The sequence below is a fragment of the Trachemys scripta genome, chromosome 19 (genome assembly GCF_013100865.1).
Source record: "Trachemys scripta elegans isolate TJP31775 chromosome 19, CAS_Tse_1.0, whole genome shotgun sequence".
Taxonomy (NCBI): Eukaryota; Metazoa; Chordata; order Testudines; family Emydidae; genus Trachemys; species Trachemys scripta.
Window position 1 is genome coordinate 18,903,036 of NC_048316.1, and position 63,272 is coordinate 18,966,307.

Sequence of the window (63,272 nt, forward strand, 5' to 3'; positions counted from 1 at the left end):
TCTTTCCATTCTGTATGTGTGAAACTGATTTTTTTTCCCTAAGTGGAGCACTTTGCATTTGTCTTTGTTAAACTTCATCCTGTTTAACTCAGACCATTTCTCCAATTTGTCCAGATCATTTTGAATTATGACCCTGTCCTCCAAAGCAGTTGCAATCCCTCCCAGTTTGGTATCATCCGCAAACTTAATAAGCGTACTTTCTATGCCAATATCTAAGTCGTTAATGAAGATATTGAACAGAGCCGGTCCCAAAACAGACCCCTGCAGAACCCCACTTGTTATGCCTTTCCCGCAGGATTGGGAACCATTAATAACAACTCTCTGAGTACGGTTATCCAGCCAGTTATGCACCCACCTTATAGTAGCCCCATCTAAATTATATTTGCCTAGTTTATCGGTAAGAATATCATGCGAGACCATATCAAATGCCTTACTAAAGTCTAGGTATACCACATCCACAGCTTCTCCTTTATCCACAAGACTCGTTATCCTATCAAAGAAAGCTATCAGATTGGTTTGACATGATTTGTTCTTTACAAATCCATGCTGGCTGTTCCCTATCACCTTACCACCTTGCAAGTGTTTGCAGATGATTTCCTTAATTACTTGCTCCATTATCTTCCCTGGTACAGAAGTTAAACTAACTGGTCTGTAGTTTCCTGGGTTGTTTTTATTTCCCTTTTTATAGATGGGCACTATATTTGCCCTTTTCCAGTCTTCTGGAATCTCTCCCGTCTCCCATGATTTTCCAAAGATAATAGCTAGAGGCTCAGATACCTCCTCTATTAGCTCCTTGAGTATTCTAGGATGCATTTCATCAGGCCCTGGTGACTTGCAGGCATCTAACTTTTTAAAGTGATTTTTAACTTGTTCTTTTTTTATTTTATCTGCTAAACCTACCCCCTTCCCATTAGCATTCACTATGTTAGGCATTCCTTCAGACTTCTTGGTGAAGACCGAAACAAAGAAGTCATTAAGCATCTCTGCCATTTCCAAGTTTCCTGTTACTGTTTCTCCCTCTTCACTAAGCAGTAGGCCTACCCTGTCTTTGGTCTTCCTCTTGCTTCTAATGTATTGATAAAAAGTCTTCTTGTTTCCCTTTATTCCCGTAGCTAGTTTGAGCTCATTTTGTGCCTTTGCCTTTCTAATCTTGCCCCTGCATTCCTGTGTTGTTTGCTTATATTCTGTCCTAGTTTCCATTTTTTATATGACTCCTTTTTATTTTTTAGATCATGCAAGATCTCGTGGTTAAGCCAAGGAGGTCTTTTGCCACATTTTCTATCTTTCCTAACCAGCGGAATAGCTTGCTTTTGGGCCCTTAATAGTGTCCCTTTGAAAAACTGCCAACTCTCCTCAGTTGTTTTTCCCCTCAGTCTTGATTCCCATGGGACCTTACCTATCAGCTCTCTGAGCTTATCAAAATCTGCCTTCCTGAAATCCATTGTCTCTATTTTGCTCTTCTCCCTTCTACCCTTCCTTAGAATTGCAAACTCTATAATTTCATGATCACTTTCACCCAAGCTGCCTTCTACTTTCAAATTCTCAACGAGTTCCTCCCTATTTGTTAAAATCAAGTCTAGAATAGCTTCCCCCCTAGTAGCTTTTTCAACCTTCTGAAATAAAAAGTTGTCTGCAATGCAGTCCAAGAATTTGTTGGATAGTCTGTGCCCTGTTGTGTTATTTTCCCAACACATATCCGGATAGTTGAAGTCCCCCATCACCACCATTGTACTTGGTGGCTAAGTTGTTACAAACAAAGTGCACTACCTTAAAGAACTAAATGTAGGAGTAAGTGATTTAAAGAAGTAAGTGAAAAGTTACAAATATCTTTTGCAAAAATTCATAATACAAGGTTTGGAGGAAAGTAAACATTGTGGAAATGGTAAAAGGTAACAGTTGTGGTGTTACAAGAAGGAAGTTTTTGGTTTAATAATAAACCCCAGTTATATAAATGTAACTGTATGTGCAACTCTGTGCAGTCACATTGGATGGAAGCTTGGTAATTAAATTATACCAGGGGATCAGGAAGAGTGGCTACTACCACCACTACGCTTCTGTCCCCAGAAGCCTTTACAGCTATTCTGAGGGGAAATGGGCCCTTTTCCCACAGAAATGGTCTATAGGGGACTGCTGCAGGCAGCAGGCGGAGGAATAATCTGATCAAAATTATTTAACTATTGGGTAATGTGATCAAAATCACTAAAGGAATGTCAGGGGTTTCTATTGGAACTTGACTGCCCCCGGCTGTCTCTGGTTGTACAAGACGGGAGTGTAATCAGGGTACTGTTGTGTAACAAAGAGTAATCACAGTGCAAGGGATGTTAGGCAAAAAAAAAAATAGAATTGTGTGTGTGTGCATAGGAAAAAGAAAAGGAAAAGGGGAGCAATGATGGGAACATTGAGCCTTGGGGTGGCTCTGGGGGATCGGACTGTCGCTTTGGTGGGGGTGCATAAAAACTCTGTGGGCACAGGGGAGGCAGTTACCCCTTGTGTAAAATTAATATGGCTAATGTAATGTTATGGAGGTTAAACTATTTCCCAGGACATGTGCAGTGTGTATTGGAAAAGGGGTAAAAGATGTGCAAACAAAACATGGTAGTTAATTAAAATCCTATTAGGGCTCCAAAAGGAGCCACAGTAGATTGTGCTTTCTTTTTCAGATCTGTGTGTGTTTTGGAGCAGGACATGAAAGTGAAAAGTAAGAAAACTCTGGTGGAAGTGGAATGTGTCCCTTTTAAGACAGTCTCTGAGCTGCTGATAGCTTTGGATCCAGAGGCAAGCCAAGAAAGCCTCTGTATAAATGCAAATGACCTAGCTGATGGGGGAAGGAGTAAACTACCCATAAGGAGCAGCACAAATAATCTGGAAATAATACATCTGTGAGATGCTGGGCAATGAAATAATTCTGTGGCGCCTCCACCCCCCAAGACTCCAGAGAACCACCTGACTGTACAGTGCTGAGCAGTGTCACTTCACCCATTCAGGGACTGCAGCCATCTCTGGGGTGGAACAGGGCAACTACCAACAGCTATCCTGGTGACACTCACATACTCTACCCTGGGGACGAACATGGTATAAAACCTCAGAGAAACAGACAGACAGACAGAGATCAGCACTGCTCCATGGTTTAGGACAGGCAGTGGAGAAGAATCCTATATCCAGTGAAGAGTAGAATGGAAATACCCAACAGCAGAGTGGCTGTAAATGTTCCTGTTGAGAGAGTCTTTTGACAGAAAATATCGTTTCTGTGAAATCAACATTTTCCATGGGAATATTTGGACTTCACAGAACTTTTTATTTTCCAGCAGGAAAACTGAAATGGAATATTGTGTTTCAAGTCAGTTCAACCCCTCGAAATATTTTGGCTTGCTGAACTGAACCATTTCCTTTTAAGTCAGTTTGACATTAACCTGCATCTGTCTAGGGTGCTGCAGTGCCTCTTGGGAGTTGTAGTTCAGGTGCTTCATGCCCCCATCATCCCTTATAAACCAGGCTCCCTGGCCGGACTACATCTCCCATGACACACTGTGGTCTCCTATCTGATTAAAGCATATGGTGCATCATGGGAGTCACATGAGTGCCATTTCTCATGAGAGATGTTGTCCACCCAAGGAATCTGGCTCATTGGGAAGAACGATGGCATGAAGAAGCTAAACTACAGCTCCCAGGAGGCATTGCAACACCTTAGGCAAAGGCAGTTTAATGTCAAACTGACTAAAAGGAAACATTTAAGTTTGGTTCAATGCTCTGAAAAGAGACATTTCGATTCAGGAGATGGCGGAACATTTTGTTTCTACAGAAACAGTTGAAATGAAATGTTCTGATGGTTCCAAATCTAAATATGTTCAGAATTTTTCATTCTGTCAGAAATGTTGATATTTTAACTCTTCATCCCAATTTGGGATGAAACCGACCCAAATATCCAAATTTCCCAGGGGATGGAAATTCAAATTTGTATTCAGCTCGACCCAAGCAGGTATTTGGCCAGAACAGCAATATTAGAGCTCCAGGGCCTCACGCAGCCCTAGAGTAACTGGGCACATCTCTAATGAAGTCAAGGTGGCTGAACATGGCCTGTTCAACAAATATAAGATTATACTGTGCCAGACAGTGATAATTTTGCTTGGTGAAAATCAGGAGGGGAAATCTGAGGATGCTATAAAATATGTACGTTCATCAAAAGGGAGCAAGAGCGAAGAGACTGAATGAAACCAGAAACCTCAGCAACATGTCGGCAAGTGGGCTGCAATGCAGAGAAGTGCAGTGAATGCTTTTCAAACCACAAGGCCATAGTACCATGGCATGAATTAATCGTAACCTCTCCTGAGACAGTTCTGGTGCAAATGTCAACATGGCCAGTTCAGTAGAGAACTCTTCCATGCACAATGGCTGCTAAAAAATGACAATCAAATGTGAGCATTGGGAAGGAGGTAGAGAAGAGTGGAGGGTATATTGGAATGGTAATTTTAGACATGGATGGTTCGATGTTACCTTGAACATAGAGATCAGCTTCAGATTCCTCATCTTGAGAAACATCAGACCAGAAAATGGAGAGGTCAAGAGAAAGGCAACAGAAATGATTAGCACACAGTGGAGGTGGACTTAAATACAAGGTAAATGAAACAGAACTTAACCAGTTAGTATGGGAACAGGGAATAGTAAAAGGCAATAGAAGTGAGGTATGTGCAATGATAAATGGTCTCCTGTCTGCCCCGTTCCTTAGACAGATGACACGGGGAATCAGTGACATTAAAAAGCAGCACTATGGGAATGGATGAAAGTGAAATCAATTCCTGCAATATGATACTGAAGCCAGTAACTTCCAGCCAGATTCTGCTGCCTTCACAGATATGGAGTAACACCTCTCTGTGCGAGGATGCCTGCAATCTAGAGAGTCCTCCCTGTTCCCCTTGCCACTCCGTGTCCTTCTCAAGAACTAGTATGTTCTTATTAGAGTAGAAAGATCCAGTTAACATGCTTCTCCCACAATCCCACGCCTTTCCAGGCACCGATGTAGAAATAGAAATCAGCAAGTGCTAGGAAATTGCTTTCTTGTATCAAGCGTTTACACCAGAGTTCGGGTTTGCTTTGGGTCATTATATTTTGTAAACTATGCCATATTTTTAAGGCTATTGTGACACCTTGGCACCCCCTTATTCACCACTGTCATATAATTAGGACATGTTTTGCATAAAGTATGCCTTGTGAGGTATCATTCTAAAAGTCTTGATCTGCTAGACATTAATATCTCGTTGGCTTGTATGTTCTGTCATCAAATGTGAAGTTATAAAGTCTGGTTATGTATGTGTTACTGAAACATGTTGTGAGGTTGAATACACCCACAAGCAGCCTTTCGGGTATAACAGTAAAAAGGCCAAACAATGTTAATGGTTTATTGAGGAAATGCACACAAGCACCAGGATTACCCCAGGAACTGTGTGCAATAGAAACCTCTCAGAGATAGCTCTACGCAATGGGAACTGTTTGACCCAAGGCACAGCAAAAGAGCTTTCCAGCAAGTGGGAAGAAGATATAAAAGGGGAAAATGACATCATGATGGTACCTCACTCTCCCTACAACACCACACCTGGAAACACCTGAGGAACAAAGACTGAACTGGGGGATGTGCTGGTCCCAAGCTAAAGGGATTTTTAGCCTGTGAATGGAACACCTGGGGATTCCAAGCTATAAGCAAGTGCAGCTTCCCCTTAAGAATCTGCAGCCTGCTCATATCATCTCCTAGGGTGAGAATCTGCTGTTCATATCTGATCTATGTAGTGTGACAAAGTTCTGTCCTTGACTCCATGGGTCCTGCGTTTCCTGACAGATTTTGCTAGCCTCAGAGGCTCACTGTGACCCTTCACATAGCCCTTCTCTCTAGAGGCAAGGGTCACAGTCTACTAAGCCATTTTCATCATAAGCCAGCAAGGGAGGTGAGGAGAAACAACCATCCCTCACACAGTGTCTGTTGTCTCCCAGTATCAGTGATTAATCAGGGAGGGGAGGGGGGGAGCCCAGGTCCACCCTCTACTCCAGGCTCCAGCCCAGGGACCCTAAACTTAGCAGCTATGGAAGCTGACTTTTTGGAAATAGGGCATGTACAATTCCCTGGGTTACTTCCCCACAGCAGCACCCACTCAGTATCTTCTTCACAATTACCTCAGGGCCTCCTTCCTTGCACCTGATATGGATTCATCCTACTTCATTCCTCCAACAACACAGCTCCCTCCTATAGCTCCTGATGCCCACACCACACTGACTAACTGGGAGGCTTTTAACTAGTTCCAGCCAGCCCTTGATTGGCTTCAGGTGTCCCAATCAATCTAGCTGTCTCTCCTGCCTTCTAGAAGGATCTTAATTGGCCCCAGGTGTCTTGATTAACCTGGAGCAACTGCCATTTGGTTACCATGGTACCAGGGATTTGTTTAGCCTGGGGCTAACATACCTGTTCCTCACTACTTTACTGTAGCCATCTGGCCTTGCCCCATCACAATAGTATATTAAGTTTAGTTTGTTTTTTGTTTATTTGCTAGATAATCTGCTTTGATCTGTTTGCTATCACTTATAAACACTTAAACTCTATCTTTTATAATTAATAAACTTATTTTTGCTTTATCTAAACCAGTGTGTGGGAATCATAACTCAGGGGCAAAAGGCCATTGCATATTCCTCTCCACATTGAGGGAGGGGGCAAATTTTATGAGCTTACACTGTACAGTTCCCTGTGCAGCACAAGACAGTATAATTTTGGATTTATAGTCCAGAGGGTGTGTGTACCTGAGGAGCTGGTCATTGCCCTTGCTGTAGCCTTCCTATGCAGGGGGAGGAACAGGGAAAGGCTTCCAGGGAGGGGCTTAAAAAGAAGATCCCTGCTCAGCTGGAGGAGAGTAAGCACAGAGCAACTGTGGGGCTCTGACTGTGGGAGAGAAGGCCGGGGGCGAGGAAAGCAGGAGCCTAGTAGATTCCCTGGGGTTAAGGGAAGAATTTGTTTATGTTGCTTCAGACTTGTGCACTTTGAATGCACCTGGAGGGCAGACCTGTCACTGACCTCAGCTGAGGGCTGAGTCTCTACAACCTAGAAGGTGAGGGCGGGTGGGGGAGCAGCAGAAGATCAGATGGGAAACCAGGATTGAGGGGCTGCTGCAGCACATGGTGCCACAAGGGGGCTGTAGTGGGGTGGACACCCGCTCCTGCCCTGAAGGGCTTGAAACCAGCCCTGAAAGAGGGCTGCAGGGGTTAAAAGCAGCCCTACAGAAGGCTGCAGCTCTAAAAGCTGGGCTGATTGGGGAAGCGGCTGCAGCTGGGCCACACCCCAATCAGGCCACAGCTGGCCAGTATATAAAGGCTGGGAGCCAGGAGCTCAGAGGTCTCTCTCTCTAGCTGTAGAGGGAGAAGGGCCTGGCTGCAGGAAGCTAGAGACAGGGTACCTGAGTGGAGCAAGGCTGAGGAGCTCCAGCTAGGAAAGCCCAGGCTGCGGCCTAGCAGAAGGCAAGGGGTACTGGGGGTTGCAGAGGGTAGCCCAGGGGTAGGCCAAGGCAGCAGGTCCAAACCCTCCTTGCCAGTGATGAGTGGCTGATACTGCAGTCTGCCCCAGGGCGTGGGGCTAGTTGGTGACTGGTGGGGATAGTGGGTGGGGGTTCCCTGGGGAGGGGAGACCCTAAGACTATGGGGTTACTGCCAGGGGGCAGCACCCCAGGTACAAGGGCACTGGGGTCCAGGGAGGGACACGGGGGCCAAAGGACAGGCGAATCACCGGCCTGCAGAGGGCACTCTGGAGCTGGAACGAGCTAATTCCCGGAAATCACCAGCAGGAGGCGCTGCAGGGGTGAGTCCGCTCCTCTACAGGGGCACTCTGATAAGGAAGTGCTGTAACGAACATGTAGCAAATCCCAATATTAGTGCAACAAGAACACGGGCAATAACTGACTCAGCCAGTCAATCACCCCATTACCCCATTACCAGTGTCAGCCTGGGGGAGGGTGTATTCAGGGAATATATTTACACACACAAGCAAACGGATACAGATTGCATGCTGGATACGTGCAGAGTTCATTTTTCATAGTGAAAAGGGCCTTTCCGGAAAGATTTATAACCCGAGTGGATCTGTTGAAATTGGAAATTAGCCGTTTTAATTGTCAGGCGGACAAGAACAAGATCCCAGCGGCTGGCGCCCCAGCGATTTTTCATTCTCTGCCATTGGGCCGAGATGATATAAATCACTCTGCGGAGGCCTAATCATCTTTCTATAAATATCGGGGAAATTCCGGTTTGGCTGGGAGAAGAAATGAAAGACGAGATCCTTTGCCTTTACAGCAGTGTTTAAAATGTGATTCCGGATTAAGTTCCTTTCGCCTTTCACAGGCGGACGCCTTATTTGTCAAAGCTAAAGATGTTTGAAGAGTGGAGTGCTTTCCCCCACCCCCGTTTGTCTAAGTACCTGCCAGAGTGATGGAAGATGGGTCCGGATCATGGCCAAAGCATTCCTGAGCCTGTCAGTACCAGGGGATGGGAGGCTGGAGCCACGGAGCTGGGGACCGATGAACCCCAAACCCAGGTGTGGGATGAGGCAAATGGGCACCCAGCACGCTACTTCATACGTACCATTCCCTCCTACCCTCCGCATTCACCTTTTGGGGTCCCTTTAGCCTGGGCCTCTGCCCAGACTTGGCCTCTGTCTCTGAGGTCATTCATGTTAATCTGGCCTGTTTGTTGCGGGCACCTCTGTACACTGCTGACAGCCGTCAAGACCCACATCTGCCCTCTCATTGGAGGGAATCACCGAATGCCTCTTGCTGCTGCATACCTGCCCTGCCCCCCTGAAGTCAATGGGAGCTTTACCACGGCCGGCAGGGGGAGGCTGGTCCACGCCAGCAGGGTGCTATGTTCTTCCCCTCCCGCAGAACCCTGAGGCTGCAGCTCCCGCTCTCCCCGGGTTCGTCCCTGGGGAGGGAGCCGGTTTTTACTGTCCCACCCCACTTCCCTTTTGTGTTGAAAATAATTCAGAGCCTCAGCTGACACCAGCAGGGTGTTGGGCAAGAGCCGGAGGTGAGGCCTGCAGCCTCCAGCCCCAGTCCCTGCGGCAGAGGAAAACCAATTCTGCCAGCGTCTCGCGGACTGGGTTCCTCCAGCAGGGCGAGGTGATCTGGTCACTCCCCTCCATGGCGCCCCACCTGCCACTTCGAGGCTGAGCACTGCTCCCCCCCGCCCCTGCGCTACCGCCATCCTCCCTTGTCATTGTCCCCCTGCCCCTTCCACTCCGCCAGTGCTCCAGCCAGGCTCCCTCTCCGGCCCATCGCACACGCTACCACCACTCTGGGCTGGTCCGCCAGCCTTTCCTCGTTATCCCTCTGTAACAGGGGCGTTTGTACAGTGGGGGGCTGAGAGTCATTGAATGAAACTGTAAACCCTGCATGTGATGGAAACCACTTTAAACCAGGGGGTGCGGCAGCACCCCTAGCCCCCCTAGTTCCGGCCCCCCTGCTGTGTAGTGTGCCGCCGCCAGAGAATCCAGCCAACTGTGTATACATTGCATCCAATTGGCCTATTCTTACTCCCATTCCCTTTCCTCAAACGTCTGTCGTTAGAGTGTGGGTTTCTCTGAGCATTGCACGTTGGCGTTTGGAAGTGCCCAGCATGCACTGGGCACTGCCGCTAATACCAATTAACATTCATGATGATGATGGGTCAGCTCCTAAGAGAGAAACGTCCAACAGCAGAACTTCCTCTGGCGAGCAGGGTCGGGATGGAATTCGGGCCCTGGACGGCGGTAGCGGAAGAGCACAACTGAGCTGTGGACAGAAGCACTGAATTCTGTTCCTTTGATATGTTCAGACTCTGGGGGCTTCAATGGAGTTGGCCCAGCAGAGGGCCTGGCCCAGGGTTTTTTGAATCCCCATGTGTAATGTATTTCAGCAACATGTTCATTACGATTCCGTATTGCCCTGGCTAAAGCGTGTCAGCCTGCTCCAGGCAGCCAAGAGCGACTAGTCAGAGCAAACCGCTCACAGGCTGAACAGAATCCGCCCACGACGTTTAGTGAATAAAAATGACATCGGGATCATTCTTGTTTTGTATACAACTCTGCCGCACAGACCAAACACAGACACTCCCTGCTTGGAAGAACTTAATGGGCTCACGACGGATTTGCTAACTGGGAAAGGGGGAAGCTTTTCCTAAAGAACAGCTCCTCCAGCTCTGCGCCTGCAGAGAGGCCGAGACAGCCCGGGGTAGGAGAAGTGGAGAGTGCTGTCAATTCCTATTCATGAGAGCAGCTTGCAAGAAAGAGATTCCCGTTCCCTTTGAGCTCTCCAGGGGGCGCGAAGGGAGCCATAAAGGCAGTGCAGAACTAATACCTGGCTCTGACATCTATAGATGTGACATGTTTATAACCTTGGCACACGAAGCTAGAAGCTGCCTCAGCTCTAATTATCAGTGTTCCGAGGCCCAGTCTACACCTAACACGTAGATTCACACCCCTGCAGGATGTAGTACAACAGATCTAAGCCCTGGTGTGGACACTCCTCGGTCAATGGAAGAATTCTGCCATCAGCCCAGCTGCAGCCTCTTGTGGGGATGGATTCCCACCACCCCAGAAAGCCCCCTTCCGTAGCTGCAGTTCCAGGTTGCACCCCGGGGATCCCTCCCAGCTGTATCTACTCACACACATAGCATACGTGTTGCAGCTCACCACACAGCCCTGCAGGGTACATGGCAGACACAAGAGGCCAGAGGAGGCAAGGAACTTTGGACACAATCACAGCATTCCTCTAGGCTTTCTGCAGGAAGCACGGGCCAGCCACTACTCGGGCTCAGCTGTGGAGAGCCACCAGGCAGCTGCAGGAGAAGAGCAGCCCACAGCACCACAGATTTAGGGGGAAAGGGAGGCTCTCATGATGCTAATCTCTTTGCTCTGCCAAGATAAATAAAGATTTGTTATGGCTATTGCCTGGCAGAGGTCTGTCTGAGGGCCTGGGCACCTGGGGTGGAGGATCTGACACTGGGTCTGCACAATGGACTTCCGAGAAGAACAGCAGGGTTAGTTACAAGTTACCTAGCCGAAGGTGACCTTCTGCCCCTTTACACACGCCGTAGCACCAGAAATCCTTCACTAGCTGCAATAACTCCCCCAAGACACCCGAGAAAGGGCTAAGCCAACGATCGCATGTATCCCAGGATAACAAAAAAACCCTTCAAAAACAGACTCCAACGAGAAACTGCAGAACTGGAATCAATTTGCAAACTGGACACCATCCAATTAGGCCTGAATAAAGACTGGGAGTGGCTGGGTCACTATAAAAACTAATTCCCCCCTCCTGATACTCACCCCTTCTTGTCAACTGTTTGATATGGGCCACCTTGATTACGTTGGCCTCATTAGCACTACAAACGTGATTTTTCCTCCCTTGGTATTCACCCCTTCTTGTCAACTGTTGAGAATAGCCCACTTCCACCTTAATTGAATTGGCCTCGTTATCACTGACCCCCCACTTGGTAAGGCAACGCCCATCTTTTCATGTGCTGTGTATATATACCTGCTACTGTATTTTCCACTCCATGCATCTGATGCAGTGGGTTTTAGCCCACGAAAGCTTGTGCCCAAATAAATGTGTCAGTCTCTAAGGTGCCACAAGGACTCCTCGTTGTTTTTACTAACATCAAAGACAGGAGGAGAGGAGGAATTTAAGAAATTAGCTCTTATTCTTCCTGTTCTCCCACCTCCGCAGAACTCTGGACTCCCCGAGACAGATAATGGTCTCACCAGAGCCTGGGTCTTTTCCAATGTGACTTTGAAAGGTCTAACCTTGCGTCAAGTCTTGTAAGATGAACGACACTGCTTGCCTGGCCCCTAAATTCAAACAAAGCCCGGTGTCCCTGTTTGCAGAGTTGAAGCTCTGCTCCTCTAAAAACCTCGCATGAAGAAACCAAAAGCAAACAAATCTGCAGAGAGGGGCCTCCCGGGGAGCCCAGCGCATGGAGTTCTGTACACACGAAGCACCATGCCAGCCGCACAGCCGGCTAGGAGAGCTCCTTATCACAGTTTATACAGTTGGCAGCACGAACCCCTTCTGGGGGCGGGGGGCTCTTAGGGAAGTCTCCTCTACACCCCTGGGGGCTGCAGGGGCAGCTCTGGTTGGTGATGGGATTAAGGGGATAACCTTGTTTTATACATCTCAGCGTCTCTCTTTTGTTCGCTTTGCTGTCAACTCCCTGCCAAACAGAAGCGAGAGATGCAGCGTGTAGGTGTGCGGGGGTCTCTTCTCTCTGGCCATGAGCTGCTACCAGCGAGTGCACAGAGCAGTTCTCAGCTGCTGGAGGGACAAGTCGTAGCTTTCTACAAAGCAGGTTTCCTTGCCTGGGTCACCAATAACACTGATGGGGATAAACCCCCCCGGCTTTCCGACCCGCTCACACACTCAGCCGTTCACACTGCTGGTTCGCCTCAGCTCGGAGAGGAAAACAGACCAGGACGTTTCCCTTCCATTTGGTCAGTTTCCAGCTAATGTCACTGTCGGGTTCCTGTGCCCTGGCACAGTGCTGCAATGTCTGGATTGCAAAGGCTGCAGGGTAGGGTGACCAGATGTCCTGATTTTATAGGGACAGTCCTGATATCTGAGGGTGTTTCTTATATAGGCTCCTATTACCCTCCACCCCCCGTCCCGATTTTTCACATTTGCTGTCTGGTCACCCTACTGCAGGGGAATGTCAACTTGTTAATAAAAGACCAAATAAAATAAATAAAATCCCCCCCTTACCCACTGGAATTTACAAGAATGTTCACGGGACCATTTCTGCTGTGAGAGCTCATTGTGCAACCCCTATATGGTAGGGCCCATTCTGACCTGTTGGTGTCTTGGCCCCCTTTAAGAGCTAATCCGGAGGTAAAGAGCGACTTACCCACACAGGAATCCCTCTGCTCTTGGTAGCCGGCGCTGCACACACATTTCCCAATGGGTACCAGCCATTCCCCCTCCGCACTGCAGTACATTTTGGGGGTGTCTCTCTCCTCAGAGTGCCTCACACACTCGCCCCGCACCTCCACCAAGGAGGAGGAGTCCGCCCCGGTCACCACCTTGGAGAAGGACGCCAGGTTCCTGACCATCGCGGGGCACTTCTTGTAGTATACCCGGACGGAGACGATGGCAATGCAGGCCCCGATGTCCTGGAAAGCCAGGTAAAAGCCCCGCTTGCTCAGGGGTCCCACGCCCCGCACCTCGGTGTTGAGCTTGAGCCGCCTGACCCCCAGGTCTACGCTGGTGAAGCTCTCGTCGGCTGCTATGGTATCGATCTTCACAAACTGGCTCTCCCGGGTGCTGGTGCCCAGGTCCCGGTCAGACTCCAGGTAGTAGAGGTTGAACGTCTCTTTGCAGGTGCCCAGCACTCCTGGCATACTGTTACAGTCCCGCAGGGTGAACTTGATCTCAGCATAAACCCGACGGGCACCGTCCCGTTGGACCCAATTGCTGCGCAGCCAGTTGTTCTGGTTCGGGGTCATGACATTACAGACCTGGTAGGTGTGGATAGGGCTGAAAAATTCATCCATTTCATTGATCGAATCCCACTGCGGGACAGAGGGGGAGAGGTTAGTACGAACAGCCATTCACTGATATCAGCCCTCAGACGGTGGCAGAGGTGTGAGTGTGAACATGTACTTCATCCCCCCTCAACAGAACTGTCAGAACGGCAGCTGGATGAATTATCTGTTGTGAATAAAGCTGATTATGAATTTAGGGGGGAACTTTGTGGGTCTATGGGATTTAGGTGCACAAGCCCCATTTAAAGCCACTGGGATTTGTGCTCCTAAATCCCTTGAGTGCTTCTGACAAATCCCCCTTTCCTTGAGCCTTTTTGCTGTTTGCAAACTGTTGGCGAGCCCACCCTGATTTCCATGGGCATGTTCCCTGTTTGTGAGGATTGGCCAAAGTTCCTGGGAGCAGATCTCAGGTTCTGGGAAGCTCACAAACTGTCCACTGCAGCTGGACATGGTTATTAACGGCGTGTGTTTAGTCCCTTCAGTCCCAGCTTCTGCTCCCTGACTGAATGACAAACATTTTAAAGAGGTGACTGTTGAATGACAAACAACAAAGAGCAAAAAATGAGCAACGCACGAGCTACCTTTCCTGCAGAGTACTGTGACATCGGGACTGGAAAGTGCATTCTTGCATCGATTAGCCAAGCTCCTCTCCCTGACAACACACCCGTCCCAGCTTCCTTCCTGTCCCTGGCACCGGGAGCTGGCACACGGGGCCTCTGGCCAATCTCCGGCCCTGTCTTTTCCCCTCCCTAACGAGAGCATATTGCAGGTTGCTTTTTTTGGAGGGGGTTCCAGAAGTCAGCCAGAGCCAGCAGAAGGGGCCAGGTCCTGTCATAAAACAAAGGTTTGGGCTCCCAGAAATCTGTAGTAATAATCCCTGCTCAAGCCTCCCTCTCTGAGACTTGTTTGCTGTGCCTAGTAGAGGCCCTAGACTGAGGGGCAGCACAAGATGTCCTGCTGGCATTTAGCAAACACTTCGGCTGCAATGTGACAGCCTCACCGGAGAGGTGCCTTGGGGCTCTCCCGTATCTTCCTTGCACACTGCTCCTTGGGTGGCTTCCCCGACCAGTCATCCCCCAGACTCAGCCATCAGCACTGCTCTGAATACAGCTGACGAGAGCTTCACCGGCTAGACCCGGGGGACAGGCGGCTCAAGCTCAACACCGAGGTGTGGGGCGCAGGACCCCTGAGCAAGCGGAGCTTTTACCTGGCTTTCCAGGACATAGAGGCCTGGTCCAGGGCTCCTCCAAACTTACCAGGTCTCCTGCTTTGCCACCTCCCTCTCTTGTCCTCCTCCCCTCTCTCTCCTTCCACCCAGACTAGCCCCATTCTTTTGCCTTCCCTGGTCCTGAGCCCTAGTCCCTCTCCCCAGCCCAGGGACGTCCCAGCGCATGCCACCGTGCCACCCAAGCGGAAGCCCCACAGGGTGCAGCAGTGGGGCCCAGCCAATGGGCTGAAGGGCCTGTCACGGTGTGTGGGGGGACACAAGGCCCTGCACCCCTGGCTTCCTGCGATTCACCATGACTCTCAGCCAGCCAGTAAAGCAGAAGGTTTATTTAGACGACAGGAAAACAGTCCAAGACAGGTCTTGCAGGCACAGACAACAGGATCCCCCCCCAGTTAGGTCCATCTTGGGGTCTCGGGGCCCCACAGCCCCCTTGGGAGGTCAGAGCCCTGTCTGCTTCCCAGCCTTTCCACCAGCCAGCTCCTCAAAACTCTCCTTCAGCGACCCCTCCCACAGCCTTTGTTCAGTTTCCCGGGCAAAGGTGTCACCTGGCCTCTAACCCCTTCCTGGGTTCTCATGTTACATGCTCAGGTATTCTCCCTCGGTCAGTCTCCCATCCCCCAATGCAGACTATCCTAGCCACACTCCCCTGTCAGCATTTAAAGACCACAGTAAGAACAGTCCCAGTTCATCACAGGACCCAATCCCCCAAAGGCAGGGATCCCGTGTGTCTGTGTGGGGAAGGGTGGGAGGGCAGGAGGGAGCCAGAAAAGGGCTCAGACCCTGCTGGGAGAGGGCTGGAGCTTTGGAATGATGCCACCCCTCCCTGGACGCTGTACTTGCCCTTCACATGACCCACCAGAGCGTGACATGCAGCGTGATACTGGGGGCAGGCCCCAGGCTCAGCCATGGCCCTTGCTCACGCCTTGCCTGCTACGGGAGGCCTGGACTCTGTCAGGACACTGGTGCGTCTGGCAAATCTGCCCAAGCGCCACGGACACATGGGACTGAGGCTGTAGGTGGGAGCCTGGCGCTTGGTTATTCCTGCTGGCATGCACCCTTGCTTTGCGCCCAGCCACGGAGCACGATCTGCCGACGCTGCCCTACCATGGCCAATCACAGCCGCGACGGAGATATGCAGAGCAGGAAAACCAATCTTGTCAGGAGCTCTGCAAGAACCCAGAAATAAACCCACAGCTCTGCTCTAACCGGACACAAACCTGGTTTCCCATTCCAGTGATGAATCACAGCTCATTACGGACACAATGCCAACAACAGCTGAGAGAGAGCATGGACCTCATTCCACTGTGCACCCACCAGGGTAATCCCACCGACTTCACACCCGCACTGCAAACATGAGGGAGTGGCAGGCCAACGGATCACGCAGTGTCACGCTGCTTGCCAGGGAACCCCTCCGCACACCTCATCCTGCATTGCTCACGTAGCGACATGCTGCACAAGGGCTAGGAATGACCCCTGGGCTTTACTACTACAACACTCCCCCACCCTGTGTTTCAGCAGCGGTGTTTGAACCCAGGACCTTCAGATCCATAGCAGAGACCTCGGCTACTAAAGTCCAAGGAGTACTAGAGTAGCAGTAGTAGTAGGCTGTTATCCTGTATGTGGAGGAGCCGCTAGTGGGCAATATGACACACACGGTGCAAGCACGTTTCACTAGCAAAGATTTTTCAGATCTGAACCAAGCCCTTAGAAATGTCACTTGTGTTTCAGAATCCAACCCCTGAATCCATGTGTGCCTCTCCCTGCCCGCAAGGCCTCTGCCACCAACCCACTTCAGCTCAAGGTCTTTCCTTTAAATCAGACACCAAGCCCATCGAAATGGCCCGGTCGCCCCCAGATGCTGGAAGCAGCCGCAGGGGCCCTGCTTTCCCAGGCTGCAGGACATGCTGGTCCCTGGAAGTGCGGAGCCACTTAGAGCTGAGAACTCTCGGCTTGGCTCTTCCAAACCCCATAATATGCTGTCTAGCCCTGCTGACCACAGGCTCGTTGGCTCCTGTCGCACTGGCTCCTTCTGCAGCGCATCCGTGAGCACATGGTTAGCAGGGAAGAAATGCACTCACTTCTGGAATAGTCTCCTAACTTTCTATTGCTGTCCCAGAGCTCAGACCTGCCTGGAAAAGAGAGGAACTCCCCGTGTGTTGCATTCATTAGGCCCCAAGGAAAATGAGTTCAAAGGGGATATTGAAATATGCTGGTGCATAATTGAAAAGTTAGTCACTCGCTCTGGAAAAATGAACTTCTGCTTACTATAAAAATCATCTCCAAAATTAGACAGCTGCATTGAGGCATCTTGTGCATCCACTCCACAGACACCACGTGACAGGCATGTTAGCAATATGCCCAGGATGGCATTCAGAAAGGCCATGTGTCAGCTCGGTAGGACCGCTTTCCGACCCTAGCACTGTGCAGGACCAGAGAGAATGGGTATGTCTACCCAGCAGTTTATGGTGTGATTGTAAAACAGAGCCATACCCTGCTAGCTTTCATCTACCTACCTAGGTAACCAGGTAGCAGTGAAGAGGTGCAGGCTAGCTGCCCCCGTACAAGCTCATCAGCTTGCTAGCCTGCGCAGGGTCCATGCCAGCGCAGCTTCACTGCTATTGTTACCCAGGCTAGATTAACGCTAGCTCTGGTACGCCTACCTCAACGTACCCAGTGGGCGCAGGACCCCTGCCTCTGGCTACCCCGAATTGTAGGGATTCCATCTCCAGCACATTTGGGGACTTGGAGTGAAATGTAACAACCAAGCATCTGACAGCTGAGCATCCTGGCTTTGTCTTCACGGCAGGGTTCACTTGAGTTATCTGCATTCAGGTTAACCCCCCTCGAGTTAGCCCAGCTCCAGTGGGAGTGGACACACTGCGAAACAGCACTGGAGCTGCACAGAGCGATTGGGTCAGCAGCCAATGAGCATTAACCTGCGCCCCCAGCCAGGGCAGCCAACTTTTCTACCCTGCACCACAGGGAATTGCAGAGCGCACCAAAGTGGTGCAGTCTAGCTGCCCCGTGTGGACACTGCTGCACAACGAAAAGGGACCTAGCTCCGTTAACACAGTCCTGTTCGCTAAGGTGAACTAGGGACCTTTTAGTTTGTGCCAGCAGCATCCACACAGGATGGTTCGGGTGCAATGCTCTGGTGCGCGTGGAAGTTCACATCCCCCGTGGGCCGCACTGTGGCACAGCGTAAACAGCCTCAAAGGTGCAACACACTCAAGTGAAGGGTCTGTGTGTGGACGGGAGACGGGACAGGGCCGACACTCAAGTTAATTCTGCAGTGAAGACAAGGCCTCAGCAGGTTGTAACTAGAGCTAGCTGGAAATCCTCAAAGGAAAATGGAACCCCAATCTCCTCTCTGGCCTTTTGCCCCAAGCTCCACGTCCGCTTCCCATTGATCGATGGCTCACAGAGACAAGGTGGCAAACCCAGCCCATGATTACAGCCCCTCCTCCCTCATCCTGGTCCAGGACTCTGATGGCCTCATTCACTGATGCAATAGCTCCCAAGCCAATGCTCTAGACTGGCCAGTTGAACTTCTCCACATCCGCCATGAACACATGGAAAACAGCCCCCGAACCGCGCACCTAGGGAGGCCCCTTCCCAATACACTGGGGAAGAGTGAGGGGTCGTGTCACTGCACCAGACCAGGCTGTTGTCATTCACACAAACAGAAACGCGTCAATGTGGGGTTCTCTCTCTGGGGTGGGGAAAGGGCTGAGTTAAGGTTGGTAAGTGAACGTTTCCAGCCTCTGTTTGCCCCAACCCTGCCAGCCCTGTCCTACCAAAGCAATAAAAAGAATCAGCAAACCCAGTGGGCCCAAGGTGGAGCTGAGGCGACAGGAGCCAGGACATGCACCATGGAGTGATTCCAGGCACGGCGTACAGGCCAGCACAGCACTGGAGAGTGCGGCATGCTACGCTATAGCACAACACAACACAGCACTGGAGGGTATGGCACATCACACTGCAACACAACACAGCACTGGAGGGTGTGGCACATCACACTGCAAAACAGCACAATACAACACAGCACTGGTGACTGTGACACATCACACTACAACACAACACAACACAGCACTGGAACGTGCAGCATATTACACTACAGCACAACACAACACAGCACTGGAGCGTGCAGCATGTTACACTATAGCACAACACAACACAGCACTGGAGCGTGCAGCATGTTACACTATAGCACAACACAACACAGCACTGGAGCGTGCGGCACATTACGCTATAGCACAGCACAGCACTGGAGCGTGCGGCACATCACACTGCAGCACAACACAACACAGCACTGCAGCGTGCGGCACATCACACTACAGCACAACAGGGCACTCCTGCAATCTCAGCCTTTTCATTCTCAAGCATGTCCCCTCACTGGAGTGAGTGGAAAGCCGTTCTCCAGCTCACTGGGAAATGGGTGGGGGAGGACGTTAAAGCCATTGTCACAATTAATTGGGCACAAATGACACCAACATCTGTTTTCTGTCTTTTTCCTGCTGAGCCCATTGAGACATTAATTGCAATTGCGTGCTGGAAAAGGCGCCTGCCCACCCCACTGTCAGTGCCATGAGGTGCAGCACCAGGATGGCTCACTGCCCCCAGCACTCACCAGACAGCGCGTGCGCTCTCTGCTGCGAGGTGTCACTGGGAGCTGGGGCTCCGGGCAAGCAAAGAACAGGGCTCTCTGGGGAACGTGACGAGCCAGAGTCCAGCCCCTTCTCCACTGAACACTCACAGACTCACCAGGCCCGCGGTTCCCAAAGGAGCAATACACTGCCGCTAAGAGTCCTACCCTAGAACACAGCTTGTGCACAACACACAGCACTGAGATATATTTATAGTGAAAACATGGATCCAGGTATTATCAAAGACCAGAGAGTGAAGTGAGAGTGAGTAAAAATATTGGGAACAAATGGCTACATATAAAACAAATCATAACACGCTTCCTAGAAACTACACTTAACTCGCAGGCTAACCCCCGTCTACGGACACTTCTCTCATCCAAAGTTCTCCCCAGTGTTTTCACCCAAGCCTGGCTGAGAGCCTTTTCTCATGGAGCAAACTCACTGTCCATTTACTTACTCATTGAAGGATGCCAGGGTGTCTTCTTTGTTCCCTAAATATACTTGACAAAACCTTTGATGTGCCCCTCCAGATAGGGTAACGTCCCCCCACCACTGCTTGCTGCCCTGTTACTTTTCTCACTTTGAAGTTTTCACAACCCTTTGTTAGCATTTCATTCAGATTGGTGAGCGGAGATGACTGTGACCCGTGCAATACTTAATTTACATGTAAACAGCCAGCTAGAGAAACACGTCTTGTCTGATAGCAAACCTGGTGACCTGTCCCTAAGGCACAGACCTTACGAACATAACATTCAGCCTACGTACATCACTACTTATAACATCCATACATGCATCTTGCCATGATTTTGATGACTAGTGTGACACTGGCTTTCAGTTGACACCTCCCATGACACTTCTTGGATTGTGTATACCAGATCCAGAAGATCCCTGTTACCCCTCTCTGCACCCTCTGTGCCCCTTGCCCGTTGGCACTAAGAGTTTCCTGGTCACACACATTCACCCTGCTTGCGCCATGCCCGAGCCACCCCTGCCCATGCCTGATGGCAAGGCCTCTCTCCATTACTGCTGAGCACCCCTCGGGCATGCTCAGGCGGGCGGCCACTACGCAGGTGGCTAGGGGTTATGTTGTTAGCCCAGCCTGTCCCCGGCTGGCCTCAACCCAAGGTCAAACCTGCAGGAGACCTTCCTGCTTTTCAGATGTTCTTTGCTTGCTCTTTGCCCCGGCTCTCTGATAAGGCCACATCTGTGGGGTCAGACCTTGCCCCACCTCCACAGGTCCTCTCCTGTGCGGCCTCTGCCTCGGCACCAGGGCTTGGCTCTCAGAGCTACGTGGCTCATTCTCTGCACTGCAGGCTGGCACTCAACATGACATGGTGCTTGCCGGCCAGCAGGCCCATGACCTTCCCAGTCTGGCCATCCCCACGCCTCGCTCCCTCCTCCCTTGACAGGGGTCTGACGGCTCCTCACCCAGGTTCTTACCCTTGACACACAGGCTGCTACTGGAAAGTGGAGGCGGGTCGGGGGCCTGGGACGTTTGTGGGGAGCAGCAGACAGGGAGGCTGGGGTAGCAGAGCTCTTCGAGTCTGCCCTATCTTAGAACTGAGGCGCAAAGCAGCGACTCTGGGCTGCCCCAGCCTCCTCTCGGTGATGTAAACCAGTTTCCTTTCTCAGGCCTCTGCTAATGTGCATCGCTTGCCTCTGGGGTGGCCACCAGTGCGCCTGACACAGCATGCCACTCGCTGCGCCGCCTCCGAGCGCAGACTGCAAGGGGCTTCTCGAGCAAAGACTTCTTCAGCCTAACGTGTGGAGCCATGCAATCAGCACAGGCCTGGCTGCAGGCGGCACACCCGGAGAGATACTGACAGATAACAGAATGAGTCAGTCCAGTCCTGCCTGTCACAGGCAGCGCAGGCCCATCCTCTCTGGACTAGCCCTCCAGGGCCAGGGTCACTGGGATCACACTGCAGCTCCAGCAAGGCCCGGAGCCCCTGGGGGGATTCGCCAGCAGGGGTGGCAGGAGAGGGGTCCTGTCATCCTGGCCTCTACTCCAGGGTCTTAAACTGGGGGAGCACAGCCACAGCCACAGCCCCCCTGGGTGCACAGGCGCTGACTCTCCAATGTGCCGGGGGTGCTCTGCCCCAGGCCTTGCCCCCACTCCACCCCTTCCCCCAAGTCCCCACCCCGCCTCTTCGTGCCCTTGCCCCACCCCCACCTCTCCCCGCCCTCATCCCACCCCCTCCCCCGAACGCGCCTTGTCCTCACTCCTTCCCCCTCCCCCCCCCAGAGCCTCCTGCATGCCATGAAACAGCAGATTGCGGCAGATGGGACGTACAGGGAGGGAGGAGGAGGCGCTGATCAGTGGGGCTGACCGGTGGGTGGGAGGCTCTGGGGGAAGGAGGGGGCTGCTGATAGGGGGGCTGCTGACCTCCCACCATTTTTTCCCCAGTGGTGCTCCAGCCTGGAGTACCCACAGAGTCAGCGCCTATGCCTTGGCGACTCATGAATCTCTCTGTGCCTTGGTTTTCCCCTCTGCAAAACCCTTCCCTGCCTCGCGGGGAGGGCGGAGGAGTAGCTCCTCCAGGGTTTCCCAAGCACTTTGAGCTCCTCTGATGCCAGTCGTCACCATTATCCGCTGCGCTGTGTAAACATGCCGGGCACAGGGCGTGGCTCCCAGGTCCCATCCTCCATGACGCCGAGCTGTTGGGGATGGGGGCAGGTACGATGCTGGGCGGGTCAGTTGCTCCCTCTACTTACGATGGGCAATACAGCCAGAGCCCGGACTACCTTCGCGGCGAGTGATACAGTGGGCGGGAATGGCTTTGTGCTGCACCTCTGCAGGTGCTGTGAGCGGTCAGCACTGCGAAGGGGGAAGCGCTCCGAGGCTCAGCATCTGGAAACACCAACTCATCAAACCCCAAGGGGCTCGCTGCATTCAATGGCTATTTAGATTGGGGCGGGGGCCATCTTTCTCTCCTGTTTTCATACACCATGCCGGCTGGGCCATGACTGGGGCTCCTGCGTGCTACAGTAATACAAAGAATTCAGAGTAACAGAGGAGGTGCTGTCTCTCTGCTGGGACGCAGACCAGACCCCCATGGGGAGTGGTGGATGTCCCATCACTTGGGATTCCCTGGGAATATTCCCTCCGGTCGGGAGGAATGATCTGGAGAGGTCGTTCCCATCCCTGATAGCTCGCTCTAGCAAAGGCCACTGAGAACTTGTCCAAACCAAGTGTCTGATCGACTGCTGGGAAGCTGGTGCCACTGATTAAAAGAACTATATCAAAGCGAGGTCTTTTATTAACAACCCAGAGTGTGTCCTACCTGAAGAGCGATCCCACATCAACCTGCAACTCTCACTAGGTCCCTGGGCCACCAGCATGGGACAAGCTCTCGTCCTGTGTGTGTAGAGATTCAGCACGCAAGGTCAAGCATTAGGCAGCTCTGTGACTTTAAGGGTTTCTCTCTTTTTCTGCAATTATAGGGCCTCATGGCTAGTTGCCCTTCGCAGGAGAGCCTGGCAGAGCTGCCGTTGAGCGGGGGCCTGAGGAGGAGGGGAGAAGGATCAGTTCAATAACGAGGGCGCTGTGAGTGCACCTGGCCTCTCCAGCCGCGCTCGCCTTGGCCTGCTCCTGGCTGCTGGTTTGAAGTGGCTTTTATTAAACGCAGCTCAGCTCGTCCCCCGTCACCGTGATAAGATCCCCTAGCGAGACGAAAATGAGGACATCATAATTAGCGTGGCGAGTGCGCGGCGGGGGGAGGGAGCGCGATTCCATCTGCATTCAGGGGCTCCTTTAATAGTTTAAATTAAAGTCAACACAAGTTATAAAAAAAGAAATACCAGATTATAAAAGGGAAAAGATGCAAACAGCAGATAGCTGTGCGGCTGAGCAAGGGCTCCGAAATCTCCCCAGGGCCTGCGCGGTGCAACGGAGGGGGACAAGGAGGAGGAGGGGAAGTCGTAGGGAACGAACACACAAGGAGAAAAGCCTGGCTCCATGAAAGAGCCTCAGCCTTGCTATTGTCCATGACAATCCCCCAAACGGCTCCCATTCCCTGGCTGTGCCAAGCCAGGGGACCCCAGGCCTACGATCACGCCCACAGGGAACAGCCACAGAGCCTTTCACTGCTGGTCCTGCCAGCACAGTAGAGCTGCCACTGCCCCCAGAAATGTCCTGAGCTCTTCCCCAATGGGAACTGAGCCGTGATTCCTTCCCAGAAGCCCCCAGCACTGTCAAGTGGAAGAGGGAAAAAAAAACCCACATTATTGTAGCAATAAAGCATTAAATGGGGTTTTTAATAGCGACAATCCCCATGAAATCAGTCACTGTGATGGCTAACAAGGGATTTGTTAGGCAGTTAAATACCCTGAGCTTTACCTCAGGCCCTTAACTGCTGGTAGTGACCAGCGTCCGGGAAATTAGCAGTAAGTGCTTTTATCTTGTTTAAATCTTTATTTTCAAAAGGCTCCGCTCCTCCTGACGTCCCCATTTTTAAATGAATATTAGCTGCACTGTGGCTTGTTCTGTCCTCTGCTCTCCGTGCCAATATTCATGCAGGCAGAGCCCTGACCTGCCGGAGGAACCCCCGGAAATCTCACAGCAGGCCAAGGGGGTTCCTGGCAGCTGTAAAAGCCTCGCTATTCCTGCAGCACAGTCGCCCGAGAGACTGCTGCAGACCCATGGCTTGGGGTCCCCCCCCCATTCTGTGCTAGGCAGTTACAAATAATGCAGATGGGGGTTCCTGCATTCAAAGGCTGTCTGACAATGGCCACTGTCCTTGTAGGCCGCAAAGCGTCTCTGTTCTACGCCCAGGCCTTCCAGAGCTGTGAACTCTCCAAGCCAACAGCACCCAGGCTAGCGGAGGGGTTGGCCATGGGGTAGGGAGCACCTCGCCTCCCATGTGATGGTACAAATGCCTTGTAGAAAAAGAGCCGGCCTGGCTCACTCTGACCCAAGAGCTGTTGCCATTGACTGACTGTCTGGTGGGAGGGTTCAGGTCCCAATAGCTCATTGACTTCCCTGGCAGCAGGCTCGGGAGAGGCCAAGCCAGAAGTGGGAGAGGTCTTTAGCGGGGTAGTGAGCCAGACGCTCCTGCTGTCTGTGCTGTGACTGCTCCGTCGATGCAGGAGATCAGCCCCCGGCCACCCCGCTGGTGCTTCACCAGCGGGAAACTTTCATCAGTAACACACAAACACTATAGGCGGTTTCTCCTGTGGCGTGTGTCTCAGCTGGTTGTTTAAGCAAATTTGGTGCAATTCCACTGGATACTTTTTGGATTATTCCAGAGCGAGGACAAGCTGGTTTGGGGTTTTGTTGCTGTTCATGGGCTGCGTTCACAGCACCCAAAAGCAGCCACACAGTTAAACTGAGAGTGACAGAGAGCGAGGCACCTGCCACTTACCAGGAAATCAGTCTGGAAAACAAGCAGCGATTTCTTCTGAGCAACACACTGCAGGCAACTGACCGTTACCCAGACAGAGACAGACATACAGAGAGATTACAAACCAGATTCTGCAGCCAGATCTCCAACAGAGTCCGCGTTCACAGAGCCGTTGCCAGGATCCTCATTAACAAGCAGATGACAATAACCAGGATACTTATCCAGGATCTCACAACACTTGTCAATCACTGAGTGACTGACCCTCACAAATTGCCCCCCGTGGGACAGGTCTGTATTATTAGCCCCATTGTGCAGAGAGGAGAGACGAGGCATGAAGAGTTGAGCATCTCGCCCAAGGCCACCTGGTGAATGGTAAAGCTAGGGATCTACCCTGCCCCCCCTGCTCTCACCACTAGAGCAAGCTGCCCCTCAGTTCTCCTCCCCTGACTGACGGGAAGCAGGCGGCCAGCTCTTCTCAGAGCCAAGAGCCTTCACAAAGGCAAACGCGTCCGTGTTGGTGTGCGGTGAGACTGCCCCGCTGCATGTCCACGTGTGTGTGCGTCCAGATGTGGGGCTGTGAGAGGAGGTGGGGTCAGGCGGGGTCCTGGGACAGGCGGTGAAAGTGCTTTGGCTGCCATGACAGAGAGAGTCCCACATCAACCACAGACTGCAAGTTACATGAGAACCAGCACTGGCCACACCGGCAGTGCGAGAGAGGGTGGCCCTTTGTTCACTAGTGAAGGGGCAGTTTTTCAGTCTGGTTGGAGGCCTGGCTAAGGCTTCTGGAAGTATCTAGATCCCACTGGACATGCTTAGGGATTTAACACAGCTATTAGCATAGTCACACGCCTCTGGCATGACATCATCTTCTTTGCATTGTCCCGTCCATACAAGTGGCTTGGTCCTTTCTGTCCCCTGGGACTGAGCAGGGCAGGAGGGAGGAGGCTGCAGCACCAGCTGCCAGAGGTCCTGGTGGAGGTGCAGGGGACCTCACGGGGAGCGGCGGGGGGCTGTGCCATTGGTGCTCCAGGCGCTCCCTTCGTAATTAGCATTGCAGGAATCATTCAGCCTCTTTAGATACTCGGTGTCTGAACAAAATCATTTCCTGTTTGACTTTGTAAATCAAAGGAGACGATACAATAATTATTAATAATATGTTGACTCATCTCATCAGCGTTTTAATTAGTCAGTCGAAAAGCAATTTGCAGAGGGGCAGATCGGGCTCTCTCTGATCCGACGGGTCACGTGCCATGCGGGCGCAGGGGAGGAGGGCACTGGGGCGCTTTGTGGCAGGGGCTGGCAAAGGGCAGGGCGAGACGGGGGAAGCGGGGCTGTTTGACGGCACTGAGAAGAGTTTAATTGTCAGCGTGAAGGGAACAGTTCCAGGGAGGGAGCTGGCCATGAATCTCTCGGGAGCACTTTGAAGTTTTAATTGAGAGGAGCTGAAGCCTGCGGGGACAGGGCTGCCCCCACTGACCCTTCCTCCCCCTGCATGTGTCACTGAGATGGAGGGTGACGGTCGGTGTAATTAAGCCCTGGCATGGCGATTACAGCCAATTATGCACCTGCTAATCCCCCAGAGAGAGGAAACGTTGAACCAGACCACAACACTTCCCGCTGGCCTGCCCTTCCCTGGGGTCAAAGGGCGCCCAGCCCGAGCACACTCAGGCGGCTGGGTTTGTGCTTCCAGGACCCGGCACCTCTGCTCTGTGAGCTCAGCCAGTGCAACCCACCAGTGCCTCGTCTTACCTGCTGCAGCTGAAAGCGAGGGAGGAGTCTCTTGAGGCTGCCAGTCCAAATCCAATCTAGGGCAGTGATGACTGGAAGTTATCACCATCTGCAGCTACAGCCCTCTAGGGGCCTCCTGGAAATACGGTTGTTAGACTCTTGGTCCTGCTTCTAACAGACAACGGCCCACATGAGAACACACACCGTCCCCCCTTGCCTAGAGGGGGGCACTGTTTGCAGAGAGCAGTGATGGGGGAAGCCAAGGCTGCCATGACACCAAGACCACATTGAACAGTAAAGAAAAACAAAGCCTCATTTTCACAACGCCTTGACTTCCCTCAGAAGACAATGATCTTCCTGAAACTCGGCATGGTGCAGGTCATCCCCGAGGAGAGTTTTCCTGGGAAGTCAGGTAAACATTACCGTGTTTTGAAGCGATGATGTTTTAAAAAATTTACTTTAAAAAAAAAAATTGCCTTTCCAGGTTCATCAGAGTTTCAACCTGGCTGGGCCCAGAAGATCCGGGGGTGTTTCGTTTCCTCTTGCTCAGGAGAAACCAGCCAGTGTTTTGGGGGGAGCGTAAAAAGTAACAAGCTGTTTCAAACTGGGTAAAGCGCAGTGCATATAAACACGGACTGGCCTAAGCTGCCTTTCCGAGCCAGTCTGCTGGGCTGAACCAGGACGTGGAGGATAGGAGAGCCGTGGGAGATGCAGCGGGGCAGGCGGCCTGGAGGGGTCTGACAGGTGCCCAGGGAAGTAGGGGCACACAGCGCTGAGGAACTGCACTTCCACCAGGTGAATGCCATTGGTGCCAGGCTGTCGCGGTCCCCTGGGGCATCTCATGGAGCTTCCGCCTTGTAATTAGGCAGAACCTGATAGATGATGCTAGTTTTGGGTTATCCTTCCCCTGTGCGCACGGCCGATGGCGCCCCTTGTAGTGCCACAGGAACATGCAGGTAGAGCACATTCATAGCCCACCAGGTCCCCGTGCCGAGGGAAACCCACCAGCGCACCTGGCAGCAGGCTTAGACCACGGCCCTGCTGGGAGCAGAGGGAGGCGACAAGCGCCTGTGGGACGTGGCTTGGGGGGTGAGGGATGAGTCTCTTGATGGAGAAAGCCAGCGTGGGAAATTCTGTCCCTCAACAGGAAGTGTCTGTGACAGATTAGTCTGGCTGTGAGCCGTATTTCACACGGGACAGAATTAATGCTGGGAATGAAGGCTCAGCATTAGAGGAGTCCTGCATCTTCCATGCAGGCTGAGATGCCTTCAGGGTGACCCTCCAGCCAAGGCAATTAACACCCTGAAGCCTGGTCATTCAGGCCAGGACCACGGGCAGCCAGCCCTAGGGGGAGAGCAGGGGCTTTATTTAGTTAGGTAGCTTCTCAGAGAGGAGCCTGAGCTCAAGGCGCCTTTGACAAAAACAACCAGGCTCAGTAAAATCCCAGGGTGACAATATTCCCCTTCCCCAGGCAAACAGCTGCCCCTGCAGCCCCTCCCCCTCACAGCTGGCTCTGAGAACAGGCCCTGATGCCGGTGCGAGGGGGCAGGGGTTGTTCTAGGGTCTGGGGCCCTGACAGAGACTGCCCTGCCTCTCTGTTATGCGTAGGGGAGGGGGCGACTCAGACAGCCACCCTAATTTCAGCAGGGGCAGGATGGCACAAGGAGATGAGCATCTCTCAGGCAGGCAGGTCTCAAACCACTGGGGGCGCCACAGGGAAAAAACAAAGCCTTAAATTCTACCCCACGACCCAGCACCACATGGATGCTGGAGCTGGCACAGCGGCACGGGCTCCCGCCGAGACACACTGCTCCATAAAGAAGCTGCAGCATTCCGCACCTGCTTCTGTTTCCAGGTCGTCATGGGTCCGTCTACACAGCTGCTGGGAGCGGAATACCTGCTAGCTCTGCTGGAGCCAGCACCTAAAGAGAACCGTGGGACCATGGTGACTTGGGGGGCTAGCCCGAGCCGCCCATGCCATTGCAGTCACACCTCTATTTTCAGGGGCAGGCCGGGGCACAGCTAGAGGTTGCATGTCACCCTCCCAGCGGCTGTGGAGTCAGACCCTTGGAGTGCAGCCCCCTGCCGAGCCCCGTGCAGCGTCTACGCAAGAGGTGGCGAAAGCCTGGACCAGGCAGTAAGGGCTGTAGCTGAAAGACACGGCTGCAACCACCTAGCCCTGCGTGGATGGTAGAAAGCCACCCAGACAGCGCTTCTGCATGGCAGTGCTTCCCAGCAGCCCCAGCCTGGGAACTAATGGCAGACACGCACCCCACCGGGTGGGACAGACACAATCCTCAGCTATCTGCTGCTTGCTCCCCAACCACGAGCCGCTATCTTACCTAGATTAATCTCAGCCAACCAGCTCTCACCTGTGTGCCAGTCTCACCGTGTGCCCGGCGCTAGGCGTTCTGGCTGGGCTGGGCGAGGCAGTGATGGAGAGTTGGGTGCCATCAGCATTCTGCAGGCATATCGCATTGCGAGCCCTTCCAGCAGCCCCATACACACTGGGGGGGGGGAGGGGGCATGCCGTGGAGCTCCACACGAGAACACCCTCCGGGAGGAGGGCCCTGCCCCACGCCGCCCGGTGATAATGTGCTGCTTTGGCCACTCCCAGGGCTGAAGGCAGCTGAGGTAGCAATACTGGGTTATGACTGTGTGCCCACACTATCGCCAGGAGGGGAAGGCCTGCCAAGGCCACCAGTGCAGTACCCAGCCCTGAAAGCACACGGCAAGGACTCGAGGCTGCCAGAGGCATCAAGTTGGTCTGAAAATTGTTGTGCCACAACCTTCCGTACACTCCGAACCAAAACTGCAAGACTGCACTCGGGGCAGTAGCAAAGCCAGATCATCAGTGCGACAAGCATCATTCTCTGGACACAATGGCTGGCCTCCCTATGGTCAGGCGTTGACAATCCCCACCAGCATCATTCCCAGCTCCCTCCGCTGACCCTCACCAGCCAGGACAGACCTGGATCCAGAGCACAGGCTGTTGGACAGAGGGTAATAAGATGCCCATTTGGGGTAACGTTCACTGGTCAATGGAGAAATCGTCGCGAGGGCACAATCTTCAAAGGATATTTTAAGTGGCAAATATGGAACAGGAAACACAGGAAGTGAAACTGTTTATCCAAAGCAACAAATGGGTTTAGGACAGGAGCGCCGGAACAGAGGGAGCCAGGGGGCCAGGCCCCTCTCACTTTTTACCAGCCATAAGGGCAAGTCACGGGGGGAGGGAGCAGGGGGCTTGGGGAGAAGGGGCAGAGTGAGGGCGGGATTTTGGGGGAATGGGTGGCATGGGGGTGGGGCCTCAGGAAGAAGGGGTGGTGTGGGGGCGGGGCCTCAGGGGAATGGGAGGAGCGAGGGTGGGGGTTCAGGGAGAAGGGGTGGTGCAGGGACCGGGGCACAGTTCAGGCGCCATTGCCCCCCTACTTTTAGTTTAGGAGGCCAGGAGCTAGGATGCTAAGAAACCACCATCGCTGCAACACAGACAGCGTAAAGGTGGAGATGATCAAAAGTTTTTCAACCAACCTTTTTTCCAATTGAATAACGCCGTTCTGCCTAAACCAAAATGTTTCGCGGAAACCTCCTGGTTTTGACAAGCCAAGCCTGGCACTCGCCGAGGTGTTCAGAGACCCACCTTCAGGCCCCAGCTCTGCCTCATTTGGCACAGAGACTTGAACTGGAATCTCCCACATTGCAGGTCAATGCTCCGTCCGCTGGGCCGTCTCAGTCCCGCTCAATATTTAATTATGTATACAAAGCAAAACACTTTTGAGAGAGTGACCCTAGAGCCTGGCGGTGACCAAGTGGGAACGAGGAGAAAGCTGAGGCAAGGACACCACCGTCACACGCCTGGGAGACAGGAAGGCTAGCGGAGTTGTCAGTTCAAGAAGTTCATTCTGGAGAGCGTGAGTGTGAGTTGGTTGCAGGATGCCCGAGAGAAGCCACCAGAGGCTACAAGAGAGGGTGGAGGCTGGACAGGGAGGTTTGGACGTTGTCAGCATGGAGGGGGTGGCCCAAGCTATAGAGAAGAGGAGGGAACCAAAGACAAATGGCAGAGGAGCAGACAGAAGAATGCGGAGATGCTGGATGAGCCTTCAGCACAGCAGGAGAAGAAGCAGAAGCCAAGAGCCGAGTGAATGCAAAGGCAGAGGATGTGCTCAGCTGTGTCTCAAGCAACAGAGTGACCCAGGAGAAGAAGAAAATTAACTTAGGACGCAAAACTACACATCAGGGCAGATCCTCAGCTCGTGGAACGGGGCAACGTTCCACGGCAGTCAATGGAGATACGCTGCTTTACACCTGCTGGGGCCTGGCCCCAGAAGATTAACCAGAAGGATTCATTAGAGAGCTGGTGGGAGGCATGGAAAGGGCTGAATGCAGCAGGTAGAGCTTGGCAAAGGAACAGCCACAGGGCGAGATGTGACAACAGTCTAGGAGTGTTTGAAGGGTGGGACTGCTTAGGAGGGAAAGGAATTGTGCAGGACATTACAAAGGGGAACAGAATGAAAGCGAACAAAGGAAAATTGACTCTGAATGTCAAACAGCACCAAAGCAGGGTTTTACTGTAGGCAGGGGCAGCTCCAGGCACCAGCGCAGCAAGCGCGTGCCGGGGGCGACAGGCCGCGGGGGGCGGCGTGCCGGTCGCCGTGAGGGCGGCAGTCAGGCAGCCTTCGGTGGCATGCCTGCGGGAGGTCTGCCGGTCCTGCGGTTTCGGCAGCAATTCGGTGGCAGGTACATCGAATCCGCGGGACCGGCAGATCACCCGCAGAAACGCCGCCGAATCCGCAGGACCGCAGACCGCCCGCAGGCATGCCGCTGAAGGCCGCCTGACTGCCATGCTTGGGGCAGCAAAAAACAGAGCCGCCCATGACGGTTTGAAGATGTGGAAATGTTTCCTGAAGGATATGGCAAAAGCCTCATTTGCCTGAGTATTTAAACCTAGGCTGGACAAAGCATTGGAGACCATATTGTGAGGAACAGTCTGGCGCTCGTGTGCAGATAGGCAGCGTGGCTGGAAAAGGTCTAACCATCTACAATATATTCTGTTTGCAGAGTACTCATCATTGCAGTTTCTAAGTGCCAAAGTCAGAGCTGAGCCAAGGATTTGATGTACTTACATATTTGATAATATTCTATATAAAATCTCATCATCGTTATTATTAAGAATTCACCGTTCGAATCACTCCTTCTCAAGCAGATAGAGCAGAGAGAGAAAGACCCCAGCAACAGATCAGGGATAATAATTGGAGGCTTGGAACGATTCCTCTATGAGAAGGAACTGAAAAAATTAGGGCCACTGAGTTTAGAGAGGAGAAGAAAAAGAGGGGAACGTAAAAACTCAACACTTTTGAGAAGGCCACTCCGGCACCCCAATGCTGCACATTTCACTTACGCTAGAAACTGTGTTGCTTCGTTGTGATTGGCCACATACCTTGAGTGGGACTGTTTCTGTTCCCCGATTGGATGAGCACATCTCAGGGCTGGCACCAACACCACCTCAGCCAACGCAATCACGGCCAACACAGTCGCTGATTAGTGGGAAACGGCTGGCGGCACCTGCCTAGTTCTGGGCATAACAGCCCCTCCCTGACTCACAGACGTGCACACGGGTGGCCAGATGCTGATCCCATCTCATCCTGAAGTGCGCCCGAGTCCATGTCTGGCACAGAAAGGTGCTATTCAGTGTGAGGGAGGCTCAATGTGCCCAATGGAGACAATGAAACTACAGGAGAACCTGGCACTCTCCAAGCCCCATTTCCATCGTGTGACTCTGGCTTTGACACTGGCCCGTTGCAGTGCCCAGCATAATGCCAACAGGCAGTGGGGGCATTCAGTGACACAGCCACCTGGGAGAGGAGCAGATGGGCTGCAGATCACAGCTGAGAAGGCATAATCTGCAGAAAGCAAATGGTAACTGGGCAAATGAATTGGTGTTGTTTGGTATTTCGCTCCCAGGCTGGGTCCACTACAAACGTGTGTTGTCAGGGGTGTTGTCCATGGGTGGGGGAAGTCGAACATGGGGAACTGTGTGTGTGTAGGGTGTGTGCATCCACGTGAGGTGCAAGGGAAGGTGTGCACGTGTTTGGAGGGGAGTTGGTGTGTTTGAGTGGTGGCTTGCTTGCTTGCGGGTACACGTGATGGTGACCGTTCGTGCTGTTTCCAGCTGTGTGCAGGAATCGGTGGATTGTGGTTACAGCCCTTTCATAGCCTGTCAAGGTGTGCCACCGGCTGTGCTGTCTTATAGAGTTGTCTTTTAACAATACCAGTTTTCTGCCACACAGATACTGTACCCCTGTTGCGCTACTAGTGCCAATTGTGGTAATCTTGAGGCTGATAAGAAACTGCCGTGTAACTCCAGCCTCCTGGGTTGTGCTAGACAACAACCCAAGGAGACTCCAACTCCCGAGCATGCTCAGCCCAGTACAGTTGAGTGGGGCCTGAGAACACCTCACCACAGAACACCCACCCGTGCCAAGGAGACATCCCAGGACAACAGCACTGTGCCCCAGACCCTTCAGGCAAACTCTGCCACGCTCAGCTGCGGGCTGAAGAGGCTCGTATGTTCAACAGGGAGAAGGCATTGCTGTCTCCTTTCCATTTACACCGAGGCTGCCCAGAAGGGCCACAGGCAACATGCCCTGCCGGTTCCCAAAGACCCCATTTCTTCAGTGCACCGATAGCCTCATACTCACCCCGTGCGATGGGTAGGTCAGCCAGCCCCAGTCCCCAGGGATCATTGCTGTGTCCAGCAAGTTCACTGGAAAACACAGGAGGAAAAAAATGCATTAGAAAACTGCTCACCTTTCACAAACAGCCTAAAAAGCAGTGCACCCCAAGCTACACCATGAGACCGTGTGCTCCCACCCCACAGCACACCCCAAGCTACACCATGAGGCCGTGTGCTCCCACCCCACAGCACACCCCAAGCTACACCATGAGGCCATGTGCTCCCACCCCACAGCACACCCCAAGCTACACCATGAGACCGTGTGCTCCCACCCCAAGCTACACCGTGAGGCCGTGTGCTCCCACCCCGCAGCACACCCCAAGCTACACCATGAGGCTCTGTGCTCCCACCCCACAGCACACCCCATGCTACACCGTGAGGCTCTGTGCTCCCACCCTGCAGCACACCCCAAGCTACACCATGAGGCTGTGTGCTCCCACCCACAGCACACCCCAAGCTACACCATGAGGCTCTGTGCTCCCACCCCACAGCACACCCCAAGCTACACCATGAGGCTGTGTGTTCCCACCCCGCAGCACACCCCAAGCTATACCGTGAGGCTCTGTGCTCCCATCCCGTAGCACAACCCAAGCTACACCATGAGGCTGTGTGCTCCCACCCCGCAGCACACCCCAAGCTACACCGTGAGGCCATGTGCTCCCACCCCACAGCACATCTTAAGCTACATCACGAGGCTGTGTGCTCCCACTCCCCACAGCACACCCACCTATACTGTGAGGCTGTGTTACTCTTGGGGGAATTCTGCACCACTGCAAACATCCAGAATTTATGTCCCCTGCAGTTTCTTTGCTTCCCCGCAGAAAACTGACTTTCTGAAGGGGAAGCAAAGGGAAGCCACAAGAGTGGTCATGCGACCCTCCCCAGCAGTGTGTTTTGGGTACCCAGGGCAGCTGGCAGAGAGGTAAATCACTGTGAGGCCGGGGGTGGAACTGGGGAAGACCTGGCTCATGGCTCCTACCCTGTGCCAGGTTCAGCTACTAGTCCCGGCTGGGCTGGGGAGGATGGGACTTTCTCTTCCCCTACACAGCATCTGGGGCCCATGTCAGACCCACCTCCAGATTTCTCCTCCAGCTGCAGGAAGCTCTGCAAATTCCCCCCTCATTCCCGCTTCCTGCGCCCATCACTCCTCAGCTGAAGGGGGAGGGATCCCTCTACAGGGAGCTACTCCCCCATCCGCCCAACCCCCATGCATCCAGACCCCCTCATATCCAGACCCTCCTGCCAAGCCTCACCCCCACACTCAGAACCACCCTGATGAGCTTCACTGTCCCTGCACCTGGACCACCCTGACAAGCCACCTGCACCCAGATCCTCACCTCACTGAGCCCCACTCCCCCAGCATCTGGACCCCCCTGCAGAGTCCCATTACCATTGCACCCAGAACTCCCCAACAAGCCCCTGTGTATCCAGATCCCCCCTGCACCCAGATCACCCAGTGAGCCATCCGCACCCAGACTGCCCCACACAGAACCCTCTCAACCCACACCTAGATCCCCTCCACACTTGGATCCTGCTGGGCTGAGCCTGCCTGCCCACACCTGGTGCACTTGGCACAGAGGGGCAGGCCCAGTCCTCGCGCTGTCAGGGTTGGGTGTAGCCTCACCGCTGAGTCTGTGTCCTGGGCGGAGCTGCACAGTGATCTTCCATCCTGTGCAGCCAGTGGCCTGTGCTCCCCCAAGCCATGCTGGAGCCTCCACATTGATTTGACAAATAAAATTAGCAGTTTTGCAGATTTTAAAAATATCGTGCACAGAATGATTATTTTTTTGGTGCAGAATGCCCTCAGGAGTACTGTGTGCTCCCACATCCACCCACACCAGGGGTTCTCAAACTGGGGGTCAGGACCCCTCAGGGGGTCGCAAGGTTATAACCTGGGGGTTCGTGAGCTGTCAGCCTCCACCGCAAACCCAGCTTCACCTTTAGCATTTATAATGGTGTTAAATATTTAAAAAAAAGTGGTTTTGATTTATAAGGGTGTGGGGGGGTCGCACTCAGAGGCTCGCTGTGCAAAAGGGGTCACCGCTACAAAAGTTTGAGAACCACTGACCTACACTCATAGCTTCATGGATTCCAAGGCCAGAAGAGACCACTGTGATCACCTAGTCTGACCTCCCATATAACCCAGACCAGAGAACTTCCCGAGAATAATTCCTAGAGCAGATCTTTTAGAACAACATCCAATCTTCACTTAAAAATGGTCAGTGATGGAGAATCCTCCACAACCCTTGGTAAATTGTTTCAATGGTTATTTACCCTCACTGTCAAAAATGTATGTTTGATTTCCAACCTCAATTTTCCAGCTCCAACTTCCAGCCATTGGATCGTGTTAGACCTTTCTCTGCTAGACTGAAGAGTCCGTTACTAAATATTTATTCCCCATGTGGGCACTTACACACTGTGATCAAGTCACCCCTTAAGCTTCTCTTTGTTAAGCTAAGTAGGTGGATCTCCTTCAGTCTATCACTCTAAGGCTGGTTTTCTAATCCGTTAATCATTCTCGTGCCTCTTCGTTGAACCATCTCTAATATATCCACATCCTCCTTGAACTGTGGGCACCAGAACTGGACACAGGATTCCAGCAGCAGTCACACCAATGCCAAACACAAAGATAAAATGACCTCTGTGCTCCTACTTAAGAGTCCCCTCTTCTTGCATCCCATAATCGAGTTAGCCATTTTGGTCACACCTTTGCACTGGGAGCTTGTGTTCAGCTGAGTATGTACCACCACCCAAATCTTTTTCAGAGTCCCTGCTTCCCAGGAGAGAACCCTCCATCCTGCTGTCTTTGTTCTAGAGGTATAAAGTGGTGGGATGTCGGCAGAGCAGACAAATGCCCCCGGACTCTTCTCCCAGCATCTCTCCCCACTTGCCTCCTACGGGAGGGGACAGTGCAGAGCTGGGAGAGAAGAATGGTGACTGCAGAGCAAACCAGAGGCGAAGCCAGTGTGACAGATCTTTAGGGAAGCTGTGAGTGTGGGGGAAGGATGTGCGTGGGTCTGATTCCTGTTTGCTCTGCCCTGACCCACACCAATCCTTGCACAAGGCAGCACCTTGCACCTGATTAGAATAATAGAATATCAGGATTAGAAGGGACCTCAGGAGGTCATCTAGTCCAGCCCCCTGCTCAAAGCAGGACCAATCCCCAACTCAATCATCCCAGCCAGGGCTTTGTCAAGCTGCGTCTTAAAAACCTCTAAGGAAGGAGATTCCACCACCTCCCTAGGTAACCCATTCCAGTGCTTCACCACCCTCCTAGTGAAAAAGTTTTTCCTAATATTCAACCTAAACCTCCCCCCCTGCAACTTGAGAACTCCTTGTTCTGTCATCTGGTACCGCTGAGAACAGTCTAGATCCATCCTCTTTGGAACCCCCTTTCAGGTAGTTGAAAGCAGTTATCAAATCCCCCCTCATTCTTCTCTTCTAAACAATCCCAGTTCCCTCAGCCTCTCCTCATAAGTCATGTGCTCCAGACCCCTAATCATTTTTGTTGCCCTCCGCTGCACTCTTTCCAATTTTTCCACATCCTTCTTGTAGTGTGGGGGCCTAAAGTGGACACAGTACTCCAGATGAGGCGTCACCAATGCCAAATAGAGGGGAATGATCACGTCCCTCCATCTGCTGGCAATGCCCCTACTTATACAGCCCAAAATGCCATTAACCTTCTTGGCAACAAGGGCACACTGTCGACTCATATCCAGCTACTCATCCACTGTAACCCCTAGGTCCTTTTCTGCAGAACTGCTTCCTAGCCATTCGGTCCCTAGTCTGTAGCAGTGCATGGGATTCTTCCGTCCTAAGTGCAGGACTCTGAACTTCTCCTTGTTGAAACTCATCAGATTTCTTTTGGCCCAATCATCTTATTTGTCTAGGTCCCTCTGTATCCTATTCCTACCCTCCAGCATATCTACCACTCCTCCCAGTTTAGTGTCATCTGTAAACTTGCTGCGGGTTCAGTCCATGCTATCCTCCAGATCATTAATGAAGATATTGAACAAAACTGGCCCCAGGACCGACCCTTGGGGCACTTCGCTTGATACCGGCTGCCAACTAGACATGGAGCCGTTGACCACTACCTGTTGAGCCAGACGATCAAGCCAGCTTTCTATCCACCTTATAGTCCATTCATCCAGCCCATACTTCTTTAACTTGCTGGCAAGAATACTGTGCGAGACCTTATCAAAAGCTTTGCTAAAGTTAAGGAATAACACATCCACTGCTTTTCCCTCATTCACAGAGCCAGTTAGCTCGTCATAGAAGGCAATTAGGTTAGTCAGGCATGACTTGCCCTTGGTGAATCCATGCTGACTGTTCCTGATCACTTTCCTCTCCTCTAAGTGCTTCAGAATTGATTCCTTGAGAACCTGCTCCATGATTTTTCCAGGGACTGAGGTGAGGCTGACTGGCCTGTAGTTCCCCGGATCCTCCTCCTTCCCTTTTTTAAAGATGGGCACTACATTAGTCTTTTTCCAGTCATCCGGGACCTCCCCCGATAACCTGAGTTTTCAAAGATAATGGCCAATGGTTCTGCAATCACATCCACCAACTCCTTTAGCACCCTCGGATGCAACACATTCGGCCCCATGGATTTGTGCTCATCCAGCTTTTCTAAATATTCCTGAACCACTTCTTTCTCCACAGAGGGCTGGTCACCTCCTCCCCATACTGTGCTGCCCAGTGCAGCAGTCTGGGAGCTGACCATGTTCGTGAAGACAGAGGCAAAAAAGCATTGAGAACATGAGCTTTTTCCACATCCTCTGTCACTAGGTTGCCTCCCTCATTCAGTAAGGGGCCCACACTTTCCTTGACTTTCTTCTGGTTGCTAACATACCTGAAGAAACCCTTCTTGTTACTCTTAACATTGCTTGCTAGCTGCGACTCCAAGTGTGATTTTGCCTTCCTGATTTCACTCCTGAATGCCTGAGCAATAGTTTTATACTCCTCCCTGGTCATTTGTCCAATCTTCCACTTCTTGAAAGCTTCTTTTCTGTGTTTAAGATCAGCAAGGATTTCACTGTTTAGCCAAGCTGGTCGCCTGCCGTATTTACTATTCTTTCTACACATCGGGATGGTTTGTTCCTACAACCTCAATAAGGATTCTTTAAAATACAGCCAGCTCTCCTGGACTCCTTTCCCCTTCATGTTATTCTCCCAAGGGATCCTGCCCATCAGTTCCCCGAGGGAGTTAAAGTCTGCTTTTCTGAGGTCCAGGGTCCGTATTCTGCTGCTCTCCTTTCTTCCTTGTGTCAGGATCCCTGTGGAGGGTCTTGCCCTTTGGGACGCTGGGGTCCGAGGCGGTCACTCTGCTCACAGACATGGAACAGCTGACTAAGGGTAACAGGCCGGTTTGCAGGGGCCCTTCTTGCCTGGAGTCACTGAGAGTTCCTAGTGCAGGTCCCTTGCTGGGCTGGGGAGGGACAGGGCTCTAGCTCCGGTGATGTGCTGCTAACAGGGGGCTGTGTGCTCAGCCAGGCTCTGCAAACTGCTGCAGACCAGGGTCCTTTGCACAAGGATCCATGCACCATCCAGCACATTGGCACTCCCATGTATCAGCCCCTCCTGAGGAAATGGGGGGTGGGAGATGACAGAGAGCAGGAGGGGCAAGGAGAGGAGCGGGAGGACTTGACACGTTCTCCTGAGCCTGCCCGGCCCAGTGCAGCACTCACCTCACTGGGCTGGCAGTTTCTCATCGTCTTCTGGAGGCTCAGCTAAGCCCTTTCAACTCACTTCATGCATGGTGTGATTGGGGTTTGAAGTCTGCAGACCAAATGCTGCCCCGCTGTCCAGCCCAAAGCAGCCCCCCACGCGTCTCTGCTAACACCACACGAGAGACGGGAGTTCCCACGAACAGACTGCCGGGGAGAGGCTGCATGAGGAGTGCCATCAAAGTCACCCCTTCTAATGCCCTCCTACCACGGGGAGCCCAGCTCAAGGAGGAGGCCCAGACAAATCAATCCAGGGAGAAGAAAGCTGCTTAGGCCAGGGGAGGGACAAGGATGCCTTTAAACACTCTCAAGAGTTTTCTATTTAAGCCAGTTCAGTGGCTCCGGGGAGAACGGAGAGGAAGCCAGCATGGAATAAAAGCAGAGAGGGGGGAGCTGCCTGCCGGCTGCAATCTGATCCGCTTGGCTCCCATTAGCCCCATACTGATGCGCCCAGCAGTTCAGCAACTGCTCGGAATTAGCCACAGGCACGCGGCTGCGGGAAGTGCACGCCTGCCCCAGAAATGCTCTGCGCCTGGTTTGTTTCCCTGGACGCTTCAGTCAATAAAGCTTGTAAGGCAAACAGGAGATTGCGGATTCCCGGAGTCTCTCGGCAGGCTCAGCCTTGTATCAGAAGCAGGTCAAACTGACCTTCCATTGCTCCTATCGACCAGCAATCGACCCTCCCACCCACTCTCTCCAGCCTCTCCCTGCTTCGCTACGGCTTGATCTTTGGCTTTGATGATCTCCCAGCCCTCCAGCATGGAGCCACCCCTGCCATGGCCTGTAACGCTCCCTGTGCTTCGCCAGCACCAGGCCTCAGACCCCCGCACAGCACAGCAACACACCTCTGCACCACCCCCCACCAGCTCGACAGCCCGTTGGTAGCAGACACAGCCGTGAGCATGTGGGTGAAACGCTGTGGGCTCGAGCTGGCTCTGGCGATGTGGCAGGCAAGGGAAAGGTGCTGAGAAAGGCCAGACATTGATTCCCTCTCAGATAGGGGTGTCTGCAGCCCTGCTTAGCAGGATGGTCCCCGGACTCTGGGTAGGGCTGTCACACATTCGGGTTTTACCCGGACAGTCTGGGTTTTGGCTTCGTTGTCCGGGTGCCGGTTAGGGATGCCAGGTGCCTGGTTTTTTATTGGAAAGTCCAGTCGAAAAGGAGACCTGCCAGTGTCCAGTAAGATGCACTGACTGGACACCAACAGTCTGGTTACCACGGGCCGGGGGAGGCGCTGGGTCATTAACCCACACCACTACAAACAATAAACACCACAGCTGAACCCGCCGCTGCTGGGCTCCCTCAAGGCCAGGAAGGAGACTCCAGCAAGCCGGGCATTCTCCTCTAGCAAGGGCGGGCTCCATGCAGCGCTGCCCATGCAGCCAGAGGAACAGTGCCACTTTCACTTACTATTACAACTCAGGGAACGAGTGGCAGAGGCAGGTAGCGCGGAAGCGAGCTGACTGCCAGGGGCCCGGGCATCACGTTCCTGACAGAGCAGATTAGGGGCTTTGGAGCCATTTATTAATGTTAGCAGAACAATTGGAAAGAATTTCCAGGGTTTCATCGGCTCGGCAGCAGGACGAGGCCCTGTGCTCCCGGCGAGGCACTGCGCAGACTGCCGAAGAGCTGCCTTGCCCTCAGCACACAGTAATTACCTCCGAGAGCTCACATCCATTGTTATTTGTTATTGTTAATCGGGAGATTTTCTGCCTATTTGCCCTGGGTAATTTGCCCAGCAAGGGGCTGGGCCCAGGAGATTTCCTGCTTGGAGTGCTGCAGCCGGCTACCTGCGCCCTCGGCGACACGCTTACTCGCCGGCCAGGCAACAGGGAGGTCGCTGCTAGCGTAGGCCCTGCTGGGATCCACCACGTGGAAATCGGACACTGTGTTTGAAAACAGCTCCCTAGGCCAGCAAAGACACGGCCTCCGATCTCACCGGGAGTGACCTGGAAGGCTTTGGAAGCCTGCTAAGATCCAGGGTTAAGGTTCCAGGTATGCCAGGCAGCCGCTGCTTGTGCTGCATGGCTCCTGCAGCGCAATCTTCCCGCGGCACCGTGCCTTGGGGAGCGGCAGGAAACGAATCAGCTACATTCTGTCCAATCTAGAACCCATCCAGAGCTGCTTACCCAGGTCCCCATGTGCAGGGGGAGAGGTAACGAGCATTTACATTATTATAAAATAAACGGCTATTGGACCCGTGTGTAGTTCCCATCTAGCCCTAGGGATGCAGGCTCCAGACTATGTGCTCATGTATGGAAGCAGATATCCTGTTCTTATGGCATAACAATGAGGCTCACAATCCCTTAGACGTGCAGCAGGACATGATGCTATTGGCCCAGTCTGCAGAAATCTGACTGGTTTTACTTGTCATTATAATAGTGATTATATGTTGCACTTAATCTGTGGCTCGTAAGAGTGAGTAAACAGCCTTATCCCTAATTTACAGGTGGAGAAACTGAGGCAGGGGGTGCTGAGTGTCTTACCCAAAGTGACACAGTGAAACATTGGCTTGGATAGGGACAGAGGTCAGCTCTCTTGACTTGGATTCCTTTGCTCTAACCACTAAACATGCTGATTACGGGTAGCGTGTCAGGAAGCTGGATTAATTGAACCATAGAAGACTAAACAGTCCAATTAAGGAAAGTTTCTCACCGTGGCGAGGGGTGACTCAGCCGCACAACAGCCACTGACGTTAATGAAAGGCACAGAAATAAAGCCCACAAGAAGCGCAGAAAATACCTCCCACCAAGCCTTGCTCCTGGGTTCCCAGTGGGAAAAAGATCCTAGGACAAGGCCTGCCACACTGCAGGGGAGCGGCACTAGACCCGCAGCTAGCGGGGACAGTACAGAGACAGAGCAATCAGCCCCGCCCCAGTGCACAAGGCCATGCCAGATGCCTCATAAGGGGCCCCTTTCATCCCAAATGTTTCTAGGCATATCCAAGAGCGGCAGGGGAGCAAGAGGAGCTCCAAGATCCCTCACTAATTGTTAACCTGCTGCAGTCCCCGGCCCAATGATTAGATCCTCTCCCTCCCAGGCAGTCGTCTCGGTCGCACACACATGAAGAGGAAGGGTCAGTGGGAGCAGCCCTGTCCCCTTGGGCTTCAATTCTTCACCATTAGAACTTCAAAGGCCTCCCAAGATTCCCAGCCAGGCTCCGTCCCTGGAACAACGCCTTTTGCATTGATAATTCAACTCTTTGCCGTGTTTTCCCGACACGTCTGTTCTCTGCCTCTCAGTTACTAACCCACTCAAACAGCAGAGCGGTAGAACTGAGCTCCCCTCCCCGGGCACCCTTGGCAACCAGGCTCCCAACTCCCCCACGCTCTGGGTTCTCCCCACTACTGGATCCAGCGCAGCGCCATGAGTAAACCAGAGCAGAAAGCAAGCATCAGAGTCACGGCCTCTCTATCACCGGCCTTTTTTGAGTCAAGATTGGATTTTTTCTAAAATATCTGCTCTCATTCCAGCAGGAATTATTGTGGGAGAGTTCCAGAGGGTCAGACTGAATGATCACAATGGTCCCTTCTGACCTTGGAAGCTATGGGAAAGGGGCAGGGAATGGACGCCCCCTGCAGGAGGCAAACCAGGAAGTGGCATGCTTTTCCCAGAGACTGAAGCAGGATTTTCAAGAGACAGGTGTGGCCAGGTATCTATAGCCAACCATTTAATCAGTGAATCAGCAGAGTGGCCAACCCCGCAAGCCTTCAAACACCATGAATCAGGCCTCAAAACATTTTCAGACTGGCTTAAAAACCATGAGATTGTAAACAATAATAAAATGTTGGGTCTTTTTCTTGGCCTTCTGTTCTCTAGGGGGGTCACACTTTCAAGCTTTTCTCCACAACGAGGCCTAGAAATGTACCTTCTCTTGAAAAGAAAGATGAAATTCTCACAACTCAAGGATTTAAGAAAAAAATCAGATCAAATCCTGAGAAACTCACAATAAAACTGGGAGTGTTGGTATCACTGGAATATGGAGTTTGTCCTGGCCAGGAACAACCCACGAATGGCTCTGAATGTTTGTTATTCATGATTTTGCAGTGGATCATTTGTCCACACCAGTTACAGCCTCCGGCCCAGTTAGCTAAATCACATGCTATGCTTACTGACCACAATGTCCAAACCTGGATGCCGGAAGTTAATCACCCCCCAGTGAGCACCCCAGGCCACTATTGCCTGCAATAGGAGCTGCAGCTCCGCAGCAACTTTGAAAACCTGGGTCTAGCCCTTAGCGGCCATAGCACTCCGGGTGGGAAACATTGGCCTTGGGTGCCTGGAGTTTTATTTTTCACTGGGAGAATAATGAATGACAAATAAATCATCCCCACCGACTCCAGGCAGCGCTCTGTCCCCCTCTAGTGGCGACTGGGCCATATTTAGAGATGAATGAGCCTGCTACGGGTAGCAGTACTAGAGCTGGCCTTCAAACTCAGACAGCCGAGTCCCCTTCACTTAGCTCCAGAGGGCCTAGGTTTGATTCCTGCTGCCAGCAATCCAGCCAGGGCGAGGCACTACAAACCCTTCCGCTGGCCTGTGAATATGGCTCTTTGCAAACGAGAGGGGCTCCAGTAACGGCAGGTTAGGGGCCAGCTGGATGCTGCCCGGCCCATTGCTGGAGCCTGGCAAACAGAACAGGGTCAGAATAACACAGCCACAAGGGGCCTGAAAGGACATAGACTCATAGAATATCAGAGTTGGAAGGGACCTCAAGAGGTATCTAGTCCAACCCCCTGCTCAAAGCAGGACCAAATCCCAACTAAATCATCCCAGCCAGGGCTTTGTCAAGCCTGACATTAAAAACATCTAAGGAAGGAGACTCCACCACCTCCCTAGGTAACCCATTCCAGTGCTTCACCACCCTCCTAGTGAAATAGTGTTTCCTAATATCCAACCTAGACCTCCCCCACTACAACTTGAGACCATTACTCCTTGTTCTGTCATCTGCCACCACTGAGAACAGTCTAGATCCCTCCTCTTTGGAACCCCCTTTCAGGTAGTTGAAAGCAGCTATCAAATCCCCCCTCATTCTTCTCTTCTGCAGACTAAACAATCCCAGTTCCCTCAGCCTCTCCTCGTAAGTCATGTGCTCCAGCCCCCTAATCATTTTTGTTGCCCTCCGCTGGACTCTTTCCAATTTTTCCACATCCTACAGTTGTTATACGTTCAGGAGGCTGAGAAGTGGGTGGGATAACCTAGTGGGGTGGAGCTCCAAGCAGCTCCATGGAACCGCTCAAGGCCTGGGGCGTGAGCTGAGGGGAAGGAGCAGGAATCCTCGGGAGCCATGGGAGAGGACAGGCATTGTGGGAGCAGATGGAGCCAGGGAGGGAAGAGTTGGTGAGAGTGCCAGTGAGCAGAGGGGTCACTGCTGCAATTGCCCCATCAGCAGGGAGAGGACAGGGCTAGTACCAGTGGGATGGGCAGTGCTTTGTACTGGGAGAGCCCAGCAGCAGGCCACTGGGAAGGAGGATGGGTGGATGGAGGTAACAGCCCTGCGCTCTGGGAGCATGGCCCTGGGAGAGAGTTATGGGTGTCCAGGCAGGCTCCTGAGGGGAGAGCGGAAGGGAGGAGGCCTGTGTTGGGGACTGAATCTGCTGGAGCAGGAGCCCAGAGAATGAGATTCACGTCTGGCCAAACCCGTAAAGTTGAGCCACAAGAGGGAAAGGCCGAGGCTCGGAGCTGGGGAGGGAAGGGGGCAGGAGAGAGGCTGAGCCGGGGAGGCTGTCGAGACTCCAGTGAGGAAGCGGCTAGCAGGAATGGGGAGTGGATCTCCTCTTCTTCCCCAGGGGAATCTCCTGACCCAGTGCCCGTGAAATACGGGAGCAGAGACTGCCCCGGGGAGGTGCTGATCGGGAGCTGAGCTGTCAGGTGGTGTCTCTGTGCTGTGTGAGGGGGATACTGGCCCCACAAGGCAGAGGGCCAGCAGAGACCCAGCGCACAGGACAACGCCTGGTTGAAAGACAGAGGAGATGAAAGAGCCCTGGGCGCTCTCAGGAGTGGCTCCTTCAAGTGATTATGAAAACTCTTGATAAGCAGCATCTGCCACCGAGCTCGCCAGGAGAAAGGCGCTTGGAGCAGCACAGGGCAGCATCTCACGCTAGGAGTCGTGCACTAGCAAGAAGAGAGAGCTCTCGCTAGCGAGAGCGCAGACAGCTCCTCCCCGGCACTCGGGCTCCCCAATCCCACTGCGTGCAGGGAGAGCATTAGCTTGAAAAATGAGCCTTGTTTTCTTTCTCTCAGCTCCACTGGGATGAGATCCCACTTCTCTCCTTTCTAACAGAGCCAGGCCAGCTCAGGCTCTTTAACAAGATTCAGCTCTGTTCCATTCAGAGACTCTGCAAACCGGCACCATGAGTTATGCATTGTTTGGGTTTTTGGTAAAGTTCAGCTGAAAATATTCCAAGCAAACGCTCATCCCGTTGGTTGCTCCGGGCGCGCGTTAGCTCTGCTTTCTGTCCCTCCTTCAGCAGTTCTGACTGCCCCTCTGCACCGTGCTCACGCAGACAATGTTTTCAAAAGGGGCCACAGATTTTGGGTGCCCAAGTCAAGACACCAGCCCTGTGTGTCATCAGTCACGCGGAGCACCCCAGCGCCAGCCAAAGTCTGGGGGAGCGGCGGGGTCTCAGAACATGGGAAAGTCAAGCCGCAGGTGTCTTGAGAAAAATCAGAAACACCCACATTGGAAACCCCTTTGAAATCAATCCCTTCCCGCCCGGAACGAGATTCATGGGAACAACTGGGGGCATTTTGTAGGTTTGGCTCAGAAGCACTCATCTGAACGTCACCCCTTTGCACAAATACAAATGATAGGTTTGCAAATACGCTGAGCACAAGTGTGGCATTTATCCACTCCAGAGTGTGAGAATAATTTCCACCACAATCCACAGTTCTTCCTCCGATGGCTAGGGGATCTGCTAGATAAGGTGTGACCCCTGGTCCAGGATGGTGGAGTGGCGGGAAGGAGAACACTCCTTGCATGACCAGCACCATCGGGGATCCTGTTTTACTGGAAAAATCTTTAATAACAAAGTGCAGTTCAGCTTTACTGTCCAGCACCACCTGCTGGCAAGCCTGTCAAATCTCAAGGCTTCTCCTGCAAACCTGCACGTGTGTAAGGTTACTTAAGTAGTGCCAGTGGGGTCACTCAGCTGCGAAGTTTCATCTATTGGTATTTGCAGGATTGGGCCCATTCCCGGTCAATTTTTCCATCTGCTCTTGTTGCTCAGTCCGGGGGCAGGAGCGGAGATGGAGTATTGATTTCCCTCTAAGCAGGACTCTCTCTTCAGTGACAATCCCCACAAAACTCATCCTCTGCCATTGGTTTTGGTGCAGCCCACATTACTAAACTACCGGGGAGATTATCCCTCCTTTGAAAACCTTTTCCTCCCCTAGCTCCTTGAGTTACTGACTGGCAGCATCTCTCCGTACGCACGCTCTGCCAAACCTCTTGCTGGTTGATCCCAAGCAATACAGAGATGAGGATTTTCCAAGGGGCCTAACTCCCATGGGATTTGGGCTCATCACTCCCTTGGGCTGCTTTGGAAATCCCAGCCTTAGTGCATCAATCCTCTGTCTCTCCTGCCTGATGGCAATACTGCTTGTCACCTGGCACTGATGCTGCACTTTGCTGCCCTTTCCCCTGGATTTTGGAGCACTGCATTGAATGGCCAAAGGTGTAAGAGTGGTGAGTGATCTGGGATGCCTCCATTTGCAGATGTCCAAGCCTGAGACACCTAGGCTCAGATCTTCAAACATATTCAAGGCACCTAACCCTCATTGGAATCAATGGGAATTAGGCACCTAAATACCTTTGAGGATCTGGGTCCTGGTGCCTGATTTTCAGAGGAGCCCTACAGGCTCCTGCTGGCTTTGTCTGGACTTGCTGACGCTTGGTATCCACTTGGAGGCAATCAAATTCTGTGGCCACTTTGCAAAAGTGCGACGTCCGGGTTTTCAGAGCCACGTTGCTGGGCTGCGATTTCCATTTCCTGGATATGTTCACACCTAGTCTTTCAGAAGTCATCGCTACAGTAGGCACAGCCCTACTTGAATTCTGTCTGATACAGGTTCTTACGCCACATGGTTCAGCATTACTACTACACGCACTCTGTGTGTACATTATCACGTGTGCACAGCAGTTTCTGTAATCTGTACAGTTGCCGTGTCAGGATCTTGGCAAAAGGTGTGGCACAAAGTGGTTCATCCTTCACGACCGCAGCTGTTAAATGCGTTTCCGTGGTTCTGTTTTAGGGGCGATGCCTGCCTGGTCCTTCTGCCCGGATCCCCATGAGAAGGACAAGCCTGCATGTTTTGAGGCTGTCTCAATATGTCCCTACTATGGACGCATCCCACAGAGGAATTTCTTAGAGCTACTGCTCTTTTCATTTTGCATGTGCAGTACTTAAAAATTATTCACAACGCCCAGAGTTCTCGCCCAAGCCCAATTTTCCCAACAGGTTGCTCCCGGTAACTCCCCATACCGCTCGTGGCTACTAGCTTTGCGTACACATAGATCTCTCAGCACTCCCTCTAATATTGCACCAAACCCACACGTAGAAGCCCTGGCCTTTTATACCTGCTATAATCCAGCAGTTTTTCTCCTGTCTATAGTCTACAGATGTGGAGGTTGCAAGCCAAATTCAGCACTGGTGTAAGGCAATTCAACCTCCAATGATGTTAATGGGAATTTACTCAGAGAGGTGAATTTGGCCCTGTACCTTTCAGCTAAACCATTTAACTTAGGGAAACAAAAATCATGTTACACTTTTATGAGCCACTGAAACGGCATTTTAGCAGCCTTTGTTTCAGGAGCCCCAAATTTCTGTAGCAGCGTTTCCCAGTGGTGCCCCAGGAGGAGGGGCGGCCGGGGCAAATGCTGCTGTGACCGGGCTCATAGGGAATACGTTCCTATACGGCAAAGCACAAGAGAGTCCCCCGAAAACACAACTCCTGGTGGCTCAGGCTCACGCACCATGTGGATAAAAGAGAGGGGAGACTCTCCAGCCGAGGGAGACCAGGGTCCCTGTGGAAGCAGGGGGGCATGAGTGACTGGAACTGCACACAGTATTCCAAAGGAGGTTTTACCAGTGCCATGTACAATGGTGTTAATACTTCTCCATCTCTACTGGAAATGCCTCAGCTGATATATCCTAGGAACATATTTGCTTTTTTCACAGACACATCACACTGCTAGTTCATAGTAATCCTATGATCAGCCCACACACCTCAGTCTCTCTCCTCCTCTGTCGCTTCCAACTGAGGAGCTCCCTGCTTGTGGATTGTTCACTGAGAAATTTAGATTTTTTCAAATGTGTTTGTTAGTCATAATCATTTGAAGGACACGTCTTGTGGACGTGATTCAGGCTATTTGGGGTTTCTCCACGATTTGCTTTGATTACACCTTTAACGCTCTGTTATGTGGTATTCACAGTTCGATTGGTCACCCTATGGTGGTCACATCGGGGCGTTTCTACCCGTAGGCTGGAATCTTTAGAGCTTTTTTCAATGGAAAGGATTTTTTCCTCTGAAAAAATAAATTTGTAATTGGCAATTTTTGTAAAAAATGTCAACACTTAACAATTTTTAGGATTTTTTTGCAAAAATATTCATGTTAATTTAAAAAGAAATTCTATTGAAGAGATTATTGAATTTGTTATCAAAATGGTTATTCACATGTTTCATTTATTGAAAACTGGGGTTTTGGTAACCAATAAATAGAACACTTTTGGTAATGAATTTAATTTCTCTTCAAGGTTGATTTTAATTTATATTTATCATTATATATGTTTATATTTATTAAAATAGTTATCCACATTTGTCATTTACCAAAAACTGGATTTTCAGTATACAGCAAATTGTAATAATTATTTTGATAAAACAAAAACTGTGAAAAAAATTCTTGAAAACTAGGTCCATTTTGAATTCTGCAAGATGAAAATATCTCCAAAAATTTTGTAAACATTTGTTTTCAGTTTTGAACCAGCTCTAGAAAATACTATTAACAGGAGAAATTAAAGAGCTTTCAAGATGTGCTCAGACCCCATTCCAGCATGAACCCTTTGGCACCCCCATATATTCACATCAGTCTCTGCTTTCCACCAACATTCTTGTAAACAGAAAACAACAACAAAATAAAACAAAAAAATCACTCATGCAAGCGTTCACAGAAAACAAAGAAAAGGGTTTGCAAATTTTGTCCAAGCCAATTCACAGTTTTTATTCAAATATTCACAAGTCCTTTCTGCACTGTTCATTCATCTCTAATGATCTACATGAAGAAAATCTGTGTTATTTTCCCTGTTCCTAAATGCTAAAACTGACCGTAGCATCCTCAAAGCCTTACAGCCGTAAAAGCCATTCCCTCTCTCTTTCAGATATTTACTAGGCGAATGATCGCTCCCTCATCACCGCTGGAAGCAGGGCGGACAAAATAATGCACACTGAATAAATTATCGGCTGAATTTTGCCGTGTTTTCTATTTGAGCACAGAGCCCATTAATGAGATTACAACTGGAAGATTAGGAGGGGGAGAGGAGTCCGTGAAATGATCTCTCCATTACGCTGTGGTCTGCACTATGCTCCCATTTAGGCACCACAATAAAGAGCCAAGTTTTCAAAAGAACACTGAACGCTGAGCTCTTTTGAAAATATGACCCCAGTTGTGGGAAGGAGCTGACCACTGACAAATCTGGGCCCGAACACTTTTGAAAATCTGCTCCTGTAAGCAAAGCCCATTAGGTAACTCGGAGAATCCCTCTGTTAGCTGTCTAAGAGGTTTCCCCCCCCTCTCTATTTTACAAGTAAGATTTGTACAATGGGAATTACCAGGATCACTCTTCCCTTCTTCTTTGAAGACTGGTACCTGTATTTGCTAGTCTCTAACTCCTGGCACCTCACCACTTTTCTTGATTTTTCAGAAATCGCTATTGGTAACATTTTATCTTCTTCTCCCCTCCCCCTTCCCTTCTCCCCTATGACTGGAGGAGTATTAATGGGCCACTTCGCCTCAAACGATCCCCTGAAATGTGTGTTAACGACTTATGCTGAACAATCTGTTCCACCTTGTATTTAGCTGTGACCCTCTGAGCACATTTCCCAGACCTGAAGAAGAGCTCAAAAGCTTGTCTCTCTCCCCACCAGAGGAAGTGGGTCCAATAAAAGATATTATCTCATCCAACTTGTCTCTCTAACATCCTGGGACCCACACGGCTCCAATGACACTGCGAGTATCAGTAACACAGTAAGCTTATCTGCTGCTTCTCTAAATACCCAGGCATGCATTTAATCCCAGACAGCTAATTTGTGCATGTTCAGATTATACAAATGCTTCCTCAACTAGGGTGTGATTATGCTAAGAGTTCTGAAGCAGATTGCAGATTTGAAGCATTGATTCATATCAATGGGGATTTCTGATTAAAACCAGATGATAGAATAGGGCCTATATTCTTTGTCAATACTTATTTTTACAGGTTCTTCTGCACTCACTAATTGACCAAATTACTTTCCCCTCTTTTTCTGCCTGAAGGTAGATTTTCAAACAAATTCAGTATCTCAGTTATTTTTTAGAGTGATCATTAATTTCTTCCTCTTCTTTTATCAATGGATCTAGTGCTGTCCTGCCTCCATCGTGTTTCCTTTTCCCGATATATTTGATAAATGCCCTCATTCCCCCATTGGCTGCATTAACTCCTTCTGATCACTGGCTGCCTGTATCTCTTCCCTACAACCTTTAGTTGACTCTCAGCTTTCCTGTTTACTTGCCGTTAACACTATCCTGGTCACTCCTGGTTCCTTGCACAGGGAGGGTGTTATGGTTATGTCCAAAGCAACATAAATATATAACATCACCGAATCCTGATGCTGCGTGGGAAGGTCTGAAAAAATCAGGGATTCTGTGAGCCCAGGTTGGCAACCCAGGATCCCTGGATAATCAAGCCACTTGGGCACGGAGTGGTCTGCACAGTCCAATGACCATTGTTCCTGGAGCACCATCCTCTGCCTTTGGGACTCTGTTCGGGTGCAGTGATCTCCACACTGAGTGCGGAAAGCAGCGAGCAGTTAGCACCTTGCTTATCCATCAGGAGAGTCTGTGATGGGTAAACATGCTCCAGGCTGCGATCGGAGTGGCTGGAGGAGAAACCTGGGCAGCTTAAATGGAGCTGCTTCCCTTTCACAGAGATGCCAAGAGGCTCCATTTAGGTGCACCACCTATCAATCACTCCCTGCCGCAAAGAGAAGCGTGCATGGGATGTCCCACAAGAGATGTGATGAAGGACACAGACACAGATATGTGTGCACACACCCATCTACACAGAGACGTATAATAATAATGCCCTCCACAAAGTCACTTAGGGGATGCAGAGGTGTGACGAGCGGTATTACAAACACATTCATGCCTATGGAGGTAGCACTTTAAACACCTCTGTTGGTTTGAAAGACTCCACTGGTTTGACAGATCTTTCCTAAGCTTGAGAGGAAGAATGCAGGGCTGCTGGTAGCTCTCAGGCCAGAGGAAACACTGTAAGTAGAGGGGGTTGAAAATCTGACAGAACAATTTTCCATACGAACATGCAGATTTGTCAAAAACAAAATATTTGGTAGGAACATGTCATTATTGATGAAATGTTTCATAGGAAAAGTCAAGTGGAATCTTGCAACGGTCTTATTTCATTTTGAAAAGGTTGAAACGTTAAGTTTTCAGTAAGATAAAAATGTTTCGTTTCAGCTTTATCGTTTTGATTCACTTCATTTTGACTGTTTATTCATTATATTATATTATCCAAACAGAACATTTTATTTTATTAAAACATTATGGGTCTATGATGCTGAATCAACATTTTTCAGAATTTTTGCTCTGTGGGAAAATTTGGCTTTTAGTTCTGATTTGGAACAAAAATTATTTTTCAAAATGTCAGAATTTCCTACAGAACAGAAAAAGAATTTGCCTTCTCCAAACAGCTTGTTTGAAGTTCATCACTGAACAAGCAATATCAGCAACGCCCCCACCCCAACACACATCCGAGAGCCTCACCCTGCAAAGACCTCGCTCAGGGGAACTACTGACAGGCATAAAGTTACACACGACTGCCAATCTTTGCAAGATTGGGTCCTCACACCTAAGCAGAATCCTTGAGCGCATGGGGAAGGGACCTGCAGGTGGAAAACTGAGCTCTTGTTAAATCCCTTTGGAAAGAAAGGGGTTGTTAGGTTTTGGTGGAATGGAAGGAAGAGCAGACTGGGGCAGCTTCTCCATTTACACACACAAACACACCCAAGACCCTCCGCACGCACACACCCAATGCGCGCACATTAAACTAACTGAGGCAGATGTGACTGAGAAGGACTCTCTGCCCTGCAGCTGCACTTCCCACTCTCTGGATTTACCCCAGGTTCTAGTGCTCAGAATAAAATCAACTCAGCCTCTGAACAATTCACCCCTCACGCAGTGCACATTGGGGCAGTGACGCCAGGGTGCCCACTGGTGCCCAGCAGGTTGGTCACTCGGGGATGGTGGGAAGCATTTCAGGGAGCGGTGTCACTCTGGCATAGAGGTTCTGGTGGGCTGTGGCTTGTCCGACTGCATGTGGGATGCAGACACCCAAGGGCCCAGATTACAGGCTTCTTGGTGGCTAAATGCACATTAGACCCTCAGGTGCCAGGAATGGAGCCCAGTGCCCGTCAACTGCTCTCTGCACCCTAGTATGGGAAAGCCAGGCCCCAGAGAGGTTGGGAGCGGCCACCCCATTCACACCCCAGGAAGAGAGTTTGGGGAGAGAGCTACTCAGGCTTTGATTCGTATCGTAGTGTCTGAGTCTGGGGCAGCGTTAGGACGGGCGTGGGGAGGAGAACGCTGGCAGGAGAGACATAGACTGAGGTGGGGTGGCCAAGGTCCTTACAGGATGAGTGGCTAGGACAAAAGAGGGAGTGGGAAGGGGATGGAAAGTCTGTGGAGAGAGGGCTGAGCCAGGGTGGGGTCAAAGGAAGTCAGACGGGACTGACTATGAGCAAAGGTGCTGGACCAGTGTGTATAGTGGGAGGGCTGAGAGACACTGAACCAAATGGTAAACGCTGGATAGAATGGAAACCATGCCACTGCCGCACCCGCTGGCTGGAAATGGTTTCCATTCTATCCAGGGCTCTCAGCACCCCCGTATAACAACTGTTCCAGCCTCTGCCTATGACTGTGAGGCAGGATGATGGGGTTGGGCGGGAGGCCTGAAGGGGGCACACGAGGGCTCTGAGCTGCAAAACGTGGGCAGTAAAAACCCAACCGCAAAATTGTCCCTCTCTAGAACAATCCAACCCTAATAGACCTACCCCAGTCTAATAGAACCCCACTCCAGGGAAGTGCTCCTGCCCAGTATAACCCTGCTCCAGGGAACTACCTCCGCCTAGTATAGCCCCGCTCCGGGGAAGTACTCCCACCCAGTATAACCCTATTCCAGGGAACTACCCCCATTCCAGGGAACTACCCCCGCCCAGTATAGCCCCGCTCCAGGGAATATCCCCACCCAGTATAATCCCGCTCCAGGGAAGTACTCCCACCCAGTATAATCCTACTCCAGGGAACTACCCCCATTCCAGGAAACTACCCCTGCCAAGTATAACCCCATTCCAGGAAACTACCCCTGCCTGGTATAACCCCGCTCCAGGAAACTACCCCTGCCCAGTATAACCCCATTCCAGGAAACTACCCCTGCCTGGTATAACCCCGCTCCAGGGAACTACCCTGCCCAGTATGACCTCGCTCCGGGGAACTACCCCCTGCCCAGTATAACCCACTCCACACCGAGCGTAATGCTGGCTCCACACACACATGCCTGCCCCGTGTATCCTGAGTGCCACACACACGTCCATGCCGGCCATAACCATGGGGGGCAGGACATAGCACTGTCAGGCACAGACATGGCCCCACGAACCCACCACTGCCCAGTGCCCCCCCGGCTCCACTGACACATCACTACCCTTTAGCTCTGGCGCCACGGATACACTGCTTCCCTGTGTGCAGGCAGCAAAGCACTCACATACCTGCCCTCAACTACCCTGGCACCAGGAACAGATTCTTGCTCCGTATAACCAGAGCTGAACATAACAGTGCCACCATGGTTGTACCCCAGCCTCATGGGTACCCATCCTACACTGGGCATCACAGGTTCATCAATGGCCGGGCATCCAAGACACATCAAGGCGCTTTGTATCGCCTGCATCCCAGACCGTCATATCCCTGGCATCACGGGCACATACGTGCTCAATATAATCTGAAAAGACTGACACAGCTCTGCCCATTGTCATCCCAGAACCGCAGTCACATCCCAGCCCAGCGTGACCCTGACATTACACTAGCCTCTGGCACTCCATTTATTGCCTGCTGTGATTCTGGCAACACAGACATTGCTGCCAGCTATTACTGAGGCATCCCTGACACATCCCTGCCCCAGCGTAAATCTAGTACCATGGACATATCCCTGCCCCACGTCACCCTGGCATCAATCACACTCAGCTACCAAGCAGAATCAATCGGTGCCCACTGTATCCCCGGCACCGCTAACAAGCCACTGGTGAGCAGAACCCTGGGACCACAGACACTGATCTCGCCATGGTCCCATGGACAACTCTGCCTGGTATTTTCCCAACACCACTGACAATGTGCTGCCCAGTCTAACCCTGCCTGGCATTCCTCCGCACTGCTCCCGTATCACTGACATCACAGACACCGCGCTGCCCAGCAGCATATCTCCCCATCCCGTGATCCGCGCGTACCCCAGTTCCCACAGTCCAGCATTCTCCAGCGTCAGCCCCATAGTTCAAAGCTGCAAACAAGCGGTGGGGTTTGGGGCGGGCGTCTGGGGTCTGAGGACAAGGGCAGATGAATGCATTAGAGTCAGGTCAGTCCCTGCTGGATCAGAACCCAGTCACTGGTCCCAAAGAAGTTAGCGGTGTGAGCGAGAAGCCTGCCACTGGCCTCGACTCCTGGTACCTCTGTATCTGACCAAAGGGTGGGGCGCCTGCCTCTGTCTGAGCAGCTGGGCAGTCAGCAGTGCTGCGAGATCTGCGATGTGGGGAGAAGGGCACATGGGGCCAGGTGATGAACGTGGGCAAAGGGATGAGTGAGGCTGGCCTACGGGAGAGCTCACCTGAGCACGAGACAGAGTTAGTCTGGCAGGGACACAGGAAGCCCTCCCAGCTGGGGAACCCAGCCCAGCACACAGCTGTCTCCACTGGCGCTTCTTCAAACACCTGCCAGCCCGGGAGCTATTTGTGTTGGGATGGGTTCAGCAGGGACCCTGCTAAGACCTGAGCTGCCCCGTGGGCACAGCAGGGTGAGGGCGCCATGCACAGGCCACCCCTGGGGCAACGAGGGGTCAGCTGAAGCCCGGTAAGGGTATGTCGACGCTGCAGCCCCGGGATACAGACTCACACTAGCACACTGAAAAGAGCCGTGTGGTCGGTGCAACTCCGGCTGCAGCTCGGGCTCTCACACACATCTGACCCCCTAGGCAAGAGACCCTGGCAGGGTGAGGCTCAGGGCAAAGGGCAGCCCAGCTCCAGGTCGAGCCACAAGGCCAGGGTGACAGGCCCCTGTTGATACATTGTTGCAGGGTGAGCTGGCGACAACGTCCCTGACTGCTGGGGGGCCCAGATCCACGGCGGTGCTGGCAAGGGCGAGCTGTGGGGAAGAACTCCAGCGGCAGCCGTGTACCTTCCCTGCGCCACAGCCGGACTCCAGCACACCCAGCACTGCCCCCTCTCCAGAGTCCCTTTCCCGGCGGGCAGGCTGCATGAGGCTGTGCCCTAGGGACCTAATCTCCTCCCTCCACGCTAAGCTGAGTCCCCACCAGCACAGCCCAAAGGCAGCTGAATTTCCAGCCCCCGCCGCACTCTCCTCCCTGTGCCGTTAATGAAACCAGCACACGGAACGTTCCCAGAAGCACAAGGAGAGCAGCTGCCTGGTAGCGGAGATGCTCTGTCCAGGAGCAGGGTTAGCTGAGGTGCCCGGCGCTGGGGTTAGTGCAGCCGCAGCGCTGCCCAGACTCGCTGGCTGCTGAGAGGGCAGGGACAGCCCAGCAGGCAGCTTTGTGTAACGGGAGCTGGCACTGGGCTCTGGGGGCAGGGAGTTCCAAAGTGTGTCGGGGGGGGGGGGGGGCACAAAGGATCACACCCAGCAAACAATGTAATTAGAAATGGAGCCAGAGGGCCACAGGGCACTGTCTGACCCAAGCCACAGCTCTCAGATTATAAGTGATCTACCCCCCTCCATGCACTTTTTCCCAGACCACTTTAAAGCACCACCTTTGAGTAACGGGAGAAAGTTAGCACTCGGGCTCCACTGCTGGGACTCCTCTATGGCAAGGAGAAACTGGCCCAGCCACAGGGTGAAGCAAGAAACCAGCCAGGAAGCTGGACAGCAGGGGGGCCAGGGACAGAGGTGTGATGGGCCGAGGGGTGGAGAGATGGGCATGGGGATGAGGGAATTGGGCAGCAAGGCTAGACGAGTGCTGAACCATAGGGAATGGGGAGAAACACTGCTCTCAGGGTGGGGATGTTTGGCCATCCAGTGCGGAAGGCGCTAGGCGAGGCTGGCAGATGGGGCAGCAGGGAACGGGGAGAACGGCTGGGGAAGATGGAAGATGGGGCAGTGGGGATGTCATGGAAAGGCAGCCCAGACCCTGCAGTCAGTGCTGTGGGGGTGATAGGCAGCTGGAGGGTCAGAGATGGCACAAGGATGCCAGAGCTGCAGGGGACAGAGGCAGCAGGAAAGGCATTGCCAGTGTGTTGGTAGCAAGGTGGGCAGCGAGAACTCTCTGACAACACTGAGAGGCATCTGCCTGCACAGGTCTGGTGAGGGACATCTGGTGCCCTGGAAAGAGGCAGCAGGAATGCTACTGGGAGCGCCCAGGGGAGCCGGGCAGCCAGCGCCCAGGGGAGCCGGGCAGGGGAACTGGGCAGCCAGCGCCCAGGGGAGCCGGGCAGGGGAACCGGGCAGCCAGCACCCAGGGGAGCCGGACAGCCAGCGCCCAGGGGAGCCGGGCAGGGAGTGCGCTGCAGGGTCCCTGGAGGCTTCGCAGCTGGCCACGTTGGAAGTTTCTGTCATTCCCTCTGGCCGGGTTCCCCCAGGGGGTGCGGGTCTGCACGGCCCGCTCCATCCCTCCAACGCCCCCAGCACGGACCGCCCCAGCCCCACGGTCCGGCCGCTCCCGTCCGGGCTGTAGCGCGGGCAGCGGAGAACGCCACGGTTCAGGCTCCCCCGGCGCTGCCCGTACAGGGCCCGGCCCGGGCTGCCAGGCCCTTGGCATGTGCCACGAAGTCTCTTGCCCTGCGCTGAAGTTGGGCCGCCCGGCGCGGAACTCGGGCAGGCGGGCGCCCGGCGCTGCGCCCGGAGAAATGCGCCCGGCGGAGCGAGCGGTGCCAGCCCGGCGCGGCCCCTGCCCCTGCCCCCCGCAGACACGCCCGCCCCGCGCCGGGCCACCCGGGCTCCTACCTTCGCTGGTGGCGGCCGCGGCACAGGCGGCGATGGCGAGGAGCAGCGAGAGCGGGGGCGGCCGGGCCATGGTGCGCGGCGCGGCGCGGCGGGGACGGGGCAGCCCGCCCGGCCGGGCTCCTGCGGGCGCTGGCGCGGGCGGTTCGGCAGAGCCCAGCCGAGCCGGCTGCACTTTCCACACTCTTGCTCGCGTCCACCCAGCCAAGCTGCATGGGGGGCGGGAGCAAAAGTGCCGTCCACGGCTAAGAAGCCATTGGATTTCTGGGTTTCAGAGCCCCCCCCCCCCCCATACGGTGCATCCATCCACGCGCCGGGCTCCCTCTCCACCCTGCTCGTGCTGCTTAGACAGACCTCGGCGCGGGGCAGAGGCCGCAAAGGTTGCTGCGCTGCTCCCTGTCCCGGGGGGACCGTGCCCCGGGGCATGGAGCAAGGCAAGGGCTGGCTGGGAGAGGGAGGCAGTGGATGGACGCTGGACAGACGAAGCCAAGCTCTCGAGGCGATCCCCCCAGTGGCGAGCCCGGGCTGGGGTGCAGGGCGGGGGGGCCTCTGGGAGAGGCTGGGAAGTTCTGCAAAGGTTCTCCTGAGTCCCAGGGCAGCGTTTCTTCTGCAGCTGATGGGGAGGGAGTGGCTCTCCAGGGTGCAGGGGAGGGATAGATCAGTGGTTTGCACACTGGCCTGCTAAATCCAGTGTTATGAGTTCAGTGCGGGCGGGCGGGGCATTTAGGGATATAGAGCAAAAATCTGTTGGCTGATTTTAATTGGGGCTTGGCCCTGCTTTGCAGGGGTCTAGACTAGATGATCTAACCTTGATAAATCCCACGTCCCTCCAGGGATGGTCCAGAGCACACATGGACCATGGCAGGGTTTTTTCTGTAAAACATCCTTAGGCATATCACTGTGCAGAGTGCAGCTGCCCTGTTCTCTGAGCCCAGCACCCTGCTGTACGGGAGATGCGCACTCTGGGGGGGCGCGCACTCTTGTGCCTCTGTAAAAAGCAACAGGACCCTCTGCCTAACACGGCCACCCCTGTGATTCTTGTGCCTCTGTGGCTCTCTTTGGCCTTGTCTAGACTAGGAACAGTGTGTTAACTGACAGGTATAATGAAGTGCAATTTAAAAAGGTGTCAGCCCAACTACCCTGTTTCGACAGGTGTTGAACACACTCAAAGCAGCGCTGAATCAACACGTGTTAGCCAGGACCTTTTTCCTGGCCTAGGCAAGATTCCAAACTAAAGGCCATTCTGACAGAAGGGACAGGGCAGCACCTTGTGTATGGACTGCTGTCACGGCAGCGTGCTGGGCCAATAATGCAGGTGCTGTGGTGTTTGTACGGTGCAGCTATCAGATGGTGCTGGGAGAATGCAGGCCCTGGCAGATACAATGGTCAGCCCTGAAAACCCGGCATTTGCCAACAGCTACCACAGTTGTTTCCTAGACTAAGTATGGGGCTTGGTCCTGCTTTGAGCAGGGGTTGGACTAGATACCTCCTGAGGTCCCTTCCAAACCTGATAGTCTATGATTCCGATCTGTGCAAATAGCAACCATTGGCAAATCCGGACTTCTGAATGCATTGTTGTTGTGACTTAGTATTTAATGTGCTCAGCATTGTCAGCCAGACACAAACAGCAGACAGGCCCGTCCCAAATTGCTTAGTCTAGACAAGACAGCTGCAGACAGCCGGACACAGCCAGATGCAGACGGGGGCGCTAGGAAGCCCAGAGAAGGGAATGGCTGAGATCTTTAGACCAATGATTAATGTCCCACTTTAAGCCAATTTCAGCACATAGCGTCAGCTGCGGTGCCACTCCCAGGACCCACCCTGGTCATCGCCCCAGTCCCGGTGGGTAGCGTAGAACGTGAGTCTTTTGGAGGGATCTGAGGAGTCACTGTTGCTCACGAAGGAGGGGCTGCTTTTCAACTCTTCCCTCTGCAGTCTGTACTTATGTAGTGTGAGGCCAGTCCACCCCAGAGTAGCCCCATGGCCATCCGGGCACTGCACCAGGGACAATGAGACCATCCGCCAGCTCAGGCTCACTTACTGAGATACAAAATCTTTCTCTTCCTCTTGAACACTGGGGGCAGGGCAGATCCCTCCTGCCTCAGCAGGGAGTCCCTTCTTGTCCTGGGTTAGGTGCTGGGACTGGGAGGACTGCTGTTGTCTGGGTCTCAGGGAATAGAGACCTGGCTGGCCCACTCCTCCAGCCCATGATGCTTCTCTTGTTGGCCAAGACATTTCCCTTCAGAGGGTCCCGTCGACTTTTATAGTCCGTCCGCAGCAGGTGAGTGGGAGTGCTCCATCCCCACAAGGTCCTGGTGCCTGGGACTGGTTCCCTGCTGCTGGATGCAACACCACCATTGGCTTCCTGAGGGCCTCATCCCCTTCGAACGCCTCCTGGGGGAGGTGCCCTTGCTGCAGAGAATGCTAGCCCTTCCTCTCCCAGCGTGGGTTCAACAATTCCCCATTCAGGGAAATGGCTCTGGAATCTGTCTAGGCATTTCCCCTGCCCTCAGTGTTGGAATGGCCTTGCAATACAAGTCTCCACCAGCCTGTTCACGGCCTGTCCCCCTGGGAAGCTGGCTGGCTGGAGACATGCTCTAGAGCAATCCTGTCATCAGGGGCTTCATGGGATCAGCCTTCAGTTTAACTCAGGGTCAGGGCTATAGCCATGGTCAGGTTTAGGGGCAGGGCCAAGTTTGTGCTCGGGGATAGAGAGAATGAAAAGTAGGGACAGTGTCACGGTTAGTCCCCGGGATTAGGTTTCTAGCTGGATGGGGTTAGGGTTCAGATCACGCTAGAGGGGAATTTGGAGCTGTCTGGCTGTTTGAGGCTCAGGGTCCTTTCCCCTGGTGATGCTGGCCTAGCTGGGGTCAGGTGACGAGTGCCCTCAACCCCCATCCTTTATTAAGAGGAGCCAGTGATCCCTTTTCCTATTGGAATCGCCTGTTCTCCGGGCCCTGGGTAGCGTTGAGCTGTGTTTTCAGCATGTACAGCACAAGGAAACGAAGGGCTCAGCCATCCCCAACAATGCAGGGTGGCACTGGCCATTAGACTCTATATTACTCCTGCGGGAATTCTGCACCAAAAATGAAAGATTCTGTGCCAAAAAAAATTAAAAATTCTGCAAAATTCTGCATATTTTATTTGTCAAAATAACACAATATAAACATGCTTGTTTCAATTATGTTGGTCGTTTATTTCAAAATACCTGTCAGCAAGTATGTCTGTAACAATACAGACAAAAAAAAAAATTCTGAATTTTTTTCTGACAGATTCCTTACTAGGCATATTAATACAGAACTCTGAGTAATTCATTTAAACTACACTACAGAACCGTACTTCTGCACCCCTCAGAAGCAGTGCAAAGGCTTGGGAGGGTCAGGATAACAGTGGAGCTTTGGGAGAGGAAAGGCCTGGGAGGGATCCTGAAGGGTTGTTGGGTGTGGGTGGGAGAAGTATGGAACAGTTTCTTTTGGGGGAGGATTGTCAGGGACTTGGAGAGCCTCCCCCATGCAGACCCTGGCTGACCCCAAGCCTCTCCCATTCAGTCAGGCATATTGGTCCCTGTCCCCATGTGGCCCTCAGCCCCCCACCTCCCATCCCCATTTAGCCCTGGAGTCTCCCTACCCCCCATCCCCATGTGGTCCTGGAGCCCCTGCTCCCCCATTCAACCCCAGGCTTAGTGCTGGCACCCCACTAGCTCCTGAACCTGTGCCCCAGTCTGTCCCCCCACTAGCCCTTCTGAACCCATCTGTGCAGGGCCGGCTCTGGCTTTTTTGACGCCCCAGGCAAAAAAGCCTCCAGCCACCCCCCCACACACACCAGCATGGCCGGAGCCCTGGGAGGAGGGCGGAGTGCCCAGCCGGGGCTCCGCTCTCCCCGGCGGCCAGAGCGCCGGGGGGAGGGCAGCGAGCCCCAGTCGGGGCTCCGCTCTCCCCGGCGGTGAGCCCCAGCCATGGCCCCGTTCACCCCAGCGGCCCGAGCCGGAGCGCCGCACCGCGCCGCCCCCCTCCAGGTGCCGCCCCAAGCACAAGCTTGGGGGGCTGGTGCCTGAAGCCGGCCCTGCATCTGTGACACCCCTCCCAGCAGCCCTGTGTGCCCCACTCTGGCTCACCGGCAGGCTGCTGTAATGAATGCAGCCGGCTGCTAGCTGTTACTGTCGGTCAGCCAGCTGTTCTGGTGCCACAGCGGCCTCTAGTAGGCGAAAGGTGGAACTGCAGCACTGCTTGGGCAGAATGTATTTTCTGCGGGGGGGGGGGGGGAATGCTGCACCAGACATGAATTCTGTGCATGCGCAGTGGCGCAGAATTCCCACATGAGTACTATATGCTCCTTTGTCATCATCCTCAGCATCTGGGAACAGGAGAGCCCAGAGGTACTTACACTGAATGGAGCATCACTGAACCTGGCTCCTGCCAACCCTCCTTTCTGTAGAACTAAAAAAGAGAGGTGCCTGCCCATGGCAGACTGTGGCACTGGCAGTCCTGCAGAAGAGAGGCATCTGCATGTCACTACCCCAGTACACCCCCATTGGCAATAGTGGGGGGATGAGCCACCCCCAGCAGGCCATTGGCTCACTGTGCCATTGGACTTGGCTTGTCCCAAGACACATCCGTGCTCGCACTATCTGGGCTCCTCATGGGTCTGTGCCGGATGCTCATGATAACTTTCACATCCCTCTACAAACAAGCAGAGGTGCCCATGCTGGATGGTCTCTTTGTGGTGAAGCTTGTGGGTAACTTGTTTTCTAATACTGCAGAAGCAAAGTGGTGTCTCCATGGCACTGTGCCCAGATGATGGGGCCCTCCCTCCTTCACCTGGTCGCTCCGGTGAAGATTTTCAAAGGGCAGATGCCGTTTCAGGGGCGCCGGATTAGGTTAGGTCTCCAGGCGAGCATTCTGCCAGGCTCATATAGCGCCCAGCCAGCCCAGGGTGGAGCAGCATTCGCATAGGGATTCCTCCCACCCAATGTCCGTCCAAACCAACCGTCCCTCGCCTGCCCCCTTAGCCACCCACCCCATCCCTGTAGGTTCATCCTACACTCAGAGCCTGGCTCCTCCCCTGGGAAAGCTCCTGGAGGGCCCTGGCTCCCCAGCGCAGCCAGGGTGCGATTCACACCCATGAGGCAGCCCCTACCAGAGCGGCCAGCTGCAGGCAACCCCTCCCCACAGGGTAATGTGCTAGCTTGCACGGTGCTGCCGCTACTGCCCTCTGGTGGATGGGGCTGGTCCTGCACCGTGATTTCCACTTGCTCCTACTGGCTGGAGGCCTGGGATGTTATCTGCTCCTCTTGTGGGGCACAGCTGGAGAATCTCCCGGATGGGGTTCGCAAGGGAGCAGGATACTGTGAGCTCCAGCTCTGTGGGCTGTGTGTGCAGTCACGGGTCACTGCAACTTGTCAGTTCTTCTCTCGAAAAAGACAGACAGACCATCACTCTGAGCCACACAGACAGACAGGCAAGGAGAACCTGGCCACAGAGGGAGGCCAGGGGCAGGTCCGGGCACAGTCTTCTCCCACTGCCATTGCGTGTGCTTCCTGCCCCAGCAGCATCGGCCCGCTGGGGCTCCCTGGACTCCAGCAGGCCCCGCAGGGTGTCTGTCAGCCCTCTCGTGGGGTATTTATAGAGCACCTATCATCAGAGCATTGGGTCTGACTGGCTTAGAACTTGATCCTTCCAGGTCTTGTTGCCTTACCAAAGCCAGGAACCACAGGGGACAGATGGGACACAGGTAGGGAAGGTCGGAAGAAATGGTAATGAGTCCCTGAGTCATGGGTGAAGGTGCAGGAGAGCCGGGAGCCCCAGAGTCAGAGGGGAGGGTGAAGGGGCAGGAGAGCCGGGAGCCCCGGGGTCGGGGGGGGGGG

General features: G+C 52.9%; 1 protein-coding gene across 1 annotated transcript; it reads right to left on the minus strand.

Annotated features, from left to right (window-relative positions):
- Positions 1 to 10,132: 10,132 nt before the first annotated feature.
- On the minus strand, positions 10,133 to 57,482 carry LOC117868075 (ephrin type-A receptor 8-like). Its single transcript, XM_034753670.1, has 4 exons — positions 57,413 to 57,482; positions 33,174 to 33,238; positions 12,895 to 13,558; positions 10,133 to 10,200 (listed from the first exon to the last, which is right to left on the minus strand). Exons 1-4 carry the CDS (start codon positions 57,480 to 57,482, stop codon positions 10,133 to 10,135), a joined length of 867 nt encoding a protein of 288 aa, XP_034609561.1.
- Positions 57,483 to 63,272: the final 5,790 nt, after the last annotated feature.

What these genes read in the sequence shown, in the direction of transcription:
- LOC117868075 (XM_034753670.1), bottom strand. Translation starts at nt 57,482, where the DNA reads ATGGCCCGGCCGCCCCCGCTCTCGCTGCTCCTCGCCATCGCCGCCTGT. An exon ending in TGACCTACCCATCGCACGGG is followed by an intron (nt 13,559 to 33,173) that starts GTGAGTATGAGG and finishes TCTGTCCCGCAG; the next exon opens with TGGGATTCGATCAATGAAAT. An exon ending in GCAGAGGGATTCCTGTGTGG is followed by an intron (nt 10,201 to 12,894) that starts GTAAGTCGCTCT and finishes GCCTCTCTGCAG; the next exon opens with GCGCAGAGCTGGAGGAGCTG.